Raw genomic sequence first — 69450 nt, forward strand, 5'->3', positions numbered from 1 at the left:
TCTCACAAGGCCACACAAGTTGGTGATGTTAAGAGTGTTAGGTTTCGTCCAAATCTAAATTCATATTCAAACATGTCGGTGCCACAAATCACTTTGAAAGCTGAATTAATTAGGATTTTCTTTTCTTTTACGAAGTGTATCTAGCTATATATACGATTTATTTATTTAATGGCTTAAAAACCAGCGTGAATATTTATTGACATATGCCACATGATGTGAATTAATGTTTAATTTAACTATATATAAAATAATTAATTAAAATATATTGAGTCTGCAAAGAATTTTACACTCATCTAATCAGAAATAAGGTAAAATTTTGGGTTGTTTGATTTAAAAAATAAATAGAAGGAAAATTGAAAAATAATATTGTGAAGTTATTTTTTTTTAGATGGAAGGAGATGATAGAAATTGGATTGGAAAAAAAAAATATTTAGCAAACAATGCATAATCCGTTATCAAACATTTCATAATCAATTATCAAACCTTTTTTTACAAAATCAATTATCAAACATAGTGAAAGAGAAAATCACACAACGCACTAGAATAATTCTTTTTCCTGAATTAGATAGCACGGGTCAAGGATGGATCCAGAAAATTTGTTTAATGGCAACAAGAAAATAATTTTTATCAGTGACGATAACCCCCCCCCCCCCCCCCCCCCCCCCCCCCCCCCCCCCTCCCCCCACACACACATATATATATAATCTTTAGAAGAAGAAAATATTATATATTTATGAAATATATAATTTTATGATAAAAATTCAAATTACTTATAAGTTTTTACAAATTACTATAAGTCTCACCAATTTTATGCGATGTGTTTAGTATTATAAGAATAAAATAATAAAAATTAGAAAGATAAAACAATAAAATTAGTATCAATTTATTTTTATCTCTTAATTATAAATTTTTACATTTATCTAAAACAAAGATTATCTATGGAGGCAACACCTATTTTCTTATAGGGAAAAAATCTCTATTTTGTTTATCAAATACATAGAAGAAAAAAATATATCTTGATGGGACAATTACTCTTATAGTCTCTAACCTGCATTCGTTCCTGTCAAGCATGTTTCTCCAAATTATTGAATCAATGACTAATTTTTACACACAAAATCACTGTTGATACTCATCTACACACTATTTCACTAAACTAGAAAAATATTTTCATGTAAAACCTACCTACTTTTATTTTCTCTCCTCACATATATATCTTAATCAAACAACATCAATTTCGAATATATATATATATATATATATATGTATATATATCTTCTGTTTCCATCCTCTTATCTCAACTACCCACCTAAATCAACTATATCAAAGTCTTAAAGTTAACATTTGTGATTAGTATTGCTGCTATTGTGAAGAAAATAATCACTGCAACTCTGGACTTCAATGTTAAAGGCAAAAGTGAAGTGCCGGAGCCCAAAAAACCTTTTTGCATCAAAATTCAAACTCATCACAAAGCGCCGACCACAGTAAAGGCTAAAAAGCGCAGAAGGGATGACAAACCCAAAAAAGAAAAAAGAAGTGGAAAATTTTGTCCTAGTTTAACTCTGCTTCTGTCCTTTGAGATAAATTAAATATTCACAAATATATCATTTGATAGTGACTTTTTTATATTTTAAAAAAATGATGTAATATTAATTAATTTTTAAATTACATAAATTTTATGAACTTATTCTACTGAATTAAAATTATTAATTTAACATCAATATCAACATTCATACAAAAAAATATTAAATGGAGTGAGTTCACATACTTACCTCTAAAGTGTGGTTGTAAAAGCTTCGCTTGGAAAGTCGGGGCCCAAAATAATAAAAGTGTACTAAATTTACTTATTAAGAGAGACTCGGTCTAACATAGTATATGTACTTTTAAGAATTTCTTTCGATTTTGGTATGATAATGATATGTGCAGACCCATATACCATAAACACTCATTTTAATGTGAAAAAAATCCATTTATTATTATTATTATTATTATTATTATTATTATTATTATCTCTTTTCTTAACACATCTATAATTGAGTATTCAAGTTAATTCGATCTGCATAAACCAACAAATAAACAGGCAAAACTGGACTTGTCCACAAAATAAATGGGTCAGAATTACTTAACACGACTTACTTTGGTGCACCTCAAGTTACATTTCTATCTCAAAGTATCAAATAGCATAGTGTTCATACATCTTTCTCCCTTTTCAACATCAATCCAAACTGCCAAAAATGTCAAACTTGGAATCTAACAATATCCATCTATGACTATGGTCATGGCCAGGCTGTTTAAAGCTTCGGCCTACCTTCTAAATAATTGCAACCCTGTTGAATCTTACCTGCAGCTACGCTTTTTAGCTTCTAAATATATGCATAAATCACATCAAAAGGTTGCTACCAGATGTCAAGTCATTAGACCGCCAATTTTGAACGAAGTATAACATCATGCCAACTTTTGGGCACAGAACATGGGATTTGGGCAATTTTAGATGCATCATTTAGCATGCAGGGACAACGTATTTATTTGGGACAAAGACAACAAATTTCATGACTATAGATCCATACACGAAGCCAATGGCAAAACAACGTGGATGGGGTGACAATACTATCACTAGTTTTCGTTCTGTTCTTTTCCCACGTATACATTAACACAATAAAATCAATCCAGGCTTCTCCAAACTCTCATTAACATGAACGATAAAAATAATGACATTAAATAAGAAAATATCGCAGGTATCAACGTTCACAACTAGGAATCATAGAATGGTATATTGGCAAATAAAACAAAATTTCCACCATTAAGCTATATCGCTCAAACTTATGCTTTACTTAAATTAAAAAAAAAACCTAATGTTCAACAAACCAAAAGCTCCTGCATGTTTTTATGATCTCCATAGCAGTATATTTCCCCCATCTCATGAATCCAAAGAACAGTTATGACCTTCCCCGAAACTTCATTTAGGTGACCAAAAACAACATTCCCAAGAGCAAAAATGATGCATTTGAGAAGAGCATATTTTTGAGACAGATGAAGTTCCAGCATGAAACTCGTGCATAAATGGGTTGAGGGAAAATGAGCTTGTTCTCTTCAAAGCTTTTTAGAGGATGGAAACAAAACCAACTTGAAATATACAATTTCCCGACTGATAACAGCAACCAAAAGTTATGACACGTTGGTTGGATCCTCTTCAGATGTGTTACTATCAGGGGCCAGAATATCTTCGTTTGCATTAGTGTTTGGATATTGGTCAGCAGCTTCCCCCTTCAACTCATTCTCACTATATAAATCATTTTGAACAGGTACACTTGTTTGCTGCTGTGATGAAAGAACATCTGCGATAGCCTTCATAGCAGCAGAAGCCTCATTGCCATCAACTGAATCATCTAAGTCAACACCATTAACATTAGGTTCCTCGGACAAGTCCTCAACCCTAGGAGGGGAAACAAAAAAGGGAATTCGGCCCCTCTGCCAGTCATGAAGTATCATCTTTGCCGCAGTCATCAGGTCAGGCTCACCACCCTGAAACAACCATTTTAAGTAAGTCACACAGAAGTCCACTACCCTGTCTTACCAGAGCAAAAAGCTTCAACAACAACAAAAGTGATACCAGAGCAAAAATTATTGAACAACCCTCCATCTGATTTGCTCTCCTTAATGGGACTTCTACAAGTCTTCCCCACATGCCCAGACCACCTAATGCCAAGATACTACCAGCTTTTTACAATAGGTGCTATAAGCACAACCTATCTTGTTTGGGTCCAGTGTCCACCCGCAGGTGTTGATTTAGTTCAATATTGGTTTTGACTACCGATAGTCATCCCATACATGGAAGATATGCTTACAGGAAGCATATCAAGTCTTGGCCGAATAGAGGAGAGCCAGAATAAATTAGTAGAGCTGATCATCAGCCTCAACAATGAACCTATCGTGAAATGACTACCAAATATAAAACTAAGGATTCAGAGCAACTCAATTCACCTTCAGAAGTTTGCCAGATGATTTGCAAAGCTGCAGTAAGAAGTCATTTTCATCATCCCTGGTGACAAGAAAAATATTGATGAAAACCTATGTTTGGTACATAAGCTATACTAACACATACAAGCAAATCAAGGTGAATAGGTATTAACAGCATGTAATGGTCACACAGATCATATCACCACTGCCTTAGTGTGTACAATCTATCACCAGAAGATAATATAGGAAAAATCTTAAAAAATGTCTGCACAGAAAGACAACTGGGAGAAAAGTTGCTGCCTGATATATATTAGTGCCAGTCTTTGTCTATATTTTCTCAAGTCTAAAGCTTGCATGTGGGTTGATTGTATAACATGGCACGGAAGTGTTGTTCTTTATCAACTAACAGCATCTTATCAGAGATTAAGATTGATCGGCAAACTTATGTTTTCAGCAAACACAAGAATACAAAAGGAGGACACACTTTACAGTTAACACATATCTACACCATTAAGTTCAGGAGACAGAACCATACCACTCTTTTATTTTATACGCTCTCTCCAAATGCTCTTTCTTCACACGTTTCAAAACCTCACCTATATGATCTGCAGCATCTTTCAAATTAGTTACACGCACCTGAAAGTAAAACAAGTATTAGCCTGACTGTATGAAATAATACAAATATATTACCAACTAAAATGCAAAATTAATTCCACATGGACTTCTATAAGCACAAACAAGGAATAAATTATCCATTGGGCAAGCAAAATAAGCATGACTCCTGACAATCACAATATATATTGTAACAACCAAATAAAAGCTATGATTGTTCAGGAGTGCCAGGTTGATACTAAAATTATAACAGTCAGTCAAACTATCACATCAATAATAGATAGTCACCATTTTGATAAAACAGCACAAGGAGGAAGCAACATTGATCACAATCATATTTTGATGGCATGATAGCTATGACTAGTATCACTTGTGTGTCTATACCTGGATATAATACCCAAATAGGTATAGTCATTCAGCCTTTCATAAAATATAAGAATAGTTCTTTTTGGACATGAGTCCAACAAATTACAATGAATAATATAGAACAAAACAAAATAGATATGTAAGTAGGTGGATTGGATTACACCATATCCCTAAGTAGGTGATTATTCTTTTTACTTTGCAGAGCACAAACAAAACACTACTAGCAAATTACAACAATGAAATCCTTTCCCCACTAGGTGAAGTTGCCTGCACGGATTAAATGATGCCACTGTGTCATTAAATTGAAAAAAGTCTGAACAAAGCATTCTTTATGAAAACACATGACAAACAAAATCAGAGAAAACAGGAGGTAACCTACCACACCCTTCAACACAACATCTGTTTCAGTATCATTGTTGTGGTAGACAACACCTGGACAATCAATCAGAAAGATCCTCTTTGTTAGGGTTATATACTGCCAGACTTTCGTTTCCCCTGGAATTGGAGCAACCTTGCAGACCTTTGACATATAATTAGACACATGTCAATCAGTATGCTAAAATGATTCTTCCACAACAACAATTTAAAATGTTGATGCCATAGAGGATTTGGGAAAAGACTTGTGCTTTTATGCTTGCATTAATGTCCTCACAAACTCAAACAACAGATTAAGCAAAAATTCAGAAGTAGTAAAGGGAAAGAACTATTACATTCTTAGTACGCAATGTGTTGATTACTGATGACTTCCCAACATTTGGGTATCCAACAAATCCAACAGATATTGCTTGCTTATCACGTTTCAATCGAGCAAATTGTCTTAGAACTGATAGAAGTGAACCCTAAACACAATAATGACCAATAAGAGAATAGCAAATAGCAGCTAATGCAGAATAGTTAAGGAGAGGAAAGAAAGATGTGTTATCTAAAATTTCAGTTAAATTATTTCATAATGTAACAAAATTGGCAGATAAAGTAAACAAAATGCATAAAGATGAAATGTATCAGAAATACTTTTCCGAAAGACTTGTTAATGTTAGCATGGAATGCTAGAGTTGGAAATTCTTTTGACAAAACTCTGAGCCATCCTTTTGTTGCCCAAGCAGGAACTAGATCACACTGAAAGGAGAAAAATAAAATTAAGATTGTTTTGTCTCACATAATAGCAATTTAGGGCATTTAGCAACATTTTAGAGCAATGGCAAGAACAAATAATGATGTTACTAACCTTGTTCAATAAAAGCACCATGTGTTTGTGCTTACAATTTTCCTTCAAATGCTTCTCTAAATGATAACATCTTGTACCTTGTGGATCCCTTGCATCTAAAACCTGCATTAGGATACATAAAGTATTCAAACTTTGAGGAAGAGAAGGATATTAGTGAAAACTCCAAGGAGTCGTGTCAAAATAAATCTGACCTACCATAAAAACAAAATTGCTTAAAAGGAGGAACACATTAACCAAGACAAATTTCTTCTAAAATTCAAAACAGAGCAACATAGCAGCAGAAATGCCCATCATAATGCTCTTTTTTTTTCAATTTCTTGCACAAAATCATATCTATAGAAACACACACATGCATACTACTTCAAAAACATACACATGTGAAAAATCCCAGGAAAATAAAAGGAGACACTACCTGAACAACCACGTCTGAAGAATCTATCACTTTGTAAAGCTCACCCCATATGCGTTTACTCTGACCCTTTTCAAACATGGTATGTCGCACTAAATCTCTAAATCCATCTTCATCATTAGCTTCTGCAGATACACTGGAACCATACTTCTGTTCAAAAGCATCTGCAATGTAGGAAACAAGTAATTACAGTAATCAGATTAAGTAAAACATTATCAGATTGAAGAGAGAAACGACAAATCACACAAAACAAGCATTCCCAGAAAAGAAACAAAAAATTACCAGTCAGTTTCAATTAAATAGTACACTGACGAAAAACAAGTAACAAACTAAGGGGTGCCTTTAGATAAGAAACACAAAATCAATTTTGTAATATAACTTTTCAAGCTGTTATTTCTAACTTTTAGAAGGAAAAAAACATTTCTCATCTCTTTCTGTTTTCTTCAACTGATCAGGGGACAAACTTTTGAAAATAGAAATGTGCACAGGGGACAAAGTTTCATATGTGCTCAAGGAAAAAACCATTTTTAGAAAATAGAAAACTGTTTTTAAGTACAAAGACTTAAAACAGGATAAGTTTTTGTAACTACAGTAACCAAATAGAGATGTGTACAGGGGACAAAGTTTCATATGTGCTCAAGGAAAAAACCATTTTTAGAAAATAGAAAACTGTTTTTAAGTACAAAGACTTAAAACAAGATAAGTTTTTGTAACTACAGTAACCAAATAAGAAATAAAACCTTTCTTAAAACAAAAACACACCATGCAAATAGGCCCTGAGCTCTTAAGGATAGCAACAAAACCCCATCAACGCATATCCAACCTACGAATTTACAGAGAAAAAATCCTTTTTACCTTGAGAACCATCAGCTTTCTTCAGCAAGGACTCATAGTCAGCCGCCATGAGGCTGGGGCGCTTCCTCTTAGTCTTCGGTCCAAACGCATCTTGAAAAGGCTCTCTATCAAGCAGGTGAACCCTAGCTTGCTAAATTAAAAAATCCACAAACCATTATCAAATTCACTTTCATTTTTATTATAAAAAACACACAACTCATTCACCAATTACGCATCTTAACAAGCAAACAAACCTTCTGGTGATCGTTGAGCAGCGACAGCGGCAGTTTCTTCTCCTTCAGAATCACATTGTAATTACTCGACATGCGGCTCTGCAACTCTTCTCGGAAAAACTCAAGCTCCTTCTGATTCACAACACGCGTGTTCCCTGCGAATCATAAAATTTGTAAGTTCAAGTGGAAGAAACACGATTGATATTATTTAATTATGTGTTCAATTAAGTAATTAAGTGATTAATAAGAACTAAAAAAATGTTTTTTGTGAATTGGACTTACCGAACCATCGACGGTCGGGTTGGATTCTTGTGCTGGGAAGCTCCTTGGACTGAAGCTCGTGGGATAAGACTTTTCCCTTGCGATCGCGGACGGGTCTGGTGTTATACATCTTGAGGCGGCGCACAGTGGCGGCGGAGCGCGACTCCTTCTTCGCGTCATTGCTGCGGTTTACGTCGAGAGAGTGCTTAGGTTTTCCGGAGACGTTCACCTTCTTCTCCTTCTTCTTCGCCATTGCAGAAACAGAGAGAGTGAGAGGTTCGAGTTGGTTTGTTACAGCTGAAAAGAGCGAAACCGGGAAGCACAGTTTGGATTAGGGTTTTTGTTCCGCTGAGAAGCGGTGGGAACGTGTTTTTTGTTATTCATTTTTTTTACAACGGTTGAAGCATAGGCAGGCCCAATGTTAAGTTAGTTAATGGGCCTGAGAGGTGAAAACCCAATTAAGGAAAATACAAAGATTTAAGATAAGCCGAATTGCAGTTTTATTATTGATTTGGAATTTTGATCTCTTATTTTTTTTAAAAATAATTTAGTAGTTTTTACCTTTTAGAAAATTCACAATTTTTAAATTTGCATATGTTTTATTTTTTTATTTGATCTAATCTAGATTTAACATATTTAATTTAAAGTATCATCTAAATGTTTTATTAAGATGAATTTATCTTTTTTTTTTACCCTCAACAAATAAAAACTAAAATGATAAGAATGACAATGATGGCATAATAGTTTAAGATAAATTTAGCTATTTCTTGCCTGTTCTCTCAAAAAGATAGGATCGTCAAAATTTGATGTAATAGAGATGGGAATAAAATATTTAAAATCTAAGCTAATAGATATTGATGAGCGATGATTTTGTTTAGATTCGTATTTATTTGTAATGTCCGATAAAAATCAGTCTTAAGGTTGTTATTTTAAAGTAATCAATTTATCGTATATAATAATCAATAATAGATTATTATATAACAATATAAATTTTTTGTGATATTAGTACATTTAAATTATTTTTTTAAAAAAAATCATTTACCAAAAGAGTTTTATCCTACATTAAAGGGAAAAGACTTTTACCTACGTTTTCTTAATTATTATATTTTTTAGTATAAAAAAGAGAGTAAATGTGTACTGAAATTTAGCAAAGAAAATAGTGTATAAATTTTGAAATTGAAATAAAAGTGTGTCTAAATTTTGAAAAAATTAAACTCCTTAGTCCTTATAGACAAAAGTGGGATTGGATACTTAATGGGCTCAATTATTAAAATAAATGAAGAAAACCGCTAGAAGGAGGGCTTGAACCTCCGACCTTGTGGTTAACAGCCACACGCTCTAACCAACTGAGCTATTCCAGCTTTTGTAATTACTTGCTATTTTGTTTATAAAATATCTTATAAATTATGTAATCTTCGATAATATTTTAATTCTTGGAGAGCTTGACTGTACATTATCTCTATTGGAATTTGGAAAGGATTCATGCTTGAACACGTGTCCCCAAAAAGTGCTTAAAGTTAATGGCACCTTCACTTATGATCTAAGAAGCAGATTGTCTATGATCTTGTTGTAGAACATAACCCCGCTTGGATATATGTCCCCATATATCCCTCCTGTTACAGCTTATGAAGACCAAAAATGTAGAAGAGATTCTGATATTATTGATATAGAATGATGAATGCAGAAGATTACAAGAATAATAAAATTTTTCAACTAAATGAACATACACAACAGCTTGCTATATATAGTAAGTTGTTACTAACTACCTCTTAACGAACTTCTCACTTAGAAATCCTAACAGAATTAACTATTTACTGGCATTGCTACTAACTCCCTCATCCTCCTATTATCCTCTAATCTGCAATCTAATTACAGATTGCAGCAATGATCCTTCATCAAAAATTTGAAAGATAAATTATATATGGCAACTATTTATTTGTATTTTTAATTACTTACTAGGTTAAATCCTTGTCCATGAAATAGAAAATCGATACACATTTATCCCAAGAGAGGACATCAACTCAATGTCTTGCTGTCAAGTACGAAGGACAATGTTTAAGAAAGTCAACAATACTAGTCAGATTATAACAAAGGCAGGTAAAATACGAAGCTGATATTTACCAAATAGCGATGATAGTGATCATCTGCAATGTCAACATTCTCATCATTGTTTATATTTCATGAAAATTTATCAAATTGCATAGTGTTCATTCATGTCCATCATTATAATTCTATGATAACTTTATACATGCATGGACAACAAGGAACCAAGATGGAAATGATATCAACAGTGTCCATTTACATGGTATATGACTAAAACCATCCCAGTTGCTTAAAATTTGCCATCTTCAAGAGGTGCTCTCTCAATCTTTATTTTGAGCAAAAAAAAAAAAGCCCATTATAGAAACAACAAATTTGCCATCACATAGGGATCTTATGTCTGAATGCTGGATTGCTGAATCGTTGCTTAGTATTATTATAATAACTATGACATATTGAACTTGGAGGATTTATCTTGAACGTTGCCATTCCTTAAGGGGTAGCCTTGGAAGATTTTATCACTCAAGAAGGGCCAAGAAAAAGTGGATTGGGCAAAGATGCAAAGGAAGTTTAATGCTGGGAGAAAGGGTTTTTAACCGAGTCCTGAGTGAAAATGTCAGGTCTTTTTACTCACCCTCACAACTCTATTAATTAGGTTCTTTTCTCCATAGAGGATTCTATCCTACTTAGACTCAAGACACTATAGTTTGGAGGTCTAAGTATGCCATGTCAAAGGAAACAATTCAACCATTTGAAATTAAAGTAGACCTCTAAAAGAAGGAAGGTATATAATTCAATTTACTCACTAATTTGCACTTCAGATAGGGAATAGAAGAATAAATATAATACCAATATTGTTCATAAGGTTTGAAATTTGAGGAAATGTCACACAAGTCCTGGGGGCTGGTATAAGACCAATGCATTCATTTGGATCATGATGAAGTTCAAGGATGATGCTAGAAGAAGCCTCCCTAACTTTGAATTCAAACATTTACAATATGGTGGTTCACAAGAAGCCTTTTTGCTTACTGTTTTTTAACAAAACATACTCTAAACAAAAGCTCAGTGCTAGCAATACACGATCTTCTAACATACTTTCTATTATTGATTAAAACTTATTGAAAATTATAAAATCATGATTGGGACTTATTAAATAATAAGCAAGGTCTACAGAATTTTGTAAATTTCAATAAATTATAACAAATAATTGCATATTTAGCGAGTATGTTTCCAATATTTTTCAAACAAAAAATCTTAGTTTAGAAGTGGAACAAACACACATACACTAGTATCCATGCATTTCAGGTTGTTCAAATAACTTCGAAACCAGCAGTCATCACATCTTTGCTTCTAACATATTGCTCACTCAGGTCTTGTTTGTTGGTGTGGCTAGTGTTGTTGAGGAAACTAGAAAACCATTGAACAGAAAGTTTGGGAATCCGTTCAAGAGTCTGTCTATCCACATAATAAAGCCCAAATCTTATGTCATAGCCACTTGCCCATTCAAAGTTATCCATCAATGACCATATCATATATCCCCTTACATCAGCACCTTTTCTGCACATAATAAAAACACCCCTTGTCAATAAAGTAACCGAAAATACTCCATAAACATAATGCTACTCATATATTAGTCCTCATCATCATTCATCACTCACCTTATGGATCTAAGCAAAGCTGCAAGGTAGGCTTTATGATAATCTATTCGTTTGAAATCCTGTAGTGAATCATGTATTGTCACATCCGGCTTCGGCGGTGGAGAGTATCCTGAAACAAATTTTATGTAGTAATCCAAAATTTGTTAATTAACTCAATCCTCAAAACCCAAATATACATAACAAAAAGTGACCTTCCATGGTCACTGTTATTGGTCTCCTAGTTCAAAATACAATGGTCAATATTAAGTGATCAAGAAACAACACCAAGTTAAAACAAATGGGAAAAAAAGTGAGATTTTGGAAATGCCTTTCTTGTTTTCATTTCATAAAAAATACTACTCCCCTTTCTTTGTTTCTATTCTGAAAGTTGTTTTCAATCCTATACAAGTATTTGAAAATGAGAAATAAGGTAAAAATAAAACGATGTTTAAATAATTATTTGTGAGTATTAGAGATGAATAAAAAAAATGTTTGTCCTCGTCTAATCAATATTTACACACCATTTTCTGTAATATACATGGGTATATTATGGTATCTCATTTTAATGTAGTCTGCAAGCTTCTCCACGCCCCTTGGAACAACAAAAAACTGTGCTATTCCTGTCTGCTTAAAACAAAAAGAAATTATATCACAGATTTTGTTGAATACCAATTTCTTTATCAAATATTTGAGTAAACAACATAACATAATGAAAACAGAAGCGGGAGGACATAAAGGTACCGGTTCACCAATTGGAACACCATTTCTTGTTGCAGTTGTTTCTACAAAACCTCTTATTGGATGATCTGCTCCAAGAGAACAAGTAGAGAGGGTGCAGTCTTTGGCATAGAGAGTTCCATAGTGATTGATGCCAATGAAGTCTAGGCTGCCTTTTATGAGACTCTTCTCCTTAGGAGAGAACACTGGCAACTTACTACCAAGGATTGAGCGCATTTCAGCTGGGTACTCACCGAAAACCAGGGGATCTAAGACCCTTTTTGTCACCAACAGAGAAGTAAAAGTTTTTTAAGAAATAAAAACAAAGGATCATGTGTGCTAATTCTCTTCAATAATAATAATGTTTATAATAGTTTGTATAGATATGATTGTCATGTGCAAAACTTGACATTTTTCCATTGATTTTGTATCAACTTACCGGGCTAGCTCAAAAGTCAAGGCCCTACTCGCAGCTTGTCTATCACATTCTTCATCTCTAAGTGGTTCAAACATGAGGGAGTCTGCAACAATGCCGATGGTTCCACCTTGCTTTGCCTGGATTAGCATGAATGGTTTACTATTTAAACTCCAATATTGGCCTTTAGTCCTGTTTCCCCTAACCTAGCAAATGTGACAACAAATGCTAGTTTAGGACATTTTATTGTTACCTGAAAGTGCTTGCGGTATAAGTCAACAGCCTTGGCATGTGACAGTAACATATTGTGCAAGGCAATGAGAGGCTCAACATCAGAGTTACCAGTTTTACAATTTCCAAAAGGTGGGGAACAGCGACCAGGGGGATATATTCCTCTCATATAAGCAAAGTCTGAAAATTGGTTTGGCTCATTGATGGTAGTCCAATACTTAACCCTGTCTCCGAAGCTCTTAAAACAAATTTCAGCAAAATGAACAAAATCTCTCCTACAACAAAGAACGTGTATTGTTATTAAAGTTTCACTGTTATCTTGGCTTAAACTTTTGGACTATGACTATGCAGGAGAATTTATCAGTTTACAGGACAATTCATTGAAGAATTGATAAATTTCCAAATTTTTTAGCTTCATATACTTTGAGGAAACAAAAATTTGAGCAGAAGATTTACTGTATTAGGGGACTAATCCAACCACCATATATTTCTTCTAGTTCTTGTGGCATGTCATGATGATGAATTGTCACAAATGGCTCAATCCCTGGATTAAGTACACTGTTAAGATTTAGGTACATCTTAGGACAATGTCAAGCTGTTTAAATATAAGATGACAAATGTTAACGACACACTCTCTTCTGTTAGGTGAAATACATGTGAGAGTGAGACTATATGTGGGTTTCATTCAGAAATTAGTACGACCACATAAATGTAACCAATAGTAAAAAGTATGTTGAGAATGAAAAATTATTAGGTGACTTTGGACCATCACTTGTCAATGATCCACACCTATGTTTACATAACATTTAAATTTTACAATATACAAAAAAAGAAATAAAACATTTGATTATGTGTCCTGTGAATATTTACGGAGACTATAATGATCTAGGACCACTAAATAATTTTTAGTTTCGAAGAGAATATTAAAGAAAATATTGGTGAGACTCTTCATATAATGTTAAACCATTTATGAGATTTCACTTAACAGCTTTAGTTATTACTTCTTAAGTTATTTCATGTCTTTAGCCATGAAAGAAGTCAAACAAAGTAGCACTATGTAATATAATGACCCAAGTGATCATTGACATTGCTACTTTACCTCTAAGCAGCAGATTGTCTATAATCTTGTTGTAGAACATTATCCCACTTGGATTGATGTTCCCGTATATCCCTCCTGTTACAGCTCATGAAGATCAAATTAAGCAGAAATTTTGAAAGATAAGATTATGGGAAACTAATATGTAAACTTTAAATACTTGGTAGAATCCTCGTCCATGAGATAGAGAATCGATATACATTTACCCCAAGAGACGACATCAACTCAATGTCTTCCTGTCGAATGTCAAGGATAGTGGTTAAGTGCATCTTTGAATTTCAGTTGAAAGAGTTCAAAACTATTTTTTCTCTTAATAAAGCAACAAATTTTCCTTTCTTCGTTTTATGCATTGGAATTGAAATTTCCACACCAAGATACAACAAATATATAATATATACATAAATATACATGTGCATTTATTATTAACAGAAGCATATATGTTTATTGTTGCTGGTGTAAATTGGGGTTAGGGAATCCAAATTTACATTGTGATTTTTTTAAAATTTTCAAAACCAAGTTAAGAATTCAATCCACCAACTACAATTCTTAACTATTTTTTTGTGTTTTTTTTAAAAGACGATAAAATAATATAAATATAGGGAATTAATTTAAAATAATAAAATTAGAGAATATAAATAAGAATAAATTAGTTTTAAGTAGTATTTTAATATATGTATTTAAACATAAAAGCACTCTAGTTAAAGAAAAAATAGCTAAAAACACTTTGTTGAAGAATTCTTTCTAAAAACCCTCTAGTGTGAGATGATTTTTTTTTAATTTATATATATATATATAGTGATTTATTTAATTAAAGTATATAACTTTGCAATGAAATTAAATACATTAATAACATAAATAATAAATAAAAAAATTAAATTGTTTGACTAAAACTTTCAAGACAGTAAAGACAACTATCTTTTGAATGGTCTATCAACATGCAGGTTGAGCGTTTTAGTTAACCTACTAGCTTAGAATTAATTTTTCCTTATTTAAATTTTCTAATTTTATTATTTTGAATTAATTTCCTTTATTTATATTATTTTATTATCTTTTAAAAATTATGTTTTTTTCTTATTAAAAGAAACAAAAAAAAATCAGAATTTGGGCTGTGGGGAGTCCCGAATTAGTAACTTGGTTTTGAAATTTTTTTGAAAAAATTACTGTGTAAATTTGACGTGAACACGTATATTTCTATTAATAATAATGTTTATGTATATATTATATATTTGTTGTATGTTTGTGAGAAAATTTTCATTGGAATTTGGTATTGTGCATTGGAATTCCCGAAAGTATTTTCCAAACTTTAATCCAAACCCAGCCAAAGTGAGAGTATATAATAAAGGACAAAGATAAAGTATAAAGCCAGTATTTACCAAATAGCGATGATAATGATCATCTGCAATGTCACCATTCTCATCATTGTTTATCTTTCCTGTAAATTGATCAAATTTCATAGAGATTATTCATGTTCATTATGATAATTCTATAACTGTAAACACCATAAGAAATTTTCAAGATAGAGTGAAATGAGATGACTAGTGACCATTTACCTGGTGTATGACAAAAAACATCCCAGTTGCTTGTACCGCTACCATCTTCAAATGGTGCTCCTTCAATCTGTTTTTGTTGTTTCAGAAAATTCCCATTAACAGAAACAAGTCAAACAACATTTTTTTAAGTATTTTAGGGAGAAAATAAAATTACTTGAACGTATTTGAAAGCAGAGAAGGGAAAAGTAAACAAGTACTTGGTAAGAGGAAGTACTCGTTCCGAAGAGGAATCCTTGAGGGAAGTGAGATCTGATGATTCCTTCTTCAACTTCATCACAACATTGGACATGAAAATGAACACAACAAAGCAGTGCCATCACAACACTTGGCTGCCTCAGCAGCATTTTCATTTTGTTGGTATGATTATGGATTAGTGATGACACTCATTATGCAACAAAAACGTACGTTTCAAAGCTTATCAACATGAGACCTGTCTCATGTCATGAGTGCTAGATTTTAGGTTAATTGGTTGTAAATTCTGCAACGTTGCTGTCTATTTGTCTGGAAAAGTGAAAGATTTAATAATTAAGAAAAAAATAGTATGAAGATATTTATAAAATCAGTAGCATTATTTGGTAAGGAACTCTGAGCATGAGGGAAGGTAATTACTAAATAGTTGTCAGATGTTATTTAATATTTTAAAATTAAGTAATTGTCAGATGTCTTTTTTTAAGTGGATTAGTAAAATTGTTCAGCCTACAGAATTCGCACGTTTTAACATTTCTCTTCTTTGAAGGAAAGAAAGCAAGTGACATGACACACGAGCACAATGTTACAAATTACTAACAAATTATGATATATTTAAAAGGATATTTTTTAAAAATATAATATTATTATATTTATGTTGTACATGCTTCATCAAACAAAAAAAAAAAATATCTTATCTAGTTCTTCTTATCCTATGCCACAGAGTGAATCAGATGGAGCCTAAAGCATTCACAATCCAACAACTCTCTTTAAGTGCTTAAATGAGTTTCACATCACTCATTTTCACTCTTTTCAATTCAATCTCTCCAATCTAGCACTTTTTTTTAACTCTTTAATATCTTAAATGGGTCTCATCATTGCATATTACTTATTTATTTTAAATTTAAATATATTTAAAGTATCACATAATTAATTTTAAATTTTATTTTAAGTTCTTAATAAATTTTTTCATTATTTAAAATATTGATATTGAACCTTTGATCCGAAATAAAATTTAATCATTTATCATAACCTTAAATATATTTAAGGTTTTATTTTATCTCATAAGTACATTTTAGTTTTACTTATTTTTACTTTCTAAATAATATTTTATTACTAAAAGTATCATTCCTATCAAAGCTCGTGTGCTATTTTTTTTAGAGAAACTCATGTGCTTCTTAAGCATGGCAATGCATGCAATTACTCTTAGGTGAATCTCATCTTCATCTTAATTTTTTTTTTTGTTTTGGACAGAAAAACAAAGAGAAATGCTTAAAATTTATAATTACACAAATAATATAAGAAATTATTTTGCAGGCCTCATGATGTGTTTAGTTTATAGGAGAGAAATAGAAAGAAAAAAAATAAAAGATAATTTTTTTAATTAACCTAGAGTGTAAAAGATGTAAGTCACATGTGATATAATACAAAATTTTTCTAATATATTATTTTCCTCCTATGAAATAAAAATAGTCTAAGTTGGTCTTTGACGTGTCCCTTATGTATGAATCTTCATTCAAGTCATACATCCTTAACACCTTGCATCTATTAAAGAAAGGTTACCATAAAGTATCTATAAAAGTGATTTAAAACAAAAAATCATAATTTTTTCCAGAGATTAATAATTTTCGGCAAACAATAAATGGATCGATTTTTTTCCGGAAGGAAATAAATGGATCGATTTTATTATGATTAAGAACATATTAACCAGAATTAACAGAATAGTTTAATTAAAATCGAAATCAACATTTCTCACATCCTTGCTTCTAACATAGTACGTTGATCATTCAAGTGTTCTGTTATGTTGGTGCAGATAGTGTTGTTGAGGAAACTAGAAAACCATTGAACAGAAAGTTTGGGAATTCGTTCAAGAGTCTGTCATCTATTCACATGATAAAGCCCATATCTTATGTCATAGCCATTTGACCATTCAAAGTTGTCCAACAATGACCATATCATATATCCTCTTACGTCTACACCTTACCTGCACATGATAAAATTACACCTTGTCAACAAACATTGTAAGTGAAAATAACCCTAAAGCAAGGGTTGTGCTCACATATTAGTCCTCATCATCACTGACCTTATGGCTCTAAGCAGAGCTGCAAGGTAGGCTTTGTGATAATCTATTCATTTGACATCTTGTAATAAATCATGCATTGCCTCATACGGTTAGTGCGGTGAACAATATCCTGAAACAAGTTTTACGTAGCAATCCAAATTTTGTTAACTAACTCATTCCTTAAAAAAAGTATAACCTAACTAAACATACATAACAAAATGTGACCTTCCTTAGTCCCTTCTACTTAAAACAAAAGAAAGAAAATGAGATTTTGGAAACAACTTTCTTGTTTCATTTCACATTTTTACAAATACTCATAAAATACCACTCCCTTTTCTTTGTTTCTATCTTGAAAGTTGTTTCCATTCCTATATAAACATTTGAAAATATGCATATTTGAGAAAATAGGCTATGTATTAACAGTGTAAAGTAGTTTTATACTGCCAATCAATTACTGTGCGAAATAGGTGATTTGTGATTGGTTGACAATAAAAAATTACTTTACACTGTTAGACTGTTAATACATAACTATTAAACCTCTGTGATAATTATTTGAATAAACAGAAAACGTCCGTGATAATGTAATCAATGTTTACGCACCATTTTCTGTAATATACATGGGTATATTATGGTATCTAATCCTAATGTAGTCTGCAAGCTTCTCAATGCCCCTTGGAACCACAAAGAACCATGACAATCCTGTCTGCTTAAAACAAAAGAAATCATATCACAGAGTACGTTCAATACCTATTCCTTTATCATAAATTTGAGTAAACAACATAACATAATGAAAAGAGAAGCTGGAGGACATAAAGGTACCGGATCACCAATTGGAACGCATCTCATGTTGCAACTGCATCAACAAAACCTGTTATTGGATGATCTGCTCCAAGAGAACAAGCGGAGAGGGAGCAATCCTTGGCATAGAGACTTCCATAGTGACTCATGCCAACGAAGTCTATGCTGCCTTTTATGAGATTCTTCTCCTTAGGAGAGAACACTGGCAACTGACTCCCAAGGATAGAACGCATCTCAGCCAGGTACTCACCATAAACCAGGGGATCTAAGACCCTTATCACCAAAAGAGCAAGAGAAGTTTTAAAAACTAAACAAATAAAAGGATTGTGTGCTGCTAATTCCTTTTAATAATATTCATAATATAGTTTATGTAGGCATGATTGTCATAAGCAAAACTCTTCTCATTTTTCCTTTGATTTTGTTGCATGTATTAAATAGTACTTCTCAACTTACCATGCTATCTGAAAAGCCAAGGCCCTACTCGCAGCTTGTCTACACATTCTTCATCTCTAAGTGGTTCATACATGAGGGAGTGCGAAACAATGCCAATGGTTCCACCTTGCTTTGCCTGGATTAGCATGAGTGGTTTACTAATTAAACTCCCATCTTGGACTTTAATCCTCTTTCCCCTAATCTTGAAAATGTGACAACATTTAGGAAATTTTTTGTTACCTGAAAGTGCTTGCGGTATAATTCAACAGCCTTGGCTTGTGCTAGTAACATATTGTGCACGACAATGAGAGGCTCAACATCAGAGTTACCAGTATAACAGCTTCCAAAAGGTGGAGAACAGTGACCAGGGGCATATATTCATTTCCTATAGGCAAAGTTTGCAACCAGGGCTGGCTCATTGATGGTTGTCCAGTACTTAACCCTGTCTCCAAAGCTCTTGAAACAAATTCAGCTAAATGAACAAAATCTCTCCTAGAATATAATAGAGAATGTATACAGTTATAAAAGTTTCTATCTTCACCTGGCTCAAACTTTTGGACTATGATTATGCAGGAGAATTCATCAGCTTACAGGAAAATCCATTGATGAACTAATAAACTTTGAATTCTTCAGCATTATAAATGAGAAGTAAACAAAAATGAGAGCTGTGGATTTACTGCATTAGGGGACTAATCCAACCACCATATCTTTCTTCCAGTTCTTGTGGCAAGTCCTGATGGTGAATTGTCACAAATGGCTCAATCCCTGGATTTAGATACAGGTTAGGGCAATGCCATACAGTAATAAATATAAATATTAAACCATTTATGAGGTTCCCCTTAGCAGGTTTAGTTTTTACTTTCACGAGAGCTATTCTTATGTCTTGAATCTTGACACATACCAAGACTGAATACTATCAATCTTTGGTAAAGAATCAAGACAAACTAGCAACTATGGAGTATAAAGAACCAAGTGGACAATGTCATTCATTATTACTTCACCTTTAAGCAGCAGATTGTCTATAATCTTGTTGTAGAACATTATCCCATTTGGATTTATGTCCCCGTATATCCCTCCTGTTCGTTTCATGAAGATCAAATTAAGCTGAAAATTTGGAAGATTGTAGGAACTAGTATTTAAATTTGAAATACTTACTTGGTAGAATCCTTGTCTATGAAATAGAAAATCGATATACATTTACCCCAAGAGACGACATTAACACAGTGTCTTCCTGTTGAATGTCAAGGCCAGCGGTTAAGTCATAAATGAGTCGGAGTATATAATAAATGCAGGTTAATATGAAGCTGATACTTATCAAATAGCGATGATAATGATCATCTGCAATGACACCATTCTCATCATTGTTTATTTTTCCTAAAAATTGATCAAATTTAATACTGATTAATAATTCATCTTAATCATGATAATTCTATAACTGTATGCACCACAAGGAATCAAGATAGAGTGAAATGAGTCGAGTAGTGACCACATACCTGGTGTATTACTAAAAACATCCCAGGTGCTCCTTCAATCTGTTTTTGTTGTTTCACAAAATTCCCATTAACAGAAACAACATTTTAAACTCTTAACTAAATTTATATATTTTGGAGGGAAAAAATAAAATAGAATTACTTTGAACGTATATGAAAGCAGAGAAAGGAAAAGTAAACAAGCACCTGGTAAGAGGAAGTGCTTGTTCCGAAGAGGAACCCTTCTGGGAATTGACATCTGCTGATTCCATCTTCAAATCCAAGACAACTTTGGACATGAAAATGAAGACACCAAAGCAGTATCATTACAGTACTTAGCTGCCTCCCTACCATTTTCATTTTGTTGGTACGAATATCATATGTGATGGCATTGATGCACACACACATATTTCTAATAAAAAAAAAATAAAGATATTTTAGTCCCTACTTGCATAAAATCAACTTTTCTCCTCTCTTCCGATCCAAATCTGTCCACATTGTAAAAGGTGTGCTCATGTGTTTTTTATATCATTTCTATGTGATCATGAATGTTGCTTTTTTTCGTTTATTAATTTTTTATTATTTGTTGGGGAGGACAAAAAGGAAGAAAGGTGGTTATTGGGAGCTATTACCTACCGATACCTAGCGCTACATAGAGCACGATTAGGAGTCAATATGGTAGGGTCATATTAATAAAAGTTTGAAAAATTATATTTGGTGAATCCTTGGAATGTAAACACCTTAATTGATAGAGATAAAAAATAATATCATGTATTTTACTAAATTAAATGGACCCTAAAGTGAAAATAAAAAATAAGTATGTAAAAGTATAAAAAGTTTTAAAATATATATAATAAATACTTTTATATTTAAAATAAAGTATTAAATGATTTTTTATATTTTTTTCCTGGGCAGTGCATTGTTGGGAATTTTCCATAGAAAGAACTGAACTTTTTTTTTTCTGGAGCCTAGACACACCATATTCCCTTCCAAATAGGAAGGGCATTAGATGGATCTCGTAATAACCAACTATAGCCAGTGGAGACCGTGTATTGAGAAAATAGCATTAGTAATATTGGAGTGTGCAAAGAATTCAAATTCCATTGTCCATGAGCCCACAAGCCAGATACAGAAAGAGAGGAATCATGAATCTAAACTTATAGTACTTGTTCCCAAAGCTGTCCTAACCCCAGCCAATTAGATAACCAAAAAAAATTCCACAAAAAAAAATAAAATTAGAAAACCAAAAAGGATGAGTTTCCTGCACCAAAGGGTGGTCTAAGACTCTTAAATCCTGCACGTTTGAGAACTCCAACCATAGGAGGGACCAGGCACAGTAGTGGTAGACAATTTACATTTATCACCTAAATATTTAGCAGACAATACCTACACCCATAGTTTATGAGAAGCATGCCAAAAATTACAAATTAATTTCCCCAGGAAAGATACATTGGTTGCTTAGTGTCACACACACCTAAGCCTCCTAGTGTGTTAGGGTTGGTTAAAGCAACTGAGCTTACCACATTCTAACATGAAGAAGAATTTTTTTTTTTTATATCGGTCAATATTAATTGTTAGCTTATTATTTTTTGTTAACGAGAGAGATTTGAATTCACAATTGTTCATTCAACCACTAAGTCAATCTTATAATTTCAAAAAAATTATTTTTCCACTAAAGCATGGATCTACACAACTGGTTACTTACATTTAGCTAGTAATTAGTAATCAACAAATCTTGTTTAAACAACAAAGTGTTGTAACTCTTTTGATACTTGATTGTATATTTTCAGATCTACATTGTGAGCCTTTCTTCAACTTCCATGTCTTCCTCTCGATGTTTTAGAAAAATGTCTGAAGATTAATAATGTCCAAAAACAATAAATTGATATGAGTAAGAAAATGTTAACCGTGTTTGACGGGATAGTTCAAATAAAATCAAAACCAACATTTCTCACATCTTTGCTTTCAATATGTTGCTTGCTCAAGTGTTCTGTTATGTTGGGGTGGCTACTGTTGTTGAGGAAACTAGAAAACCATTGAACAGAAAGTTTAGGAATTCGTTCAAGAGTGCCTCTGTCCACATAATATAGCCCAAATCTTATGTCATAGCCACTTGTCCATTCAAAGTTGTCCAACAATGACCATATCATATATCCTCTTACATCCGCACCTTTCCTGCACACAACAAAGTTACCCTTTGTCAACAAAAAAAAGTAATTGAAAATAACCCTAAATCAGAACTACAAGGTAGGCTTTACGATAATCTATTTGTTTGCAATGGTATGGATCTAAGCAGAGATGCAAAGTTGCTCATATATTAGTCCTCATCATCACTCACCTTATGGATCTGAGCAGAGCTGCAAGGTAGGCTTTATGATAATCTATTCGTTTGAAATCTTGTAGTAAATCATGTATTGTCACATCCGGCTTAGGCGGTTGAGAATATCCTGAAACAAATTTTATGTAGTAATCCAAAATTTGTTAATTAACTCAATCCTCAAAACCCAAATATACATAACAAAAAGTGACCTTCCATGATCACTGTTATTGGTCTCCTAGCTCAAGATACAATGGTCAATATTAAGTGATCAAGCAACAATGCAAGGTTAAAACACAATGGGAGAAAATGAGATTTTGGAAACACCTTTCTTGTTTTCATTTCATATTTTCATTAACAATCATAAAAGTACAACTCCCTTTTCTTTGTTTCTGTTTTCGAAGATGCTTTCATTCCGATACAAACATTAGAAAACCAGAAATAAAGTAGAAATGATAGAGTGGCTTCCGTTTAATTTTATTTCATTAAAAAAATAGAAATACAATGACAATGACATTTTTCAAAAAAATTGTGCGTAGCAGAAATGAAAACAGAAATTTTTTTGTAGTTATGTAATCAATGTTCACCCACCATTTTCTGTAATATACATGGGCATATTACGATATCTTATTTTAATGTACTCTACAAGCTTCTCCATACCCCTTGGAACCACAAAGAAATCTGGTACTCCTGTCTGCTTAAAACAAAGCAAATTCTATCACTTATTATATTCAATACCTATTCCTTTATCAAACATTTTGAGTAAACAACAGAACACAGTGAAAAAGATAAGTGGAAGGAATAAAGATACCGGATCACCAATTGGAATGCCATCTCTTGTTGCAGTTCTTTCTAGAAAACCTGCTATTGGATGATCTGCTCCAAGAGAACAAGTAGAGAGGGAGCAGTCCTTGGCATAGAGAGTTCCATAGTGATTGATGCCAATGAAGTCTAGGCTTCCTTTTATGAGACTCTTCTCCACAGGAGAGAACACTGGCATCTTACTCCCAAGGATAGAGCGCATCTCGGGTGGGTATTCACCAAAAACTAAGGGATCTAAGACCCTTCTTGTCACAAAAAGAGCAGGAACAGTTTTTCAAAAATAAAAAATACAAGGATCGTGTGCTGTGATTCTTTTCATTAATAATTAGTAAGATACCCGTGCCATGCATGGGTCATTTTTGTTTTCACGCATGTTCAAAAATAAAAATAGTTTGTGTAGGCATGATTGTCATAAGCAAAACTCTTCACATTTTTTTTCCAATGATTTTGTTGCAGGTGTTAACTGCTGCTTCTTGGTTCTTAACAACTTACCAGGCTATGTCAAAAGCCAAGCCCCTACTCACTGCTTGCCTATCACATTCTTCATCTCTAAGTGGGTCATACATGAAGGAAAATGCAACAATGCCAATGGTTCCCCCTTGCTTTGCCTGGATTAGCATGAGTAGTTTACTAATTAAACTCCCATCTTGGAATTTAATCCTCTTTCCCCCAACCTAGAAAATGTGACAACAAATGCTAGTTTAGGACATTTTCTTGTTACCTGAAAGTGCTTGCGGTATAATTCAACAGCCTTGGCATGTGACAGTAACATATTGTGCATGACAATGAGAGGCTCAACATCAGAGTTCCCGGTATTACAATTTCCAAAAGGTGGGGAACAGTGACCAGGGGCATATGTTCCTTCCATATAGCCAAAATCTGCAAACAGGTTTGGTTCATTGATGGTAGTCCAGTACTTTACCCTGTCTCCAAAGCTCTTGAAACAAATTTCAGCAAAATGGACAAAATCACTCCTACAACAAAGAATGTATACAGTTATAAAAGCTTCACTGTTCTCTTGATTTAAACTTTTGGACTATGATTATCCAGGAGAATTTATTAGTTTGCAGGACAATTCATTGACGAATGAATAAAATTCCAAATTCCTTAGCATTATATATTTTGAGTAAAACAAAAATGAGAGCTGGAGATTTACTGTATCAGGGGACTAATCCAACCACCATATCTTTCTTCCAGTTCTTGTGGCAAGTCATAATGATGAATTGTCACAAATGGCTCAATCCCTGGATCAAGTACACTGTTCGATTTAGGTGCAGCTTAGGACAATGTCAAACTCTTATGAGTATGAAAGGAGAAATGTTTGTAGACACTCTCTGCTATTAGGTGAAATTCATGTGAGTCTATACGTAGGTCTCATTCCCAAACTAGTAGGATACACATGAATTTACCCAATGTAGAAAGTGTGTTGTGAAGAGAGTGGTAAAGAAAGTATTGCTAGCACTCTCCATATAATGTTAAACCATTTGAGGTTTCAATTAACAGCTTTAATTTTTACTTTTAGCAGAGTTATTTCTTATGTCTCAAGCCTTGAAACATACCAACACTGAAGTACTATCAATCTAAAGTCAAAAACAAAGTAGCACTTTGGAATATAAAGAATGAAGTGGACATTGACATTGTCATTTCACCTCTAAGCAGCAGATTGTCTATAATCTTGTTGTAGAACATTATCCCACTTGGATTTATGTCCCCATATATCCCTCCTGTTGCAGCTCATGAAGATTAAATTAAGCAGAATGTTTAAAACAAAAGATTATGGGAACAAGTTAGTAAAATTAAATACTTGGTAGAATCCTCGCCCATGAGATAGAAAATCGATATACATTTACCCCAAGAGACGACATCAACTCAATGTCTTCCTGTTGAATGTCAAGGACAAGTCATAAGTGAGTCATTGATACTAGTAATTCAGAGTATATATTAAAGGCAGCTAAAATATGAAGCTGATATTTACCAAATAGCGATGATAATGATCATCTGCAATGTCACCATTTTCATCCTTTTTTATCTTTCCTGAAAAATTTATCAAAATTCCTATAGTGATTATTCATGTCCATCATTATAATTCTATAATAATTACTTGTATACACCACAAAGATAGACTGAAATGAAATGACTAGTCACCACTCACCTGGTGTATGACTAAAAGCATCCCAATTGCTTAAACCCTTTCCATCTTCAAAATACGCTCCTTCAATCTGTTGTTGTTTGTTTCAGAAAAATCTCATTAACAGAAACAAGTCAAACAACATTTTAAATAATTCAGGTGGTGGGGAGGTTGCTTAACTCCAATCTCCAACAAAAATTATATAGTTTTTAGGTTAAAAATAAAATTACTAGAACCTATTTGAAAGCAGAGAAAGGAAAAGTAAAAAAGAAGTACTGCCTGGTAAGAGGAAGTGCCTGTTCCGAAAAGGAACCCTTCTGGAAATTGAGATCTGCTGATTACATCTTCAATTTCATCACAACTTTGGACATGAAATTGAACACAGCAAAACAGTATCAATACAGCTCTTAGCTGCCTCTGCAGCATTTTCATTTTGTTCCAATGATTAGTGATGGCAGACATGATGCAACCAAAAAACGTTTTCAAAGCTGATCAACTGAGCACTTGTCCTATCTCATTCAGGTTATGAGTCCCAGAATTGAAAACAATATAAAAAAATTTTACAATAATTCACATTGAGTTAGACTCTTTGACACATGCTCAATTATTTAATTATTATATGTTGGTTCTAGAATATGCAACTCTGCTGTAGACCCTGTAGGGTCGAAGATATTTTACTATATAGACACAACTGCACTATTCATCTTGACACGTTTCGCAACTTTCGTTAAAATATAAAAATAAAAAATTAGTCCATGAAGAATACATGACTAAATTGTCAAATTTATTCCTGAAAGTAAAAGTGAGGTAATGATAAATTAGTTGATAAAAAATAAAAAAATTTAAAATTAGTCTTTTAATATGCAAAAAATGTAATAAATTAATTTTGTAAATAATTTAATTACAAATTAGTTCATAAACTTTATAATTTAATATTAAATTAGTCCTAAAAAATATAATTTATTATCAATTTGAATCTTAAATACTATAAAATTATCTTACAAATTTAACGAGTTTATCACATTTTTGTGCATTTAGTCATTAAATTTATATTTTTCATATTTTAAAATCAATTTATTATTACATGATAGTTTCGGGAACCAATTTAGTTATTTAAAAAAAACATAATATCATACTCACACTAACACGATAGAGACATACTCTAAAGAGGTAAAAATAAGGTGAATAGCATCTTTCTGATTATTTTGAACCACTATCTTCTATAGATGTGAATAGGAGGGGAAATAGACCGAATTTAGGTCTTACTCATCAAAAGTTTTTTTTTAAGATTAAAGACTTAACTTGTGATATTTTTTTAATATCAAAATAGAGATAAAAACAAAATCTAATTTATTTATATAATATAATGAACATTTTAAGGTTTACTGTGATATTCTTGATAACTTATTAAAATTGTGCAAAAAGTCATTTAAATAAGATAAGTTTATTTTTCAATAAAATTATTATAATTTTTAGATTGATTGTTTATGCTCATAAACGTGTATCTTCAATAATATTGATATAAATAATTTAATTTATGTCACCTCATGAGCTACATGTTTCTGAAAAGCTTCAACAGTTAAGCTTTTCAGCTAGTGAATCTGCCAACATATTCTCTATGACAATATGCTCTGTTTGAGTCTAAAATCTCAAAAATTTCTCTCTATCAAACAAGTATTCAATATCAAAATTCTTTGTACGAGAAGAATTCTTGTTGTTTTGGGAAGAATGTATAGCAACAACATTGTCACATAATATCATAAGTGGCTTAGAATACTTTCAAGTTTCAACAATATGAAAGTCAGAATTCAAACTTTTAAGTCACATGACCTGACAAGTAACCTTATAGCTAGCAACATGTTGCTTCCCACATGGTAGAAGTTTGTTTAAAACTCTTCCAAATTCAAATAAATGGCTCATTCTGCCATAATGAATACCTATTGTGATGGTTTTAGTTTAATCATTACTTTTAGGATAAAATGAATTTTTAGTTATCTATGATTTCAATTATATTCAACTTGCTCTCTTATTATTTTAAAGAGGGATTATAACACGGTGAAGGGAGAGTCTAATGAGCTATCAAAAGAGAATCTCCTTAGATATTATAATTTTTTATTGTTCGTTCACTTTTAATACAATTTTTTAGGTTCTATAAGTTCTATTTTCTAGGTTTGCAATCATGTTTCACAATCAAAATGAATAAATAATAATTTCAACTCACCTTTAAAATGATATTATAAGGGACTAAAAATTATTACTTCCTGTATTTAATATATAAGTAACAGATTTTTTTTTAAAATATAAACAAATTTTAATTATTTATGTTTTATTTAATGAGACTATGTTTAAAATAATTTTTATTTAATAATAATAATTTTTTATGTTTGATATCAAATTCTAATAAAAATCAATTTTAAAAGATATTTATTTTTAATTAAATCACACGTAATAAAATTAACTAATTTTTTTAATAAATATAAAATATATATTTTTTACTTAAGACTGAATGAAATATATAGGCCTTACCTTTAGCCTTATTTTGATCGAATGGAAGAAATTATTATTTATGAGTAAATTTTCAAAATATAATGTAAATTCCACATATTTTTCTCTCTAATTTAATTTAAATATTTGTTTTCGATTGTTTTTCATTCTCCTCTCTTCGACTCGACCAAACTCACCCTTAACATTATTTATAGCTATGGTTGAACAGTGAGCACCAAACTGAATTGAAATTGCACCAAATCCACAAAAGGCAGCACACTTACACACTATCATGTTCATTGATGCTATAAACACACTTGTGTGTGAAGTTATGATTCCTAGAAAAGAAATATTACTATCCTTTTGAAAATCATTTGAAATTTTTAACTCCATCTTCCTCACCTCTGGATCTGATCTTCGCACGGTGCCATGGATCGAATCCTGAAAGCGGCGAGAGCCTCTGGTTCTCTCAACCTCTCCAATCGCTCCCTCACGTAAGCCATACCAACTCTCTCCACTGTTCCATTTGTTTCTACGACGTCGTTTTCTTCTTCCTTTTGTTTCCATTCATTTGCGCATTATTTTCGTTTTTCTTTCGATTTGCAGAGAAATTCCCGACGAGGTTTACCGGAATCTGGAGGGGCTCGGCGGCGACGACAAGTGGTGGGAGGTACTGTTCCTTTCAAATTAAGCTGAAATATGTCGTTTAGGAAAATGGAATGAAATGGAGTGGAATTTACGGGCTGTGAAGCTTATTCTAGCTCACAATAGCATTGAATAACTTTTTATTAGGAAAATGGAATGAAATTTGAAATGGAATTTACAGGCTGCGGAGCTTCAGAAGCTTATTCTGGCTCACAATAGCATTGCATCGTTGAAGGAAGATCTGAGGAATTTGCCTTTTCTTTCTGTGTTGAATCTTAGCCACAACTCTCTTTCTCAGCTTCCAGCTGCTATTGGAGAGTGAGTTTTTGTAACGTTTGAGTTTTGATTGTTTAACTGTATGGTTTTCAGTTTGAAAATTTTATGCTTGATTTTCATTGTTGATTGTTTCGGGTTCACAGGCTGCCTCAGTTGAAGATGTTGGATGTTTCGTTCAATTCGATAGTTAAGATACCAGAAGAGATTGGATCGGCTGTGTCACTTGTGAAGTAAGCTGAATTCTGTGTTGTTTTTAATAGGCTGATATGAGAAAGTTTACTTTCCTTTTTGTACTTACTCTGTTTACATGTGTGCCTTGCGAACCACTTGGCTTTTAAATTTATTTGTTTAGGCTTGATTGTTCAAATAATCGGCTCACGGAACTTCCTAGCTCGCTTGGCAGATGCTTAGAATTGTCGGACTTAAAGGTAATATAGCCTTGTCTTGCTGAAAGCCTGAAACTTATTGGTGTAGATGTTAGTTGAGTGATTGGCTTATGCTGCTTATCTGACAAAAGTGGTTTGTTCAAATTGTGCTTGTGATTATTATGAATTAAACCTTGAAATGCTATCAAATTTATTTTGATGACTATAAATGGAATTTGGTTGTGGTAGCCCATTAGAAAGTATAGATATTAGATACAGCATGGAACATTGATATGCTCTGACAAATTTCAAGAATTATGGCACATGAAACATCTATAACATGAAAATACAAAATTAGTATAACATTAGCATCAAACACAAGCCTTAAATCGAAAGGGAGAATCAATGTTTAAAAGTGAGCATAATTCATTGTAGGCATAATAAAATGCTATAAGTATAACTACTGTAATTATTGTGATATTCTCATTTGTATTGGAATATAAGTGTAAAATATAGAAGAGAAAAGAATGGGACTCAACTACTTCTTTGAAGTGACCATGCTTCTTTATGGGCCCACTTTGTTCTATGTTAGAATGCACATACTGATTTATAAAATTGAGATACTGCTAAGATCAGTATCCAAAGTTAAAACTGCATTTTAAATAATGGAGTAAATTTTCTTTAGAATGCATGATTAAGGAAGGAGTTTCCCTTGTGATAAAAACAGTGATGTACCACAATTTGTTGGCTAAATTATTTCCTTGTTTCAAAAGGATTTGTTCAATTCCTGTCACTGGCACTGATATTTGTTGGTCTGTAACTCTTTATTCATATGTACATGGTATTTGATGAAATGAGGTTTATGATACTCTTTTTGCAGGGATCAAACAATCTTATTACAAACTTGCCAGAAGATTTAGCAAATTGTTCCAAATTGTCTAAGCTAGATATGGAGGTAGTAATTAGTAGCAAAACTTAGTATATTAATTGACAGCAAACATCTCCTTAAACCTTAAAAAAATTATGGTTTTATTAACCAGTGTTCTCACTACATTATCTTTTTGTCTTTGCCAGGGAAACAGGCTAACAGTGATGTCTGAAAATCTCATTTCATCATGGACCATGCTTACTGAATTCAATTCATGTAAGGTCCTTTGTTCTCTAAGGTCACATGTATAATATCAATTAACTATATAATTCCTATCTGTAAATCCTTTAATTTGGTAAACTTGTTTCCATTGTTACCCTTGCTGCAGCAAAAAATTTGCTGAATGGGATTCCAACCAGCATTGGAGGTCTTTCACGTCTAATCCGTCTTGACCTTCATCAAAACAGTGAGTTCTTTAAACAAGGGTCTACTTTTTCTTTGGTCTTTTTGGTTTCTCCATTTTTCATTCTGACTTAGAAATGGTATGTGTCTATTTTTGTAGGAATATCAGCAATCCCTTCATCAATCATCGGTTGTCATTCACTTACAGAGCTTTATTTGGGGTCAAATTCTAACCTATCCCGATGCAAGTCTTCATATTATTAAAAGCATAATGTATTGTTTTTTCTTTCCACGTAAAACATCTGCACTTCTGATAGATATTGTGCTTGTTTTTTTTCCTCTGAATTTAGGAATAACAATATTTCTACATTACCGGTGGAAATAGGGGCCCTTTCTCGCCTTGGGACTTTAGATCTTCACTCTAACCAGGTAGGTAATAGTGTGCTTAGAAACACTATTTTAGGGGACACAATCTATTTTTAAAGCTCTCTCTACTCTTTAGAAGCTAACAAAAAACCTGATTATTTTTCCAAATCATGCTAATTGAGATACACACAAAATAAAGACTGAAATTATATGTCTGGAAAGAGCTCTTGTTTGTATAATTCTGTTGGCAATAATAAGTATATTGCAATTTTCTTCTTCTGATGCCTTCTTCTCTTCTCCCTCAATAGTTGATTATCAATTCAATTGCCTATTGATTTTATGTATTAACAGCTGAAGGACTATCCAGTAGAGGCATGCAAATTGAGTCTTTTAGTCTTGGATCTTTCTAATAATTCATTGAGTGGGTTACCCCCTGAAATGGGTAAGGTCAGCAAGTTTTGGTATAACGATAAGTATAATTTTCTTTGTTTTTGGAAAAAAAAAAGCAATTGTATGTAACTAATGAGAATGGTATACAAGTTTGTAAAGAAAATATAAAGGCATATAACTTTTTTACCTCAACTCTTGATACTGATTTCAAGTGATAAAATTGTAAAAACAGTTCAGCATTCCCTGTGATAAAGAGTTCTAAATAAACAATAATTTCAGGTGCTGGATCTGGGCATGATTTATTATTCTTCTCAATGTAGACAATTCTCTTCACTGACATTGAATCTCTACCTTTTGTTTCTTGTTTAGGCAAGATGACTACATTGAGGAAACTTTTGCTTAGTGGAAATCCTATGAGAACTCTTCGAAGGTACAGGAAATTGTATGGTCCTTTCTTAGCTCAGCGTTTATATTTGTATGTTTTTTTCTCACTGATATATTTTCGCCCAGCTCGTTAGTATCTGGACCTACACCAGCATTACTGAAATTTCTCCGAAGCAGACTTTCTGAAGATGAAGGTATCTTACAATGTTAGATGCATTATGCATATAACTTAAATTTGACTCTGTTACTGATGTTAAATATAATATTTTAAAATCCTTCTGCAGATTCTGAAGCAGTAACCACAACAAAAGAGGTGATCACAATGGCTACCCGATTGTCTATCTCTTCAAAGGTGTTGCATCTTATTATATTGTTCTGAGATGTGTGATCACATTATAAACTAACAAATGAATTCATATACCTATGTTAAAGGTTTTATTAATTTTTTTTGGTAGACATTCAAAGGTTTTATTTATAATTGTGTCCAGGAACTTTCGATGGAAGAGCTGGGGTTGAGTGCTGTCCCATCAGAAGTATGGGAATCAGGGGAGGTCATAAAACTTAATCTATCCAGAAACTCCATCCAGGAGTTGCCTGTTGAGCTTTCTTCTTGTGTTTCCCTCCAGGTTAAACCTTATCTTCTGGTTTTATTTCCTGTAAGAAGCTGTAATAAGTTAGCAACCATTATCGCCTGGTACAAATGGACATTATCGTTGTCTTTGTTGACTGAGAAGGAACGAGTGACATTGTCATTATATTAGGAGTCATAAGTACAAGGATTGTAATTTTTTTCAACCATTTTCTTGTGTTGATTCATATTTTTCTGTGTACTAAATAAGTACTATAATATTATTATTTACATTTTTTTTCTTTGTAATTATGCCATTTTTTGTGCTTGTTTCTTATAAGGTAAACCCTTTTCTTTCTGTTGAGTGAGTGATTATTTCATGAAAATTCATGCTCAAAGGATCTATTAATGGTTATATGTTTCCAGATTTAATGAAAATTTGTTAATTGATTGATGTTTGAGGATTGGGAAAATTACTCAGATATTCTGGTCATAAATTGACTTGCTGCTGATTTGAAAATGCTCTATTAATTAATTGTATATTTTGCTCTTTCCAGACATTGATTTTATCTAAGAATCAAATTAAAGATTGGCCAGGTTCAATTCTTAAATCACTTTCGAGCCTTTCATGTTTGAAGCTGGATAACAATCCCCTCAGACAGGTAAAGACTAATAAAGATTTGAGAGCTTCTCTCTGTTATTTTTCTTATAAAAAGAATAATGGTATCAAAATGTATACAGAACTGTTGCAGGGCATAATACTTTATGAATAGTTAATATGGTTTTTGCAGTTGTAAAATTCATATAAATAATTGTTTTTCTCTTTCATTGGTGGTCATTGCTTTTGGAATGATTTATAAAGTTATCTTAACATAAATAAAAAGGGCAATGTATGTTTTAATTCCTTCATGGTTGTATCATTGACAAGTTGAAGTCTTTCTTTTTATTTTTACTAAACAACAGTACTATTTAATTTCCAATAACATAAATAACTCTTCTACAAGGCAGTGAATCTCAACTCACATCTGCCACCATCCCCCCCAAAAACCAAAAAAAAAAAAAAAAGCAGAGAAAATGAAAAGGTAATCAATGTCCAAAATGGTTAGTTTTTTGAACTTCTCAAAATTTCTTGTGGTTAGATTTTTTTAATAATAGGGATGTACTCTGCTGCCATGTAATGAAACATTTCTGGATATTATTTTTCCTCAGTATTTATCGGAGGTGATAGTGGCAGAAATCCTAACTGTAATATGAAATTTCTGAGTTCACATGCTTATATTCTCTGCTATAAATTCAAACGAGATGTATGATATGACTGACCATATCTGTCATTTGAACAATAGATACCTTCAGATGGCTTTGAAATGGTGCCTAAGCTTCAGATCCTGGATCTAAGTGGTAATGCAGCTTCATTACTAGATGGTCCTGCATTTTCTAGTTTGCCATACCTGCAAGAGCTTTACCTAAGGTTGGTTACCTGAAATCTATGGCAAGTGTAAGAAGACAACTTCACACACATACACAGAGATTTAACTTTCATATTCTCCTTTATCTTCTTGGGAGCTTTTGCTTAACTTTCACATCACAACACTAACAGGAGAATGAGGCTCAGTGAAGTCCCATCAGATATAGTGGGGCTGCATCAGCTACGGATCCTTGACTTGAGTCAGAATTCCCTTCAATCAATTCCAGTGGTAACATTTATTTCTTTGGGTTGAAAACAGGGATTAAGCATGTGTAACTGCTTGTTTATTTATATACCGTCAAAAGTTATGGTAATATCCTTGAATTGATATTGTTAAGATAATGACTGTAGCTTATGGTCCAGCAATTTGTATGTATGCCTCTTGAATTCTGATCATATAGAAGTTTATAATGGCTTGAAAGTAACTTTTTAGTGTCCACTTATTTTCCTCTCAACCTTGAAAAACTGCTTGCCATTTTCTTGGGTATTTTTCATGTGAAAATGCTGTTCTTATTTTCTATTATAGATAATGTAGTTTAACAGTAGCAAGTTCATAAAATTGGATTTTTGTCTACTATAGACTGATGACTGAAGAGAAATGTTATAGTTCAATCTTTCCCTCCGTTGAGTTCCTTATCATACTCCAGTAAATTATTAGTGATCAGAGAGCAGCTTACTTACATGTATAATTTGGCCTCTAAAGGTTGAGTCATATAGATGCAGACACACTTGCAAACTCAGCTCCTAAAACTTGTCTTGTCTAATAGAAATAGACACTTACACTACGAACTATTTAATAAATGCTAAAAATTTTCTTTTTATTTATTTTTCATTTGTTTACCTATGAACTTCTTTTCAGGGGCTAAAAGCTCTCACTTCTCTCCAGGAACTTGACCTATCTAATAACAACATTGCAGTCCTTCCGCCCGAGCTGGTGAGAAACAGTCCCTCTCTCAAGAGGAGAGCGGGTGTTCATTTTGTTGACCTAACTAGCAAGTCCCAACAGATATGTATAAGTAATTATTTGAGTAGAATCCAAACAGTATAGATTAAGGAGAAAGAATTAACAGTAACATTATAAAAAAATGTGCGTAGTTAGTTCAAAATATTCAAGTTTAAAATTAAGGGGAAAAAAAGTTAGAAAATGGAAATGACATGTCATTCTTTAAAGTAGAGTACACGTGAGAGTGGATTCTAATTTAAAATATAGGAGTGATGTCATTTCTTTATTGTGACCAGTTCTCATACAAATGTATTTTGAGAAAAAAGTAAATATGGGGTGCTATGGGTCTCCATGTTGGGCATGCAAAAAAATCAACAAGGAAAATTTGATTGAATTTAATGTCTCAGTCTCCACACGGTCACTTTTATCATCTGCATTTGTGCTATAACTTCCATTCATTGCATTTATTTTAAGAAATTTATTTGATCAGGGTTTGCTGGAACCAAGCCTACAGGCACTGAGACTTGATGGGAATCCTCTCAGAAGGTAACTTCCCCCTGCCCCGACCTTTCCTTGTGCTTTCTCAAAATGGAGAACTAGTTTTTGACAACAATAATCTGGATTTTATAAGTATTAATGGTGTTCACATGTTTAGTATTAGAGTTAAATTACGTAGTTATACCCATATAGTTTAGCACTTTCTCAACTTACTCTAAATTTTGTGTCATTAAATCTTCCTGAATTTTTTAAATTTGAGTGAAAAATGTTAAATATTGTCAGCTTCGCTTAATTTAACTAGAGTTTTAGACTTAGTAAATTGAAGAAGTGTTAAACTGCAAAGGGTAAGGTAATTACCCTTAGTATTCGCTAAGATTTTACTTTACCAACAGGACTCCTACAAAAAGTAAAATGCTATGCAGCTTAAGTTCCTAACAAAGCAGAAACAGAATAACTAACTGATAACGTTTCTTTACTTGTTTCAGCATTCGAAGAACTGTGTTGGATAAAGGAACTAAAGCTGTTCTGCAATATTTGAAGGACAAATTGCCAGAGCAATAGTGTTTTTAGTTTTTTCCCTCCTTTGAAAGTGTTGTGCTTGACATGAACAGCAATATTTAAAGTGTCCAATTTTTTTTTCAGGTGTCACATTCTGTGTTTGCTCTTTATTTTGTTCAATTATTTTCCCGTGGTACCTCTGCTTTTGTGTGCTATTTCATGTAACAATTTTGACGGTTTGAATATTTAACATTACAAACTAATTTGCATGGCTTGAATTGATTTCCCCTCGTTTTGTATGTAGAATACATATCTATTATTGATTTATATACTACTACTAGCTTTGCTCCTTGATATAAGATTTTTTTTAACTAATTCTCTCACTTAAAAAAATAATTAATTTAGTTTTTAACATTAATTTTATTAATAATTTGTATTATTTTTCTAAAATCATCTTTAAAATTATTGGGATTCGTAAGCTCACTTTCTCCGCTTAATTACATGTACTTGATTATGTATACTAGTTTTTTTCTCCTCCTTACAAGAGAGAATGAATTTAATGAATTTATCTTATTACTTTATAATATTTGTTGTAAAGTAATTAAGATTCAGGTAAATCTAAATATATGATTATAATTTTTTTATATTATTTATGTATATAATTGATGTAAATATAATATTTTTTATATTATTATTCATATAATTGATATAAAAAAATGTACATAAGTTTAGATGTCTAAATCTTGTTTCATAAAAAGTATCATCTTTTTTATTTTACGAGGATGAAGATGGAAATCATATTAAAAATTTTATAAAAATAAATTTCAAATATTTTCGTATATATTTATGATAACGAAGAATATATTTTCCATCATGGGTGAGTTGGCTGGTCAACTTGAATCCATTTGAAAATAGTTCTCCCATTGCTCTTTGTCCTGTGAAAGAATTAAATTTTTTTTTCAAAAATACTATTTTTATGAAAATGAAAACACAATTCTATTTTCCAGCAAAAGTGTGTTTTTATTATTTTCTAAAGGGAGTGTAAAAAAAAAAACAAGTGTAGAACCGAATCAATGGAATCGTACTTTGTTATTTCCGTTAGTTTCGGTTTGCTTCCTCTTCTTCTTCCTCTGCGCTTCACATCCTCAGACCTCAACCATCAGCACCACCATACCAACAACATCATCGCGGCGCCATCACCACCGTACCAACAACATCATCGCGCGATCCAAGCAACACTCACACCAACAGATCTATGCGCCACAACACCACCGCGCAACGGAGAAGTCGCGCGCGCGCAGGAAGCCTCAAAGATTGATTCGCGCACACAGATGGAGGTGCAATGATGGTGTGACGGCGGCGCGGTGGTGGCTGGTCCAAGGCGGCGACGCGTGACGTTATTCGAGAAGAAAGGGGTCGCGCACGCAGATCTGGAGTCTGGAGCGAAGGACATGGGCGACACTGATTTCTTGGGCCCAGGGAAGGGGAAGAGGGAGGGAGAACAAAGGGGTAAGATGGTCTTTTCCCTGGTTTGTAGGGCCCAATAGTAACAGCCTTTAAAAAAATAACCTAGTAAAGAGAAGCCAGCCCACTACACGGCCCACTCAAATTTTTGCCAATTCTCGAACTCACGAAGTCGAACACCGCCACCCTCAGTCTTCCTTCATACATCCATTGTAATCATCTCTCTCCCATCTCTGTTTCTGCATGCTCGAAAAGCTAGGGAGAAAGGGGTTAGAAGCCCATCTCTATTTTGATTTTCTGCCCTGGAATTCCACTAAGTGTATGTTCTTGTGTTTGCATTTTGAATGATAATTTTCTGCCTGTTTATTCAATTTTAAGTTTTATGATTTTGTTGTTTTAATTTTTTTTCTTTGCCTAGGTGTTATTGTGACTGAACGGTTGTTGAGCTCTATTTTTGGAGCTTTTGGTGTTGTCATTAAAAGAATTTGGTAGCTGAGGCTTGGGCATTTAACAGGTAACTTCATCACAATGGTCTCACTGTTTGGTGGTAGTGATTGGTTGTGTGATTGTGTGGTGACAGTAGAGTGATTTGGTAATTCTGGTTGTGTTGTGAGTGGTAGCAATAAGTGTAATGTAAGCATGTAACTTAGTTTTGAATTCTAATATAAATTCTGAATTATATTTACAGAATGGAATCTGAAACTGTTAATGAACACATTGATGATGATTTAAATGAAACAATGCCACTTATACCAGAAGAGACTGACAATGAGGATAATAATAATAATGATAGAGCAAGTTTTTTATGTTGTTTTAACTAGAAAACAACTTTTTTTTTTATGGTATTGGAATATCCCTTTCATTGTGGAATATTTTCTTTATTATTATTTGAGAGAAAAAATCATGGGCATAAACTATCATTCTTCCTTGATTTCAGATTTTCTACGGTGTCAGTTTTTAATTGTGATGTATGCGCAGGAATATGGAGGCAAATGCAGCTTCACACGATCATGAGGATCAAGATGAATATGTTTTGCTTAACTTGGATGGTGTTTCTGACCTAATTGACATTCCACCAAATGCAAAGTATGTTCTTACTGTAAGTTCCCCAACCCTATCAAATTCATCAACTATGTAAAGTTTCAACACCAGACCATTATTCTTCTTCTTCTTTGATAAGAATGATTATTTATCTTGATTCATGTGCTATTACCATACTGCTTACACTGCTAAGCTTTCTATATTCTGTTTTGACTTCTGGACTGATTTAACTGTGTATTTAGAAATGGTGAACTTTTTTCATTCCGTTAATCATACTATAAATGCTAGACAAGCACTTCAACTTCTAATGTCACTATTGGGTTCTCTCTTTTCTTTTTCCTTTTCCGTCACCAGCATTGTTCTGATTCTGACAATTCTTCATCCATAAGTTACCTTTTTATTGACTTATTTTATCCTACCTTAGTAAAGTATTCTTATATTATTTATTGTTAATGATAGGGCCTTGATACATTAAACCCAGTACTGATCATTGATGACAAATTCAAGCTGGTAATTGCCTACTGTAACATTCCATGTGCTTTTATGATTTTTATTAGTGGAAATTTTTGGGGTTAAATGATATTTTTGTGCTCTCATGTGAATCTGTTGAAGCTATATATTTTATGAATTTTATTCATTTGTTTAGATTTATGTTTTTTCAATGCTATATCTTGGATTAGGCAGATAATTTTAATTTTGTATTTCAGCTAGATGTTCAAACAGGTTAAAGTTGCTTCTATCAATTATGGTTATTTTTTCGTTTGATAATTTTAATTATAGATGGCAATTCAAGTTGCCTCCCTCTCCCCCCGTCTTCTCTGAACACATGATGATCATATGAGGATTGTTATGCTTTGTTGTGGTCTACAGATTGGAGAATATGAGGAGACAATTGGCACATGCATTGCTTTTACAGAACAAGGTGAGTTACAGTTAATACAGAATAAGTCTGATTAAAGAAAGTAGGTCTTGGAAACAAGAATTATGTCTCACTTGTCAGGATACTCCGACCTTTTTTGTTGTTAAATGTTGAAGAGTCAATGCTTTTATGCTTGTGTCATTGTAAGAGATAACTGATTGCCAAAGCTGATTCTTCTGCATTTCCTCCAAGTAACAGATTTACAATGTCTATATTCCTGTCTTCATTGAGATAGAAGAATCTTGATTTTTTTTTTTACTAAATGTTGTTATCTATATTTATCCCGGTAAAGTTAATTTCTCGCAGCTTCTTTATCTGTTGGCATGTTTAGTAGCACCCATTAGTATACCTGTAATAGTTCACTTAACTGTGGTCTATATGAAAGTTGGAATTGCTGCTTCTCCATTCATGATGCTGTTAAGAGTCTCAAACAGACTCTAAAATAAACTTGTAGAAGATTTAGCCAATGAGGAATATCCTCTAATCTTTGTTTTTTCCTAGCTGCCAATTGCCATAGCTAACCTTTAATCACTCAATAATGATGCCTTTCAAATTGTTAAGATATTCATGTTATATGGAAGATATGCGTTTTTGGAACTACTTTTAATTTCATTTCCTTCCCACTTACATGAACTGCTTAAAATAAGTTGTTTGATAAAGCACCCCTTTGTGCAGAAGCCGCTGTGGTTCATGAAGAGACTGGACCATCTGAAGTGAACATTTTCTCCGGAACAAGACTAATTGATTCAAGTCAAGCTCCAACAACGCAAGTGAAACCTGTGTGTCAGCTTCACAAGGTTCTCAAGTTTAAACTATCACCTGATTCTGAAATTCAGAACGTCACAGCTAAGGAGGCCAAATGAATTTAAAGCTTATGAGATCCTGGGAATTGATGTCAATTTGGGTGTATTTGTGTGTACCTTGGTGAACAATGACTTATTCCCTTAGATTTTCTTTTAGATATGTACAGAGAGCCTTTTTCAATATAGCTTACATTGTTCTTTGGTAGGTATACGTTTAAGGTACAGAGAGCCTTTTTCTGTATATCCCCCTTCATTTTTAACTAATACGTGGCATTCAATATAGTATTATATTTTAGAATATATGAAAGTTCCAACTTGCCAATCGTATTAAGTATTTGCCAAGTGCCTGCCAAAAATCATGCCTTACATGCTAAGCAAACTAAACTAGCCTATGAAACCAGCCGACAAAGGTTAAATTGTACTTGTTTTTAGTGGATAAGTTTGCCCGATGAACCTCCAATTATAATTTAGGGGACCAATGTTATTACCAAAATTTGAAAAAGAATAAAAGATCTGGATATGATTAAAATATCTATAATCTATTTGTAATGAAATTGCAAAATCATTCCCAATATCTTCTGTTTGTAACGTGGTCTCAAAATCATTCTTAAGATTTTGAAGGAGGGTTGGATTTTTGTCACGGGTTTGTACAGATTACAAAGGCCAGAAAGTAGACATGTAGACATGGCAATGGGACGGGTTGGGTACGGATATTGTCTCCCCAATCCCTTATCCCCACTCCTCAACATATCCCCATATGTGTACCCCATATCTGTACCTGATACCCGACAGGTTTGAGTTTATTGTCTCCATTTAGAAAAATATTTTTTTTTGTAAAAAAATATTAAAAATTTGATTTTAGAAAAAAATAAATTGATTGTTAAACATTTATTTTTAACTACTTATATATCCATAAATTTATTATAACGCGTGTGTCTACATAAATAGTTAAGAAAATAATATTAAATTATGTAAAAATTCTAAAATAAAATTAACTAGTAATAAAAATTATATGCCTTTTAATTAAATTATGTAAAAATTCTAAAGATTTTAAGTGGCGGGGCGAGTTCGAGTTCGAGACGGGTCTAGTAATCTCATATCCGTACTCGTACTTGACTTTTGATTATCGGGGAAATCCGAACCCGAACCCATACCCGGTCAATTCAAATATTACCCGTCAAAGTCGAGACAGATTCGGACAGGTACCCACGGGTATGAATTTTCTTGTCATATCTACCAGAAATGCCACCCAAGTCAAGTAGTCTAGAAGACTAGGTGTAGCCATGTGACGAATTTATTCCCTTACCGTCTTTTTGGTGATGTATGACTTTATTCATAGAGAAAATTTAATTACAAAAACGCGTAAACTGCGTTATCATTAAATTATTCATATAATATTTGCCTAGGGTAAGTGAATTGTTAGCATTTTGCTTGCTTTTAAATGCATTGTGATTAAGACAAAAATTTATTAGTAAGAATTGAAGCCAGTGTGAAAAGAAATTTATAATAATTTACTCTGATATCAACAAATTGAGTTAGAATAAAAATATTTAAGAGTAATGATAATGAAAATATTACTAAATTAGGAATTTTTGAATAAAAATATAGATATAGGTGGTTGTCCTGTTTATACAATTTAAAATGAAAAAGACTAATTAACCTCTTAAGGTATCAAAATTCATTTAAAGAAATAACCTATCTCAACATGTATTTTCATACACTAATATCTTGTTTGGTTCTATATTTCAAATGTAGTTTTCAAAAGCTAATAGTTATATAGCTTTCATATTTCAAATATGATTCTTCTATTTTCAACGAATTTTCAAATACGCTAAAAGATTTGTAGATCGAAGTTTAATCATATGCTTATAGAAGGTAGGTATCTATTGACTATATTACACTATATTGATAGAGGTAACCAAGGTTTGCTGAAGGATGAAATTAACCTAGTATATTTCTATACGTTCACATTGAAAATAAAAATTAAATTCGTATTTAATATTATTCAATTGGAAGACTGGAAGGTTTGAAATTCGAATTTAGATTGTGATTGGCAAATGCCCCCTCCATGCCTTGTGTGTCCTGTACTAAATATCCTTACTTGCTAAGGCATCTATACTTCCTTTTTTGATTAATAAGGCATCTATAGTTCTATACTTATATTCAAATTTGAATCAAGATGTTAGGTAGCATTGACTATCTAGCTGGTAGCATATGGACAATTTGTGGCTTTGAACTGTGGTATTAGAAAAAGAGTGATGCCCCTATATAATTGTCACATTTAAGCATTATATATCATGCAGATGGGGCATGTGACTCTGTTTCTTTTCTTTTCTTTTTTCCTTTAACGACTTTGTGTTCACTATTTTTTGTGACTTTCTTCTATTATTTTGTACCCTTTAATGTCAACAACTCCATTTTCAAATTTGAATGATATTTCAAATAGCTTATAAAAAATAACATTTCCAATATTATTTTGAAAATTACATTGAGGATGGATGACTGTATTCGATACTTTTCTTGTTGATTAAAAAAATAGTATTTTAATTTATGATAAATATTTTATATCTATTGTTTTAATTATATAATTCCTTTTAAAATTTATTAGATGTTGGTTTTTGAAATAGAGTGTTTACATTGTAGAGATTAAATTTTAAAATTTCACATAAACATATAATGTTTTTGGTAGGTTCACACAAATATATAATAATAATGCAAAAGTATTTTCTATTTACTTTATGACGTTATTATATGACTTTTAAATTGCATTATTTTTTAAATTTTCTTATTAAACTCATAGAATTCCTATAAAACATTTTTGTAGCACCGATGTATGAGTATTATGTATTTAACTTGAATTTCTGAAAGACCTATTATTAAAATATAAAAGTGGAGAAGAATAGGCTAATAATATTTTATTTTTTTGCACTCAAAATATTTCTATACGTAGAGTTCACTCCTTAAGGACCCAACTATTACTGACAGTATCAGATCAGGCTTTGTCGGTATTGAAAAATAGTTGAAGTTTGAATTTGCAATTTAAGCTTTAAAAATCAAACCAAACATTAAATGCGTAACACATTCGAATTTGTCATTGAATTATGATTAAATTATTTTTTGATGCATATGATTAAATTGTTTGATTCATCAAAACGTTGCTTATGACTTTCTGATCTTCTATCCTTTGATTTGTTTATCTTTTCCTGCAAAGATTTTTTAAAATAGCCGGATTTGAGGTTCTGTTCAACCCCAATATCTGGTGTTGACCTTTGAAAGATGGCAATTTTAATTTTCAATTCACAAGAAAAATTCACAGGGGCTAGCAATCTAACACAAGCACTGATTTGATATGTTTGTTTTGCACATGAAATTTAAGGAATAATAGCTTTTGCAAGCATTAGAGTAGTTCTACCTACTTTCAGCACAATGGTTTAGTTTTATGAATATAGATATGTATAAATCTAACATTCTCCTTATATCATTTACTGAATCTGTGATCTTATTATTATCTATCCAAATGAAATTGGCCATCTAATTATATTTATAGTTAACCACTGGTAATTAAAGTGCATTTAAAAATACTAATATTTATTTTTGAGTACCGATATTTATCCACCTCAAAATAGGTGAATAGAAAGATAGAAGAGAAAAAGAAAGTACTAGTAATGCATATAATAGAAAAACAAAAGTGATAAGAAAAAATAGAGTGACATTGAGATGTAAGAGAAAAGAAATGAAAATTTAGTGTTTTTTTTTGTTTAATAAAAAATACTTATATTTAAAGTTGTGTAATAAGTGTATATGATTCGCTAATACTACAATTTGTCTATTTTAATTTAATAGATAAATAATGTCCTTATTTTTTAATCGAACCAAAAAATGTCTCAATTTAACTCTAATCTTCCAAATATAGTTATTAGTTAAAAAAAAAAAAAACTTCTCTAACTATAGTTGGCTATTTTAGGATACAAACTCAAAAATCCATCAGTAAAAAAAAACTCAAAAATTCAAATATTGAAGATAAAATCCACTTGAGATCACGGTCTATTTCAAGTGTAACTAACCACAATTGGAATGAATATAAATAATTTGATTATGGTCATATACAAAGATCTAAAGTTATATTTTCAATTTATTCTCCATTTATAATTTCTTAACCTTTACGGAAGCTTCGTAGTTGTTCATATTACTAATCAAATGCATGTGATCTTGTTTGAGAAATGTCATTTTTTTTTAATTAGTTTAACGTGCGGGTGGTTGGGGGAGGATCATGTATTCATGTTACAAGTTAAAATTTTAATTTTACAATAATCAAATAGTAATCACTTGCCAATTGATGTTACTATGTGGATTTAAATGTAAGTATTTAATTTGCTTATGACCAGTACTATATCATTAGACGTTTGAAAAAAAAAAGTCACAAATTAAAAAAGTATAGAGAATGCTTTATTATATATAAAAAATTAAATACACAGTATAATTTTTTAAAACTATTATCTAATAATAAATTATCTGCCTAAATAAATATCATATATAATATTTATAAAGTATCTTAGAAGCAAATTCTATTAACTAAGTTGATTCTAAAATTATAAATATAAACATTTTAATTTATACTTTTTCAATAAAACCTTTTTTTAATTCATAGTTTAGTATCTTACATGGAATGCACCATACAGGGATCTTTTTGCTTTATTTGCGCAAAAGAAAGTGTTCATGATCATATCCTATCAATTTTATTTTTTTTGCTGAATAAGAACATATCCTATCATACTCTCTCATCACCCAAAAGCCAGGTTCATTAGTGGATACTTAGTAAACTAAATTTTAAATGTATTTTTTTATTAATTTTAAACATATTCTTTATTTTTGTAATACATCCTGTCTATATATAAAAAAAATTTCACTTCCTTCTTATAAGACTCTGCTTAAATTATTTTTTTCATTAATTGTTTTTTAATCAAATATCTTTTACTATTTTACAAGTTTTGTAGTTAATTAATACACAATAATACTATAAATTAATATGATAAAAACATTCTCTCCCTTGTCAGAATTAGAGAGGTGACTATAAACAGGTAAAAATAATAATTAAATAAAAAGAATGAGATGATGAGTTTCACTAATTGTTAGTTTTGAAAAAAATAATATAATTGTTGATAAATTTAATATTATTATACTAACAAATTTCCTTAAATAAGTTATTCATAAACAAGAAAAAAAAAACATGTTTGATTAAAAATATGTTATGATGACTAAGTGTAATTAAATATCAAAGAACTAATTTCATAATTAATTAAAAAAAATCAAAACTTGGGAGATTATTTCATGTTCAAGTAGGTATCAAAGCTTCTTATTATAATGAGTATAAAAAAAACTTAACATAAACTTAAGTCTATAAATTAAAGAAGTCTAATTCATTTAATTTTTTGGATACTAATTCTTACATATAAAAAAATCTTAAATTTACAAACTTCAATCCTCTACAAAATTACTTCAAAATAAAGTTTGTCTATTTTAACTCACATGCAATTAATGGGTTTGCTGACGTGTTGGCATGGAAAATTGCCACGCGTAATCAACTCGACGACAAAACATAGATGGAATCTAGGCAGCAGGTACCACCAAAACAGCGCTCTGCTTTTTCCCCACTTTTGAATTTCATGCATCCACACACTCACATCAAATTCCACAATTTCTGATTCCTCTCTCTCACTCTAATCTAATGTTTTCTTTTCATACACACAGAGTCAGACTCAAACATTCATTCAAGACAGTGCACAAAAAGCTTATGCTACCTATCCCCCCTAGGCCCAGGAACTAGGAACTAGGAAAATGCCCCATTCACAAAAACCCTAATAACTAACCTTTTTCAGACCCACCAAACCAATCACTACCCTCAATTCCCCTCTTTACTTATTCCCTCCCAAACATCAATCTCTTTCGATTTTTCTCCTAAAGCTACTTCCTTTCGCCTTTTTTCTCTTCTGGGTACACCTTCACCACTTCCTTTCTTTTCCCTCTTTGGTTCAAATCACGTTCTTCCGTTCTGATCTCAAACACCCACCTTTTTTGTTTCTCAAATTGTTTTCCACCAGTTTCGTGCTCAATCCGTCAGATCAGTGTTCACTGTTTGTTGATTTTGAATTTTGATCTAATTAGTGTTTGTTTGGTTGCACAAATTCACTCTTTTTTACCTAAGGGGGTGTGTTTTTCTGTGTCGTATAAATTTGAAGGATAAGAAGATCCTCTTTTGATCTTCGAATTTGCACGGTGTTTTTGTGGGGTGTGTGATTAGTTCTCTTCTGATGTTTTATTTCCAATCACGGTTTCAATTATCACCTGCTAATTATCTATCATCTAGACCTCCTTTCTCCTACTCAATTTCCCATGTTTTTCTCCCCTCTGATGTGTTCTTCATATCCTGCTTCAATTGCCTGAGATTTCGTCTCAAAATTTGATGCTGTGATCCAAAGGGGGAGTTGCTGGTTGCTTTCACTGTGAATCTTTCTGCAGGTTCTTTGAATCACACATCTAGTTTTCTTTGGTGAGAAGTAAGAATAAGAGAAAGAGAGAATTTTTGAAGATGGGAGAGCGTTGTAGACATTTTTCCATTGAGGAATTGCCATCACATTTGGTTTTAGAAATTCTGTGCTCCGGCAGGCTCAGCGCAATGGACCTTGTTTGTTTAGAATTGACTTCCAAAACATTTGGTGGTAGTCATGGTTTGCACCCTTTCAAGTTCAAGTCCTTGGTTGCCTTTGCTGCATTTCAATTGTGTGCCTCCCATGTTACCTATGCAAGAATGGGTTTGAATTCTCAGAGGGAGTTGTATGATAGATGTGGAGGAAATTGGAAGCGAGTTTTGAGGTTCTTGCAGTCTGTGGAACAATCCTCTCAGATGGTCGAGACATCATCAGGCAATGTACTATTTCATTATATCAAATTATTACTTTTGTTTGCTTTTGGTCAAAAAGAAAAAAGTATTTTCCTGCGTGAATTATGAGTTGCCTCTTTTATTGAGTTCATTAGGCATGCAATGTTAGCGTCTAAAAGTTTTTACATTATCAACCAGTTAGAAATAATCTTTTATATGATTTTTAAGATAGCTATTATTATAAAATTCAGCAAATGTACTGTACACCACGATTTATGATTGGATACAGTATAAAAAATTTTATACTATCGGTGCATGGATTATTTATTTATTTTTATTTTGATCTTACAAGAAGTATGTTTCTCAAGGGTGGGGATATTTTCATTTTGCTTTTGAATCCCAAGTTGTTTAAACAGAATCATATATTGCATGCTTTGGCCCCCTTTTTCTGTCATGGTCACTATTTTAACAAAATGTAATAATGCATTTGTAAATAATTAGAACAGAAAAACAGAAAAGGGAATGAAGTTGGAGTTTTAAATGTTACGAAAATAAATTTCATTGCACTGACAAACATTATAATGCTTTTTAACAAGTGGAAGCTTTTTATTAAAAACATTATAACGATTTTTAAAAAACATATATTATAATTTGGATATTTTTTATTTTTTTTACTTGCATTTTTTTAGTCTTCTTACTGTCTTTTTGAAGGAAAAGTTGTGGAGTTGTAAATAATGATGAAAAACATGTTATTGGCAGATGCAAATAACAACTGGAAAGTATCACACCTTGTTGATCAGCAATTCTTCTGTCTATTCTTGTGGTTCTGGTTTGTGTGGTGTACTTGGTCAAGGGTCTGAAACAACACAGTGTGTAGCATTTACCCGGATTGATTTCCCACCTTTGGCACGAGTGGTTCACGTTTCAGCCTCCTTTAACCATGCAGCTTTTGTTATGCAATCTGGAGAGGTTAGTAGCAGCTAAACTTTTATTCAGTTAGTTATGAATATGAGCAATTTCTTAGGCCTTTGAATTTCGTTATACTGATTGATAAAAATTATTAGCGGATGAAGTTAGATTAAGCCTGGGTAGAAGTGTGAAGAGGCTCATTGAATTTCCTAGTCTGTGTACTCTCTTCTACTTTACTAATCAAATGAGATGAACCATCATAGGTTACTGCTTATACTTGCTTAGGGAATGCCAGGAAGATATTTTGGTCATTATGTTAATTGGGTTTAATAGATTATAATTTAATTACGACTATCAAGCTTGCTTCCGAACTTCCTTTTCGCTGTAATGGTTAAATGCTTGAATGTTACTTTTCTGGAAAAAAATGTTAGTAATTGAAATAAACTGCAATGCTTCTTCTATTACTAATAAACAGTGATTGGGCTGCAGGTTGAATCTTTGTTAAGATCATATGTTCCAACAATATGCCACATCTATTTATTTTAATAATGCAAAGAATAAGCTATGTAACCGGGATTTGGCTTTTGTCTAAAACTTTACATAGTAAAGTATAAGTGGGTAACATTCATGAAAGTCAGACTACTTGTACTATTCAAAATTCTACACTGTTGATTTTTTCATTTAAATGTTAACCACTTTACTCTCTAAAGTTCAGGGTGTAGACCTTTTTCCATACAACTGTTTGTCCACTTTACTCTCTAAAATCTAAATCACATGCATTTGGATCTTGTTCCTATAACTGGAATAGATTGAACTTTGTAATGTTATTAAAATTGTTAAAAGAAGGGTATCAACAAGTAGTTTAACTATTTCTAATATCTCTCAGAGCAAATAATGATGTTCATCTGGTTTTCAGTTTCTGGAGAGATAATTCAAATATTTGGAAATGATGTATGCAATACTTACACTCATTAATGTTCATGTATAGTTTTGTTGCTTAAATAGTAAAACTTGACCCCAAATTTTTTATGATTTATAAAAACTCTAAATATAATCCATAGATTTTTCTGCATGTTCCAGACTGATAATTCGAATCCATTGTTGCTTTGTTTTACTGGAACAAAAAACTATGGTTGGAGATTGTAAAATAATTAATAATTCATTTTTGACTGATGCAGGTATTCACATGTGGAGATAATTCATCTTCTTGCTGTGGGCATAGAGATACAACCCGACCAATTTTCAGGCCACGCCTTGTTGAATCCCTGAAGGGAATTCCCTGCAAACAAGTATGCAAATCATCAATAATATTATTTACAGATGATAATTGTTGGCTGAGTTGACCTTTTATATGTTAATCTCATTGGATGACTAGTGTCTCTCTTGTCTAAAGAATGAATACTTCATCCTAAACTCACTTTGCTTCTGTTATCTATAAGCTTTTTTGCCTTGCAATATGATTTGACCTTAGTCTGATGTATTTCAAGATACATGATCTAGTTTTTCCCTGAAGTCTGCAGTAAAGCATTTTTTTATATTTTAATTTCATACCTAGTTTATCAGGGTTCTTATTTCTTTGACAAAAATGATTTGAATACATTTGAGACATTATGAGTTGTATCAAGTTACACAACAGCAAATCTTTTGTCGAGTCCCAACAACTGTCCATGCTGATATATGGGCATAAGATGTTCGACCAGTTTGCTGAGATGTGCTGTTTTCTAGTCACACTATTCCAATTTCATTGGATGTACATGAAATGCTAACTCTTCAATTCTCAATTTTTTTATTGTTCCATGAAGTTTGTTTCAGTAAGATCCCCTTTAAAAGATATTGAAGTACATAAGTGTCTCAGGTTGCAGCGGGGCTTAACTTCACAGTCTTCCTCACCAGAAAAGGTCATGTTTATACATGTGGAACCAACACACATGGCCAACTTGGTCATGGCGACACTCAGGACAGACCAACCCCCAAAATGATTGAAGTCCTTAGCTCTGTTGTTCAGATTGCTGCGGGACCAAGCTATATCTTATCCGTAACAGAAAACGGGACAGTATATTCCTTTGGATCAGGTGCTAATTTCTGTCTTGGCCATGGTGAGCAGCATGATGAGTTGCAGCCACGTGCTATACAGAAATTCAGAAGGAAAGGTATTCATATTGTCCGTGTATCTGCTGGGGATGAGCATGCAGTGGCACTTGATTCAAATGGATATGTGAGTTTTCATTGAATAAGATATATTTTCAATTTTATTTGCTATCATTGGTTTGAATTATTTAAGGGATTGTGGGAATTACTATTACGATTTTGTTATTGATGATCCAGGTATATACATGGGGCAAGGGATACTGTGGTGCTTTAGGCCATGGGGATGAGATTGAGAAGACAACTCCAGAGTTGTTGACTAGTCTCAAGAATCAATTGGTTGTTCAGGTATTATTATATATTTATATCCATAAGCTTGGTTAATCTGTGTTGAGAACAAATAGTTTACAATAAGAAAATGTACTAATTGCAATTTGGTTTTCTAGATCAAGTCTTTGTTGTGATGAGCTTGCATGCATAGTCCTATCATATTCATAGTGTAAGTAAGTGCTTATCGTTTGTTACTTGTAGGTCTGTGCAAGGAAGAGGAAAACATTTGTTCTAGTTGATTCTGGTTCAGTCTATGGCTTTGGCTCCATGGGATTCGGCAGCCTCGGATTCCTCGATAGAAGGGTATCTGATAAAGTATTGAAACCTAGAATCTTAGATACCTTGAGAACTCATCATGTTTCTCAAATTAGCACTGGCTTGTACCACACTGTGGTGATCACTAGCAGGGGACAGATATTTGGCTTTGGAGACAATGAAAGAGCACAACTTGGTCATGACACATTAAGAAGCTGCCTTGAGCCCACTGAAATTTTCATTAAAGATGTATCTGAAGATGTAGAAAGCATCTGAGGCTCCAAAAGCAATCACCTCTTTTTATTTGTGGTTCTGCTATACCGCATTGATCACTACTACTGTTAAAGTTTACTGTTCTATTTTATAGTACGTTATAATTATATTATAGTTATTAAGAATAATAAATATAACATGCAACATTGTCACCATTTTTCAATAGGGTATGATTTTATTTTGTTGAGAAGATTTGGAACTCCTTTTCTGGTTTGTTAGCTTTTAATTTGATTTAATTATCTATTTAGTTCCTATATATTTCAAACTTATCTATTTTACTCCATATAATTAATAGACGGATTTTTTAGTTCTTACATTTCCGTTTACAAAAGATTCTAATTGTTAAAATTTTTTTTAATCAACGGAATTAAAAAAATTTAACAGAAGTAACCTTTTGAGAATTAAAATATAAATTTTAAAAACTAAAAAATTTACTTATTAAATTTTAAGACTAAAAAATTCACTTATTAATTATAAAGATTAAAAGAGATAAATTTAAAAACTATAACAACTAAATAGATAATTAAACTCTTTTAATTTTATTAATGAATGACGAACTGTGTTATTAGTCCTTCAAATGGACACGTATTGTCTTTGCATAATATCCTAAACGAACTTGTCTTTGCAGAATTCGCTATATATAAAAGTATTGTACAGTCCTGAAAAAATCAAAGATTAAATTATTAGTTTAGTCTATTTATTTATTTAATTAGTTGAATTTGATTATTGTATTAAAATGTTTAATTTGATTTTTTAATTTTTTAAAATTCATGGAATGTCCTTCTTGTTAGCATCCTTTAAATTCCCAACGAATGTGTCTTATATGACGACTACCTTTTTTATTTATTGTGCTGCTATACAAGTAGTTAACGTTATTTCTCACAATTAAACAGAAAATAAATTATTAAATCAATTTAGAAAATTAAGGAAATAAATTGGACTTTTTAATAATAGAGACCAAAATAAATTAATTAAATAGAGAAACCAAACTAGTAATTTATCCAAAAATCAACATGGATGACAAAAATACAAATACCCGACTTTATTTCTCTTTTATTATTAAAAATTATTATAGTTTAGATTTACTATCGTCATTTCTCACCAATATGTCAGAGCTCATAAAAACAAAAAAAGATAAGATCCATACATATGCGTGCCAGATAAATGTGCAAGCAAGGGATGTGTTAGACACGTGCCTGACTCGTGAACACTCTTGCATCATATAATGTAAACTTGTCTAATATCTTAAAGTGTTACAACAAAAAATATCTACCAGTCCAACATTTTCTAAAATTAAAATCGTACAAGGAATATGTGTCTCCTGTGTTCTCTGTTAACCACCACATTTATTGTTACTAAAATGATAGCAATGATTTGAAATTTCCCCTAGCCAGACACTTTAATCAAGTACTTCACTGATATTCGGATGGTGTCCAACTATCCGAATCTAATATTGTCAACAAGTTAGCATGAGAACAAAGACTTTCATAATCTGTTTTAGGGCCTCCTCTACTCCTCTAGTACAAACTTTGTTCTTCAATAGTTTCATTCAATTAAAATTAGACTTATTTGAGTTGGAAGGTCTTTTATGCTCACTTTTCCCAATGTACTTCCTTAAAGAAAGTGTGGAAGAAAAACGGTGATCCATTCATGTTTTGTGAGTTGTCACACTTACGAAGAATTAAAAATAAATAGCATTTTATGAACAAATCGTTGTTGAAGGACCTTAAAAATGTACATGATATATATGCATCTTTAGAAAAAAACATTGTTAATAGAAGTCAATAGCTACAAAATAAACTGCTGAAACAAACTAAGTTCTTTCAAGTTTCAACCTTAACCACAAAAATCTGAAGCCAAAATGGTTGCACAAATCTCGTTCCAATACAAAACAGTCTCATTGGACATGGGAACATTTTAAGTTCTTTCAAACAAACTGAGGCAGGAAAAATTGGTCCTCTACAAAGAATTGCGTTGAAGGGAGTTCTCTTATTAGAAGGGAAGCACACAGAAATAAAGCACAACAAAAACCAAACCTCCCGGGCCACATTGCAATACTCATAACAAAAGAAGGGCCATGTTCATAGACCTTGGTGTTCTTGCTTCTCACCAGCAGCATCCAAAGCCAATAATCTAAATAGTCTCTAAATGTTCTCTGAACACCTTCAACATATTAGAAAAAGTGACAATGCCAACTAAGCTACAATCATCCTCAATAACCCACAAGTAGTTCACTCTATGAGCAATGGCCTGGATCATCACAGCAACAAGGGAGCTCTTGGGATGACACACTATAGCCTCAGCCTTCCTCACCATCCGAGCCGAGTAGCTAGATGACCTTGCCAACCTTCCAGACCTAGCCGGTGTCCTTGTTGGCAACTCCTCATCGGAGGATGTTGATTGCGAACTCTCGCAAGAGGACAAAATTGTAAACTCCTGCAGCATCTTCTCGAAATTCTTCTCCTTCAGCCTCGCCTTGACCAGTCTCACAAGATCCTCGGGAGGGCCTCCGCAATCAATGTAGGCCATCAGGTCCCCCGCGGACAAGGTGGCAATGGCGGCCGCGACCGTCTCATCGCAGCAAGCGAGGGTGAAGGGTGATATCTCCCCAATGAAAGTGCCATCACTGTCCACAATGGCAACAGAAGTTTGCTGGGTGAGGGACTTTGAGATGGCTCCAACTGCAGAAGATGCAGGGGAGTAGTAGTCAATGGCAAGCACATCAGAGCTAATGATTCCAAGAGAGTCAATAGACAAAGCAGGGAGTGGAGTGAAGACCCCAATGGAACCAAGAAGGAACCTAATCACATCCTCTTGAGTCAACCAACAGAATTCACAACTACTATGGCTGTTGATTGTTGATGATGCCTTCTGATGCTGCTGCTGTTTCCTTCTTGAAACTCCACTCCTCTTTGTTGGCAATATTGGCACCACAAGATTCTGTGCACCTTGGAGGATAAGATCAATAGCTTCAAACAAGCTGAAAAAAACATCAAAATAACAAAGAGGAAGTAGGGTTAATTCACCTAACTCTTCATCTGCACTACATACTAAAACACCAGAAAGAAACAAAATTTAACTCCACCCCCTAAAAAAATCGGATTCAACAAATTCAAGACAGATTATTATAATTAATAAATTAATTAAAGCAAAAAAGAATCACTCCACCTTGCCTTTTTTTTTTTCTCTGTTTTGGTTTTTCCAAGGTTTCTTTTCTTCTCACTTCAACTAATCTCTCGAGATATGTTCAGAATCTAAATCTAGATATTTGTATACACACATAAGTGTCAGCATCAAATTAAGACCACATGATCCAAAACCCATTCACTCTGACTTTGACTTAATCCAACACGCCTTATGAATTAACCTTACATATTTCTCAAATATAATACTACTCAATTAAGTAATCTCCGTGCTTCTAAATTAAAATTTAAAATTTCACCTTGATGGCTCACACAATAAAAAAAACATATTTAAAATCAGCGCTGATCACGAAGATGAAACTCTATTTTTGATTGGGGGGGAAAACAGTAAAAATACCCACATGATCAAATATCATAATCATTCATTATTTTAAACCTCAGTTTCATAAAAAGAAAATTATATGACTTTTAAAAGGAAGAACATGGGGTCACCTAGAAGAAGGTTGAAGATGCACAACGAGAGATTGATCCTTAGGGAGAATTGAAGAAAGTGGTTCTTTGAGAGCTTTAGAAGGAGACAAGAGATTGTCCTCTCTGCAAAGGTAGCAAATAACATCGACCATGCACAGTTTCCCAACGCAACGAACCTCGTTCTTGTTCTCGCAGAAGCTCCACAAGCTGACGTGGGTCTCGTGGTCGGAGCTCTTGAGCGCGGCCAAGGCGTCGGCGACGGTGGCGGCGGCGGAGAGCGACCTCAGCGGCGGCTTCCCAAGGCAGAGGTCCGATACATCGCGCGCCAGAAAGCTCACTGCCATGCAAAGGGTGGGTCTCCGGGGAAATTGGAAGCGGCGGCGCGTGGTGTGAATGTGGCGGCGGTGGGTGGTGGGTGGTGGTTTGTTGTGGGGAAATGAGAGAGAAGAAGGGGTGGGTATTTATAAAGGAAAACAAGGATGTTGGATTAAGAAGTGTGAACAGTGTGTAACAGAGGGGTACGGTAATAAAGTACAAGTGGGGTTCTTTCATCTTTGTCGTTTTCTTTTCAGAAAAAGAAAAAACAAATAAATGGACATAATAATGTACTTTTTCCACATTGGACTCATAGCGTGTTTAATTTATTTTGAACTTTTTTCATATGTAAAAATTAAAGATAATCATTTACAATAATTTATTTTGAACTCATACTTGTTTTCTTTTATTTTTTATTGTTATTATTTTATTAAAAAGTATTTGATGACCAAAAAGAGTAAATGGTTTCTCTTTATAAAATTCTTTTCCATATGAGTGTTATAAGTGATGGGTTAGCATTTAACATGCTATTAATACTTAACAATAAAAAATGCTGAGAATGGGTTTGATTTTTTTAAAATTATTTAAAAGAAAAAATTAAAATGATTTTTTTTTTACATCAATAAAATCGGATCCTTTCCATTTCAATAAGCTGATAGATACAATGAGTAGCATCATTGTCTCATTGATAATCAAATTTAAAATGAGAGTTTTAAAGTGGAATAAAAGGTGCTTAAATTCTTTTTTATGTCAAAGAAGGACTCAAGAAAGGAAAAAAATTAAAATGAAATCAAATTTAGAATAAGAGCTTTAATGTGAAATAAAATGTATTTAATTGGTTTATTTTTTAATTATTCAGTGAGTCTTCAACTTTTACTAAATTTTTAATTAAGTTTTTGAAGGAAAAAAAAAATCTTTTAATTGGCTCCCTAAACTTGTATTTATTTTTTAATTAGATTCAATATCCAATGGAGATCCAATAGGAGCCTAATTGAAAAAAAAAAATACAAGTTGTGGGACTCAATTGAAAATGATACATAATTGGAAATCCAATTCTCTTGTTGTTAATATCCATATTATTTTATCATTAAGAACATCAATTGATTGGCGTGGGATTGTTTAAGTTTTCAATACGCAATTGTTACATATTTGAAGTAAAAATTTTATTATTTATAATAATCTTATCCAACTTATAATATATAATAATGATTAAAACTTATAAATATTTACATATCTTTTTATGTTCTGAGGACTATAACGATCAATAAGTTATCATAATGTTTTCAATATTTTAATTTTAATATTTTATCATATTCATAAAATAAATTTATCATTTTTTTACATTGATTGTACTTTTCTCTAACCCCTTAATTTTCTTTTAATCTTCATTTCTTCTTGAAACTCATTATGCTTTTAATTTTTTAATTATTTATATTTGCACCCTTTATTTTTTTACTGCACTCTTTTATTTTTAATTTGTTCTCAAAATAAATCTTCCAGGCTGATAAAAAAATTTAACCATAAACCCATCAAAGGTTCAAACTAAGAAGGATAAAATGCTTCTAAAAATAATTATACGATTATGTTTATTGACAAGATTAATATACGCAAAATTTAACCATCAACACTTGTAGGAACATTTTATATGACTGTGTTTTTTCTTTTCTTACACTACGACTTTTTGTATTTTCTTTGTTGGAAAGTGGAACCTGATTGAAGTTTATGATAACCTGATCGAAGTTTAGTGTATGAGTATGACCAAGACCCAGAAAATGGAGCTTGGTACTACTTTACCTGCTGGGGGCTACATGCCAAAATTGTCCACGTGTTATTCACAGCACACTTGCAAGAAGGAACTTGAGAATTTTCCTTTTTCTTCCTACCAATTATGAATGCAGTTATTTTAAATGGGATTTAAATTATTTTAACTTTGAACAGATAATTGATACAGTGACCAAATAATTATTAATCTTTTACAAGTATTGTATAGATTTAGAAGAAAAAATAATTTTTTAACATATAGTACATTTTTAAAAATCTAATAGCATTTATAATTAATTAGAACATGAAGAATATGATAAAAATAACTCATTTACAATTATTGTTACTCTATTTCAAGAGGACCCACTATTGTTTGATCAAGTACACTATTAAAACCACAATGTTTATATTAGCGGCTTGATTTTGGTTAGACAAAAATAACACTAATAGAAGTAACCCTAATACTTAATATTTTTTCATCTATTAAAAATGACATTTTAAAGTAATTAGTGAGTTTTAAATAAAAAGGGTTTTAAATAGTTTATTTGGTTTAATTCATTTTCCTACCTACACAAAAAAAAAAGTTCAATTCATAGTTTTTTGCTATATGTAAAATGAGTTTGAGAACTTTTAAGTAAAGAGAAATTGATTATTTCACTAATAATATGGGCATTTTACACTTTAATCACAAATCGTTATGTACGCCGTTTGTTAAAAAGAAAATAAAAAAATTATCTTAAAATTTATATTAATAATAATATAAAATTATTATATACTTTTTTTCTCGGTGCACAGACAAAATATATGACTAGGGAATGTGCCTTAGATCTATTTTTTTTTTAACCGTTTACTATAGATATAATATTCTAATGGAATTTGGCTTCCTGATATTACAAAAATAATAAGGTGTAATTTGGCATACATTTGTGTGTGATAAGTTGCCCATCAACATTCAAAGTCCGGTCTTTAAGTTTTACGGTTGTATTTATTAGTTTAACTTTAACATAATGTATTTTTTTAGCAACTGATTGGACATGATTAATGGATTAAAATTAATATTAAATTATTCTAATATGAATTTGAATTTTGGTCTGATTTTATTTATTTTTCAAATAAATTTCAAATTAGTTAATATCTCTTTTCTCTGATAAACGGGATGATTAAGATAAAAAATATGTTTTTTTTCTTTAATTCTTTTAAGATAAATATTAATTGTTAATTTTGTTTGCAGAAAGGATTTGAATTTATGATTTTTCCCTCTCTTTTTTTTCTTTCTATTAACAATCAGAGGGTCTAAAACCTAGATGGAAAAAAGGATGACGTTAACCGATCCAAAAAAATTTAGGGACAAAAAATCATAAATGTCAAACAAATTAGGAACAAAAATACAATTTATTCTTAAACAAAATATTTAATTGAATTATTTATCTAAATATGTCTTGTGCAGAGTTGTATAGAAAGAAATATTTAACTTTTATTTTATTTTACACAGCACATATGTATATATTTTCCATCAAATGTAATTTTATTCGAATCCGATAAAATTATCGTAAGTGATAGCACTCTTCCTTTTTGAATATTTAATTTAGTGGCATATTAAGATTCAAATTTTAAATTTCTAATTTAGCTATGGAATAATTCCGTGAGTTGATTGATACACTGGTATTTTAGACTTCCTTAATTTGCAGAAGCTATCATGGCTCATGAGTATGCTTAACATATTAAAACAACCAGTCTATTTTACCTTTCACTTTTGACACATAATTTTCCTGTCTTTATGTACATATACTAATTAATTAGCTCAGTGGTAGCTAATTCAAAATCAATTTCGGGTATGTGTTGTTGAGCTCTTATTTCCTGTTACGTATTTATTTGCACTTATTATGACAACTTTTGGTTATCTAGATCCATCTTTCATCCTTCAAATCTCATCATTTTTTTAGTGGGACATACTTTGACAAGGAAAATAAAAATAAAGCACATAGAATATTAATTTTATCTTCCGCTAGGAAAATTAACCTTATCTTCAGACATCCTAATAGATAAATCCAATCCATTTCGATCTTGTCTAAGTGCTTGTTGATTTTACTTTCACTTATTTATTATTTTCGGTTTCTCTTTTTGCTTTCCTCATTGCACTCAAATTCTAACGTTATTGGAACTTGGATGAAACGCAGAGATCAGTGGCAGGCACATCATTCATTCGAAAATTGGTGTGTAAAATGTAGAAAAAAAAAAAAAAACCTTCTTAGTTCTTAGTAGTGCTAAACAATTGCATCTCTGCAGTGCAATTTGCTTTTATGAATTTAATTCAGTGATATACTTTTCTTTTAATTTATATCAAATTCAGTGATATAATAGTACATTACAAATGCGGATTATCACTGAAAGCATTAAGTTTTGCCAAAATTCTTCTTCACAATGAATCCTATAATGAACTAATAATTCCAAATTACACGAAGTCAATTTGTGTGGCACGACATCTACATTAGGATTAGGCACGGAGCATTGATGTCAAGATCAATGTCTCCCATTTTTCCCGATTCCGTTGTCTATCACTCATTTTTCTTTTACTATACAACGAGAATAATGAAGTATGAATTTAAAGTCACATACAAATTATTTAAAATTTTCACCACCACTAAATCAACCTAATGAGTTATAATCACTCTGATGATTTGAAAGTAAATGGGGTTTCCGTCCTATCATTCTTCACAAGATAATATACTGATAAGTCCCGCTTATAATATTTTTGTAATATTATTGTTAATAAATTATTTATCAATATAACAATGTTTATATCTCTTAAATTTAAAATAAATATATGAATTGATGAACCTTTTTTTATGGTTATGAATTGATGAACTTGTTGTCTATTAAATTGGTATTATCAATTTCAAAAAATACTATTAAAAACAACTTCTCTTATCGTAATAAACCTTATAATTTAAAATTATAAGGTTTTATTAATATATATATATATATATATATATATATATATATATATATATATATATATATATATATATATATATTACATTTAATAATTTAAAATTTATTTTATTAAAATAAAAAATAAAGTCGTCTGAAGTAAAAAAAAACTATCAAATAATGTCAACAATAAAGATTAAAATTAAATATATATCAATGTCAAATATTTAAGTAATTAATATTTTTTAAGGTTAAATTAAATAATTAATATTAGTTATATAATATTTTTTTACAACGTTTAAACGATATATTTATTTAATTATTTCTTTTTATGACTTTATTCATTTTTATTTCATATGTTAGATAAAAGAGTAAATTAAATTTGCATCTTCTGTGTTTTTTTCAAATTATATTTGATATTCTTTTTTTATCCTACAACAAATATCTTAATTATTTAGTTTATATTACTTCCAACTCTCTTTCCTCTTAAACACCATTTAATAACTTAACAGAAAATATACACATGATCACATGATTATTAATGAAAATTTATATTTAAAAATTAAAATATCATCATTTTCTTTTCTCTTAACTCCATAAAAAATTTACATTATTTTCAACTTGAAAATATTTTAACACTTTTTTTTTATTGGACATGAACTCACTTTGTTGGTATGCGTGTGTTAACACCCTTCCTCTTTCTTCTTCTTTTTTTTCTTCTTTTTTTAGTTCAATTTTTTTTATGTTAGGTTGTTTGGTTGCTGCATTTTTGCTGGATGTATTTCTAACAATACTTATTGATTAAATGTAGTCTTTTGCTTCAAATTTTAGTATTTTATTTCTGCATTTGTATTTTTAACTTCTTTCTCTAAAATATTTATTTTTTATAGCTAGATATTTGATATAATATCTCAATCAAGAGTTACGTTTTCTTCAAAACAATGAAATAAAAATCACATATTAAAAAAAATTGTGATTATCTTAAGAAAGGTCCATTTATAGGATGAATTTTTAATTTGTTATTGAGTATTTAATAAAAATATTAATGTAAGTTGATCCGCTCGTATATTTCAATTGACCCTACTTAACAACACGTTTATCTTTGTCTTCAAGTATGTCTAAGCCTTCATCATTCATTCGTAGCCCCAAACATTGTACTTCATATCCCGAGTTAATGGTTGAAGAAAAAAAATCTCAAAAATTAAAATTTACCTTAAGTTTTTGTTCGATAGAATAGAAAGAAAATAAAAAAATAAATGAAAATTTTAAATTAAAATAATTAATGTAAAAATATGAATTTCATATTATTTTGTTATTTATTTAAAGTCTTTTCTGTTTTTTTTTTCTCTTCAAACAAACACATACATGATCAAGATCTTTTCTTTTTCTACGTAAATAAGATTTTTATTAACAGAATAAAAGTTTATATCATATCATTCATTCATCAGTAAATAAGGAGACAAGTGTGTTTGCTTGATGTGAACCGATGATTATTGAAGCGATAGAAATTACGAAATATGAAGATACTGATCATGAAAGATAACACAATCTTGTTGGAAGATTATTCTACTTATTACACACTAGACGAGAGATTGCAATTCTAGTACCGTGTTTTGGTAAAAAGGTGTGGAAAAAAACGTGTGAGAAATGAAAAAAAAATGAAAATGTAAGTGTTTTAATATAAAGATGAAAGAAAGTGTAAAAAATGAAATATTTAGATTAGAGTGATTAGATAAGTAAGAAATGAAAAATAAAATTTCATATTTTTTTGATAAACTATGTTTTTAAATTTTTATTTATTTAAAATAGTTGATGAAATTAGACTAATTAATGAGAAATTTAAAAATATAATTTATAAAAAAATAATTATGTGATTAATTATCTTGTTACACTTTTTAGTGTAACAAGTCAATGGATGATCAATATTTTTATTATATCATCCGTTAGTGTTATTATAAAAAAATCTATAAAGAACTAAAAAAAAATTTAAATGACTAAAAATAAAAAATAATATATTTTATAAGGATCAAAAGATTATTTGAATAAAAAATAATAATATAATAAATGACTTGATAAAAATAAAGAAAATATAAAAAGAATTTAATTTAAGCATACTAATACTAATAGGGTAAATTTTATATTGTTATTAGTTATAAATTACCATATATAATAAATATTATTAATTGTAATATTTAAAACATTTTAATATAAAAACTTATGAAAATTAAATTCTGTAAAAATGTCTACGAAAAATAAAAGATACAAACAAATCACTCCAGCTAAATAATTTATTAATTTTTTCAGCTAATTAATATCACTATAGTGTTAGGTGAATATTCCAGCTTTTCAGTTCCCATCACCGTCGTCATGCTTGTTTAATTGGAGGCCATTTATTGGAAACTGACCCCCTTCGCGACCCGCGAGGGTGATAATGTGCTGGCCTTTCATACGCATGAATTCGTCTTAGGGCAAAACCAAATTTTAGATTACTACTATAATACTACCACTTTTGTTAATTTTTTATGCATCTTTTTTTAAAAAATGAGATGAAAATATGGAAATTAATAGAGTTCGACCCAAACATATAATAAATCATATTGATCAAATTTACTGATGCAAAAATAATGTTATGTTCACAGAACATTTTTTGTTGTTTGCATACATATACTTCAGGCTAGGGGAAGAAAAAAGGTGTCAAGCCCTGTATTGATGGCTCCACCTATTTGAATACGTACTCTTTTTTATAAAAAAAGTTAAGCCAGGTACGGGTAATTTATTTATTTTATTTATTATTGTTTATCCATATACAACGACATTCTCAGGTTCCTGATAATTTTATCTTATTTTTTAGATTTATTTGATCATATGAAACATAAAGGAAATATATTTATATGTCTTATGATTGGATATATAATGTAAATTTAATTATTATGTTATATACTTGTATTATTAGGGAATGAGTACACTACAACTTATCAGAAGATGACAGGCTATATGCTTTAATCGGCTAGTAAATAGTAATCACATACTTAATCTTGAAGTTTAAGAATTTGATCAATTATAATGCAGATTAAGTAATGTTATTTTTTTTTATACAATTTAAGTAATCTTATTTTGCTACAAGGATACTAGCAATACCTAACTAAGTCAAGATCTGCAAAGGCAATTATGTTGCAGTAAATAAAATAAAAGATCTGCAACATTTTTTTAATGGTTAGCTATATCAACAAGTTGTTTTAAAGGTTTCTATACGAAAATTGATTGATTGTCACTTACTACACTTTCTTGCAATTTGCACAATAAAGTAAATATAAATATTACGGATTTGCTTAACAAAGTACAAGTTGAACGACAACATTGCAAGTTGTTATAAATTAAGTATATTTGCAATCCTCCATAAAAACTAGTTAATTTCCACTCACTGCACTTTCTTTCAATTTGCACAATAAAGTACATATACAAATATTATGGATTTAACACTTCTATGAAGATAAATTAAGAAGTGATATACGTTAACTAAAATATTATATTTTATAGTATATTATAAATATATGAAATTAATTAAATTATTTGTATTTTATATCAAATAATGATTAATGTACGTTTAAATATGATTTTAATCCTCCAAATATTAACCATTATTGATTTTAATCCTCCAAAATAAGAGTTCGTTGCATTTAGTTCCTCCAAAAGTTCATTGCAATAGCTATTCCAACATTAATATTTTCATTTCTAACATTAACATCTTGTGTGTCCTATACAAGAATAGAAAAAAATTAGATTACAAATCTATTGTTTCCAAACAAGTATATGCAATTAAACTCATATTATTGCTGGAACTTGATTCTGAGAATAAAACATCAGCAAGTGCATTGACTCTAACTGCTTGAGTCTCAGCCACATTAACTGTCTACAACAATAGCAGGTAATAACTTACATTTCATAGGAAATAAATAAAAGACTTAAAAAAAATAATTTTTGAAAATTTCAAAGACCAAATATAAGTATACTTTTTCATTAAATAAAAACACTTTCTGACTATAGCTTGTCCGAACTATTTATTAATAATCAGAATAGCTTTTTCAAAACCAATACTTATCTTAGTATTGATTTTAATTATCGAAATGAAAATAGCAATTAAAAAGACGAAACACTGATTTTGATTGCCATGCTCTAAGTTTTATCCTTGATTTTTCAATAATAAGCAACACTAGCTTCTCTTCGCACAAACCAAACAAGGTGATAACGAATACCCTGCTGCAAATCTCAACTAGTAGGAACAACGTCGGAAACCTGCTTCCATTCCATAACAAACAACTAATTAACAATGTTACATTTTTTTTAATGCTGTTGTTAATTAACAAAAAACAATGTATAATGTTGTTAGTCTTATAAAAGATTCTCAATTAAAAAAATCATTTTACAACTTTGAAACACTAATTATTAATAACTGAAATCACTGTTTAGTCAGCCGTACAGTAATTGTGTCAAAATAATATTATTTTTATGCGGCTAAGGCAAAAAATATATATAAGGGGAATAATAAATAAATAAATAGAAAAGACAAAAAGAATCGAAAGTACTTTTTGCTTAATTTACCAAATTTGTTTGTTTTGTTTTTCTTGTTGCACTTATCTGACTTTTTGTTTGATAAGACGTTACGTTGTTTAACTGCTGATCGCATATATAGGATCGATGCAAAAGCATCTATTTGTATAATGTTTTCATCAAGAATATTCTCACGTGCCCTAATTAACTAGTACAAATCAAGTAAAAATATATGAGTTTGCAGCCAGTCATACTTATACTTAAATTTTAAATCTTTCCACAATTGGGTGCGTCGGTCATTAATAAGATATAGCACAATGTTTAGATTGTAGTTAGTAAAAAAAATCTCAAGAATTAACGAGATAGTTCAAGGAGGAATATTATTCCAAGCTATGTTGCGTTAATAATTAAGCGACATCCCAGCTAAGATCCACGTTTCTGGTTAATTTTCAATCCTAATTTATAATAATCTGTTGTTATATGATTATGTGTGGCTACTGGTCATGATGACAAGCATGTTATAGGCAAAAAACATGTTCAATTATAAACTTTATGATTCTAAAAATTTAAAATAGAGCATATTAAGATCCGTATGATATATATTAATTACTATTTAAAAATCAACATATTTATCTCGATGTTTATATTTTAGTTAAAAAGAACAGTTGCTTATAATAAATATTCATAGTGTGGAAAACCAAAGGCAAGTGTAGATATAATTCATTGCAATTTAAATAAACGTACATCTTACCTACAAGTTGGAAAATAGATAGACCCAATCTAGACGACATTGATGGCTAACCAGCTAGCTAGAACCCATGCATGATTCTCTGTTGTAATGAGGTTTAGAAAATTGAATATTTTACGTCTATATTTGTTGAGCGAAAAGTTTGACAAAAATGACAACTATTAACGAGGTGTTGAATTTTCTTCGCACCTTTTCTATGGCATGCTTTGTCGTGACTCGGGATCCTCGATTTAACGTTGGAGGAATGCAATATTTCTTCTTACATGTGCCAGTGAGACTGCAAGGGTGGACCACTTTTTCTTTTATGTACGCGACAAATAGTTAAGTTTGATATGTTTTTATACATTAAATTAAAGGTTTTTTTATAAATAATTTAAATTTAAAATATGAAAAAATGTATTTTATTTTTAACTTTATATTCAAATTCTATAAATTAATTATATGTTATGCATTTTTAATTTTTTTACTTGTAATTAACCTTGCATAAAATATGCTTTTGTCCTTCTATTTTTTTCTTCAAAATTTAGTCCTAAAAAAGTTATACTATTATTTCCTCTAATTTTGAAATATTTCACTTTTAATCCTCAAAGTAAAATATTAGCTTCTGACAACTTATAACTATCATTAAATGTTAATTATAACTAATTTAAAGACTAAAATAAAGTATTTTCAAATTAAAGAGACAAAAATAAGAAAACAGTTTTTGAAAAATCTAAAACTGAATTTGAAACTTTTTATAGGGATATAAAATATATTTTGCCAATATAATTTTTATACTTTAAAACATCGTATCTCTTAATTTATATATATATATATATATATATATATATATATATATATAATATTTTAAAATACCTAACAATACACTGCATATTTAAGATTAAGTTTATATTTATCAAATAAAATAATTTTTTTAACTATGTTATAAATATAAAGTATCTAATAGCTTTATCGATATTCGAACTGATTACCTTAATGAGATGTATTCTCTTAATCATGTTTTTTTTGGTATAATACTTGAACTTATAGAGATATTGTTTAAGAAATCTAAATCTAGTTTCACTCAAATTAGGATAAATAAAGAGTTAAATATAATACATATTATTAACAAATGATTTTTTTATTCTTTAATATTTTATTTGAATTAGAAGTGAATAGAAACAAAATAAATAGGAATGAAAAAATAGAAGAGAAATTAATAAAATATAAAAGCTATGTTGTTTGGATGAATATAAATAAGAAGAAAAAAAATTGGAGAGTTTCTCTTCATTTGTTTAGAAAAATGAAAAGAGAGTATAAATAAATTAATGAATTATGTAAAATAAGGATGATATAATATATTTTTATATATTAAAAACACTTTTACGTCCTTAATGAGAATAGTTCAATTTATAAAAAATAAATTAAATTTGTGAAAGAAAATTTAAATTTGATTCTCATGAAATACATTTATGAGAAAAAATAAATAATTTAAAGTGTAATTAATTTAATTTTGGATGGAAGATTATTTCATATTTGATCCCAAAAAGATCAAAATTTATGTGAAGACTTTAGAATTACATAAAAGAAGCAAATACTAATTATGGTGCTTAAAAATAAAACACTTGAATGTTTCTAATTTTCAGATAAAGTGAAATCTACAGCTACTTATAAATCAATAATGTGGTGTTGAAGCAAACATAAAAGTATATATAAGCAGTGGTTGGGGCAAGGGCAGCATGGATATGATTGAATTCTGTACAATCACAAGCTGGCACAAACACAGACCGAACGCGTGGACCTCTCAAAACTTGTTTCAATATTTAAGGGATGGATATTCAGAGACATCAAATCTTTGGTGTTCTTATTGAGGCGCACATGCATTGGCTGCTGCATACCACATGACCTGTCATTCATTATCCGTACGTTTCACATGCAACAAATTTTGTAATTACTGCCACATTTTCTACTTATATATTGCTACTTTCCTACTTTATTAATAATGTTGTTGCTGTGCCCTGCCTAGGTCTTTCATCCAAACACGTCTCTCAGGCCCTTAAATGCTACTTTTGCTACAATGCTCCTTACCAAAATGTTACTCCATTGCTGGATCCATAATATTTCTTTTTGGAAACTATTTTTTCAAACAAAAAATTGTATAAATTTTATTAAAAATTGTCAAATTTAAATAGATAAAATTAGTATCAACTTATTCTCTATTTTTATATTTATCTTATTTAAAAAATTATCTTGTGAAAACAAGATTTATTTTTTTATGGGAGACAAAAAAATATTTATTCAATACATTCAAATAAAAAAATTTATTTTGTGAGAACAATTGTCCTCATGATATGAAAATGTGACTTTGAATTATTCTCATATTATTCATGTATTAAATCTGAAAGTCGGACTTGAGAAAATATATTAAGAAAAATTTAAATTTTATATTAATTAAAAATAAAATCAAGATATAATATACGTTAACTTAGTTAAATTGAGACCCACATTACGAATCTTGTTACAAATATGAAAATTGATGTGAAATATCATCGGTCAACGATATACAAATATTTTTATAAACTCTTACGGCTCAAATGAGGAAAAAGTTCCACTGATCCTTCCTTGTCCCTTGATATATACCTTGGTTCTTGCTATTATACCGACACATAAATCATATAATGTAAATAAGTCAATTAAATAAAACCAGATCCGCATATTGGTTTAATGTTGATGGGCACAGACACGGCTTGATAGAGACTCGTTTGAAATGAATGCATGCTCAGACTACGAAAGAAACAAGAGAGAGCAAATTTCAAGAATTTGTAAAAATTTTGTAAAAAGTTTAGTGATGATAGGTAAATTAATTTTTAAAATTATAAATTTTCAACACAATTAAAAATATATGGTACCTTGATTTTGAAAATAATTCTTTTTTTTAGTATTTAAAATTTAATATAACTTATGTTTATTGTTTTAATAAAAAAAATTAAAGGTTTGGTTAATTTGCCGCTATATTTTTTAAAAGAAAAATGCACGAAATTGGAAAGCATGCTGAAAGGACACTTGGCTTATCTTATCTATATCTATTATTTTGTTGTCCTCATTGATCCTGTGGAATCTCTCACATGCTCAGCAATCAACCACGCATAGGATACGTATGTACATTGAACTGCCTGTATTCTGATGCTGATACATCCATACATAATCTTCCCATGGAAAAAAAATAGGAAAGAGAAAGAACTTTTATTAATTATATTAATTAATTCAAATATGTTCACTTTAATTTTTTATTTTTTATTTACTGAAAACAAAATATCTTTATAGTTAAAAGTCTTGAGATTAACCCTCAAAATATAAAGAGATAGTTTGATTTCATTTGACATTCCAAATGTGATTTTCATGTCTATTAAGAAGTTAATTAATAATTAGTCCTTTAAAAAATGTTAGTAATTAGGGTTTTTACATCTTAAACATAATTTGTTACCAAAATACGCTAGTTAAATTTTATGTTACATGCTTTAATAATTGCTTTGTATATATGGGCAGGAAAAGTAGAAGAATAATTAATTCTATGTTTGTATATATAAAAATTACTATCACAGGAATATTTTATTGTGTTTTTGAATCTGCATCAACCTACATTCACGTCTAAATGTTTAAATTGACATAGAAACAAAAAATATATTTACTTCAAGGTGACTCGTGTTGAAGTCATTAGACACCCACCCAAACATCTTATTCACGAGAGAAAATAAAATAATGAAAAAATACAAATAACTATATTTTTTTATTTGATTCAAAAAATAAATATAAAAAAAATGAGAACAAAATTGAATAGTTTATTTATACACATAACAGTTTTTTTTATTTGTTCAATTTAAATTATTAATTTCTCTCGCCCTTGTTTACTTCCCACCTTACCAATGATAGGTAAAGTTAGGTGTAACTTTATTCAAATTAAAAACTCCTATTTTCCAACTGTGATCAGTGGGAATTTCTTCCGACAGTTGTTTTGAAAATGAAACTCAAAAGAATAACCACCAAAACTATCGACATTAAAATAGCCTTTCGTAAATGTCCTCAACTACACACGTTTTACATATTATATTCATTTGCAATCTTTTTCACAAATTAATTGATGACTTTTCACTCTTTTTTTATAAAGAAATGTGAATCTAAATAATCTACAACCTTTGATGCTTATTAAAACACATTACTTTCATTTAGAAGAAAAACCCGTCTTCAACCAATGCCACGTGATTCATATATACTTGGATAGATTTATTTTGTAGAGAGACTATCATACTGACTTAAAGGATAAAATAATTTAAGTTTAAAACTTTATGTTTACCTAAAGATTGTACATAAGAATATGGCTTCATAATCTAACACCAAGGTAGAGTGAATTGTGAGTGAGTTATTCTCTATTTATTCACTTAATATGGTTGGTTCCGATGTACTCATCCAATAATTAATTTAGTTATACTTGTCCCAGAGGACTAGCTGTCCTTGGTAGGTACACTCTGTCCATATATTTAATAACAATTATATTCTTTATTTAATATTTTATAATATTATTTTATTTATTTCTATTAATATCTTATTTCATATTTCCTTTTTCTATCCGTGTATTTCTTTCTTTATTATATAAA

At 31.0% G+C, this 69450-nt stretch overlaps 8 protein-coding genes and 1 non-coding gene across 23 annotated transcripts; 3 read left to right on the forward strand and 6 right to left on the reverse strand.

Annotated features, from left to right (window-relative positions):
- Positions 1–2690: 2690 nt before the first annotated feature.
- Positions 2691–8257, reverse strand: LOC100781028 (nuclear/nucleolar GTPase 2). The gene is made up of 11 exons (XM_003543201.5): positions 7916–8257; positions 7655–7788; positions 7422–7551; positions 6570–6730; positions 6158–6259; positions 5944–6048; positions 5643–5771; positions 5312–5452; positions 4490–4590; positions 3979–4036; positions 2691–3519 (listed from the first exon to the last, which is right to left on the reverse strand). Exons 1-11 carry the CDS (start codon positions 8145–8147, stop codon positions 3163–3165), a joined length of 1650 nt encoding a protein of 549 aa, XP_003543249.1. The 5' UTR covers positions 8148–8257; the 3' UTR covers positions 2691–3162.
- A 924-nt stretch (positions 8258–9181) lies between these two features.
- TRNAN-GUU (transfer RNA asparagine (anticodon GUU)) lies at positions 9182–9255 on the reverse strand. The gene has a single exon. It is a non-coding gene; the product is annotated as a tRNA-Asn (tRNA).
- A 1854-nt stretch (positions 9256–11109) lies between these two features.
- On the reverse strand, positions 11110–16086 carry LOC100812929 (beta-glucosidase 18). 3 transcript variants are annotated; one of them, XM_006594721.4, is made up of 12 exons: positions 15795–16086; positions 15581–15647; positions 15404–15462; positions 14191–14266; positions 14034–14108; positions 13391–13478; positions 12957–13209; positions 12728–12843; positions 12313–12565; positions 12093–12198; positions 11593–11701; positions 11110–11491 (listed from the first exon to the last, which is right to left on the reverse strand). In XM_006594721.4, the coding sequence occupies exons 1-12, from the start codon at positions 15867–15869 to the stop codon at positions 11245–11247; spliced, it is 1524 nt and encodes a 507-aa protein (XP_006594784.1). In that variant the 5' UTR covers positions 15870–16086; the 3' UTR covers positions 11110–11244. The 3 variants fall into 3 exon arrangements, with proteins under 3 accessions (XP_006594784.1, XP_006594783.1, XP_003541849.2); XM_006594720.4 differs by having other exon boundaries at positions 15778–16085; XM_003541801.5 differs by having other exon boundaries at positions 12093–12195; positions 15778–16084.
- Positions 16087–17391: 1305 nt separating this feature from the next.
- Positions 17392–26417, reverse strand: LOC100814004 (beta-glucosidase 18). 5 transcript variants are annotated; one of them, XM_041008415.1, is made up of 24 exons: positions 26074–26417; positions 25819–25885; positions 25642–25700; positions 25471–25546; positions 25316–25390; positions 24823–24910; positions 24388–24640; positions 24159–24274; positions 23656–23908; positions 23436–23538; positions 22866–22974; positions 22483–22702; positions 22233–22378; positions 20735–20816; positions 20552–20590; positions 20214–20432; positions 20060–20134; positions 19600–19823; positions 19299–19500; positions 19080–19194; positions 18648–18899; positions 18429–18531; positions 17850–17958; positions 17470–17750 (listed from the first exon to the last, which is right to left on the reverse strand). In XM_041008415.1, the coding sequence occupies exons 1-13, from the start codon at positions 26254–26256 to the stop codon at positions 22367–22369; spliced, it is 1614 nt and encodes a 537-aa protein (XP_040864349.1). In that variant the 5' UTR covers positions 26257–26417; the 3' UTR covers positions 17470–17750; positions 17850–17958; positions 18429–18531; positions 18648–18899; positions 19080–19194; positions 19299–19500; positions 19600–19823; positions 20060–20134; positions 20214–20432; positions 20552–20590; positions 20735–20816; positions 22233–22366. The 5 variants fall into 5 exon arrangements, with proteins under 5 accessions (XP_040864347.1, XP_040864346.1, XP_040864348.1 ...); XM_041008413.1 differs by lacking the exon at positions 22233–22378 and having other exon boundaries at positions 17392–17750; positions 19299–19514; positions 20214–20289; positions 26074–26416; XM_041008412.1 differs by lacking the exon at positions 22233–22378 and having other exon boundaries at positions 17392–17750; positions 26074–26416.
- On the reverse strand, positions 18671–20799 carry LOC100813465 (beta-glucosidase 18). The gene is made up of 6 exons (XM_026124878.1): positions 20691–20799; positions 20060–20134; positions 19736–19823; positions 19388–19550; positions 19151–19260; positions 18671–18899 (listed from the first exon to the last, which is right to left on the reverse strand). The coding sequence occupies exons 1-6, from the start codon at positions 20797–20799 to the stop codon at positions 18671–18673; spliced, it is 774 nt and encodes a 257-aa protein (XP_025980663.1).
- Positions 26418–28453: 2036 nt separating the features above from the next.
- On the forward strand, positions 28454–36209 carry LOC100781571 (plant intracellular Ras-group-related LRR protein 6). Of its 2 annotated transcripts, none has more exons than XM_003543202.5 (21): positions 28454–28772; positions 28885–28948; positions 29105–29241; positions 29343–29429; positions 29552–29627; positions 30445–30519; positions 30639–30708; positions 30821–30898; positions 30995–31055; positions 31185–31263; positions 31552–31642; positions 31960–32020; positions 32101–32168; positions 32259–32326; positions 32463–32600; positions 33100–33204; positions 33886–34010; positions 34140–34236; positions 34867–34941; positions 35441–35496; positions 35934–36209. In XM_003543202.5, exons 1-21 carry the CDS (start codon positions 28708–28710, stop codon positions 36007–36009), a joined length of 1752 nt encoding a protein of 583 aa, XP_003543250.1. In that variant the 5' UTR covers positions 28454–28707; the 3' UTR covers positions 36010–36209. The 2 variants fall into 2 exon arrangements, with proteins under 2 accessions (XP_003543250.1, XP_014621415.1); XM_014765929.3 differs by having other exon boundaries at positions 34894–34941.
- A 569-nt stretch (positions 36210–36778) lies between these two features.
- Positions 36779–40473, forward strand: LOC100782116 (general transcription factor 3C polypeptide 6). 8 transcript variants are annotated; one of them, XM_006594723.4, is made up of 6 exons: positions 36779–37729; positions 37829–37924; positions 38389–38509; positions 38911–38961; positions 39322–39373; positions 40046–40473. In XM_006594723.4, exons 3-6 carry the CDS (start codon positions 38393–38395, stop codon positions 40231–40233), a joined length of 408 nt encoding a protein of 135 aa, XP_006594786.1. In that variant the 5' UTR covers positions 36779–37729; positions 37829–37924; positions 38389–38392; the 3' UTR covers positions 40234–40473. The 8 variants fall into 8 exon arrangements, with proteins under 8 accessions (XP_006594786.1, XP_006594789.1, XP_006594787.1 ...); XM_006594726.4 differs by having other exon boundaries at positions 40049–40473; XM_006594724.4 differs by having other exon boundaries at positions 36779–37679.
- A 5336-nt stretch (positions 40474–45809) lies between these two features.
- LOC100782653 (PH, RCC1 and FYVE domains-containing protein 1) lies at positions 45810–51092 on the forward strand. Its single transcript, XM_003543204.5, has 6 exons — positions 45810–47098; positions 47810–48019; positions 49138–49248; positions 49815–50174; positions 50285–50392; positions 50576–51092. Exons 1-6 carry the CDS (start codon positions 46760–46762, stop codon positions 50903–50905), a joined length of 1458 nt encoding a protein of 485 aa, XP_003543252.1. The 5' UTR covers positions 45810–46759; the 3' UTR covers positions 50906–51092.
- Positions 51093–52698: 1606 nt separating this feature from the next.
- On the reverse strand, positions 52699–55062 carry LOC100783195 (CBS domain-containing protein CBSX5). The gene is made up of 2 exons (XM_003543205.5): positions 54538–55062; positions 52699–53882 (listed from the first exon to the last, which is right to left on the reverse strand). The coding sequence occupies exons 1-2, from the start codon at positions 54858–54860 to the stop codon at positions 53036–53038; spliced, it is 1170 nt and encodes a 389-aa protein (XP_003543253.1). The 5' UTR covers positions 54861–55062; the 3' UTR covers positions 52699–53035.
- Between the last annotated feature and the right edge of the window lie 14388 nt (positions 55063–69450).

This window comes from Glycine max, chromosome 13 (genome assembly GCF_000004515.6).
Source record: "Glycine max cultivar Williams 82 chromosome 13, Glycine_max_v4.0, whole genome shotgun sequence".
NCBI classification, from domain to species: Eukaryota; Viridiplantae; Streptophyta; class Magnoliopsida; order Fabales; family Fabaceae; genus Glycine; species Glycine max.

Bases quoted from the DNA above. Each gene is read 5' to 3' on its own strand.
- LOC100781571 (XM_003543202.5), top strand. From the start codon at position 28,708: ATGGATCGAATCCTGAAAGCGGCGAGAGCCTCTGGTTCTCTCAACCTC. The intron at 31,643-31,959 runs GTAAGGTCAGCA...TTTCTTGTTTAG, and splicing joins TGGGTTACCCCCTGAAATGG to GCAAGATGACTACATTGAGG. The intron at 35,497-35,933 runs GTAACTTCCCCC...TACTTGTTTCAG, and splicing joins GATGGGAATCCTCTCAGAAG to CATTCGAAGAACTGTGTTGG.
- LOC100813465 (XM_026124878.1), bottom strand. From the start codon at position 20,799: ATGGAATCAGCAGATGTCAATTCCCAGAAGGGTTCCTCTTCGGAACAA. The intron at 19,824-20,059 runs GTGAAGTAATAA...ATCTAAATCCAG, and splicing joins AGACAATCTGCTGCTTAAAG to GGATTGAGCCATTTGTGACA. The intron at 19,551-19,735 runs GTAAATCCACAG...ATTATATTCTAG, and splicing joins TGGATTAGTCCCCTAATGCA to GAGAGATTTTGTTCATTTAG.
- LOC100782653 (XM_003543204.5), top strand. From the start codon at position 46,760: ATGGGAGAGCGTTGTAGACATTTTTCCATTGAGGAATTGCCATCACAT. The intron at 47,099-47,809 runs GTACTATTTCAT...TGTTATTGGCAG, and splicing joins TCGAGACATCATCAGGCAAT to ATGCAAATAACAACTGGAAA. The intron at 49,249-49,814 runs GTATGCAAATCA...TAAGTGTCTCAG, and splicing joins AGGGAATTCCCTGCAAACAA to GTTGCAGCGGGGCTTAACTT.
- LOC100781028 (XM_003543201.5), bottom strand. From the start codon at position 8,147: ATGGCGAAGAAGAAGGAGAAGAAGGTGAACGTCTCCGGAAAACCTAAG. The intron at 7,552-7,654 runs GTTTGTTTGCTT...TTTTTAATTTAG, and splicing joins TGCTCAACGATCACCAGAAG to CAAGCTAGGGTTCACCTGCT. The intron at 3,520-3,978 runs GTGAATTGAGTT...TGGTTGTTTCAG, and splicing joins CATCTGGCAAACTTCTGAAG to GGTGGTGAGCCTGACCTGAT.
- LOC100782116 (XM_006594723.4), top strand. From the start codon at position 38,393: ATGGAGGCAAATGCAGCTTCACACGATCATGAGGATCAAGATGAATAT. The intron at 38,962-39,321 runs GTAATTGCCTAC...TGTGGTCTACAG, and splicing joins TTGATGACAAATTCAAGCTG to ATTGGAGAATATGAGGAGAC. The intron at 39,374-40,045 runs GTGAGTTACAGT...CCCTTTGTGCAG, and splicing joins CATTGCTTTTACAGAACAAG to AAGCCGCTGTGGTTCATGAA.
- LOC100783195 (XM_003543205.5), bottom strand. From the start codon at position 54,860: ATGGCAGTGAGCTTTCTGGCGCGCGATGTATCGGACCTCTGCCTTGGG. The intron at 53,883-54,537 runs GTGACCCCATGT...TGTTTTTTTCAG, and splicing joins CATCTTCAACCTTCTTCTAG to CTTGTTTGAAGCTATTGATC.
- LOC100814004 (XM_006594722.4), bottom strand. From the start codon at position 26,256: ATGTCTGCCATCACTAATCATTGGAACAAAATGAAAATGCTGCAGAGG. The intron at 24,911-25,315 runs GTGAAATGACAA...TACTTGATCCAG, and splicing joins AGACAATCTGCTGCTTAGAG to GGATTGAGCCATTTGTGACA. The intron at 24,641-24,822 runs GTAAATCTCCAG...TCTTTGTTGTAG, and splicing joins TGGATTAGTCCCCTGATACA to GAGTGATTTTGTCCATTTTG.
- LOC100812929 (XM_006594720.4), bottom strand. From the start codon at position 15,930: ATGAAAATGCTGCTGAGGCAGCCAAGTGTTGTGATGGCACTGCTTTGT. The intron at 12,566-12,727 runs GTAAGTTGATAC...GGTGACAAAAAG, and splicing joins TTGACTTTTGAGCTAGCCCG to GGTCTTAGATCCCCTGGTTT. The intron at 11,492-11,592 runs GTGAGTGATGAA...TATTATGTGCAG, and splicing joins GCTTTGCTTAGATCCATAAG to AAAAGGTGCTGATGTAAGGG.